Source organism: Ranitomeya imitator, chromosome 1, assembly GCF_032444005.1.
Source record: "Ranitomeya imitator isolate aRanImi1 chromosome 1, aRanImi1.pri, whole genome shotgun sequence".
Lineage (NCBI taxonomy): Eukaryota > Metazoa > Chordata > Amphibia > Anura > Dendrobatidae > Ranitomeya > Ranitomeya imitator.
In genome coordinates, this window is record NC_091282.1 from 1,225,389,794 (window position 1) to 1,225,461,882 (window position 72,089).

Below are 72,089 nucleotides of genomic sequence, written 5' to 3' on the forward strand. Positions count from 1 at the left end.
AGGGCTCAGCTCCTCACACTCCTCAGCTCCTCACACTCCTCAGCTTCTCACACCCCTCAGCTCCTAACACTCCTCAGCTCCTCACACTGTGATCAGGGCTCAGCTCCTCACACTCCTCCGCTCCTCACACTCCTCAGCTTCTCACACTCCTCAGCTTCTCACACTCCTCAGCTCCTCACACTCCTCAGCTCCTCACACTGTGATCAGGGCTCATCTCCTCACACTCCTCAGCTCCTCGCACTCCTCAGCTCCTCACACTCCTCAGCTCCTCACACTCCTCAGCTCCTCACACTGATCAGGGCTCAGCTCCTCACACTCCTCAGCTCCTCACACTCCTCAGCTTCTCACACTGTGATCAGGGCTCAGCTCCTCACACTCCTCAGCTCCTTACACTCCTCAGCTCCTCACACTCCTCAGCTTCTCACACTCCTCAGCTTCTCACACTCCTCAGCTCCTCACACTCCTCAGCTCCTCACACTGTGATTAGGGCTCAGCTCCTCACACTCCTCCGCTCCTCACACTCCTCAGCTTCTCACACTCCTCAGCTCCTCACACTCCTCAGCTCCTCACACTCCTCAGCTCCTCACACTGTGATCAGGGCTCAGCTCCTCACACTCCTCCGCTCCTCACACTCCTCAGCTTCTCACACTCCTCGGCTTCTCACACTCCTCAGCTCCTCACACTCCTCAGCTCCTCACACTGTGATCAGGGCTCAGCTCCTTACACTCCACAGCTCCTCGCACTCCTCAGCTCCTCGCACTCCTCAGCTCCTCACACTGTGATCAGGGCTCAGCTCCTCACACTCCTCAGCTCCTCGCACTCCTCAGCTTCTCACACTCCTCAGCTTCTCACACTCCTCAGGTCCTCACACTCCTCAGCTCCTCACACTCCTCAGCTCCTCACACTCCTCAGCTTCTCATTGTTGGGGCCAACTGGAATCTCCCATCTGCAAGGCGGGTGCCAAAGCGGCAATTGGGAGAGGGCGACATGCGGGTCCTGGAGCCCAGCCAGGCTCAGGGGGCAACCGGGACACGGAGGCTAACCGTGGCAGGGATGGATAGTGGCAGACAGGGATGGATAGTGGCAGACAGAGATGGATAGTGGCAGACAGTGATGGATAGTGGCAGACAGTGATGGCTAGTGGCAGACAGTGATGGATAGTGGCAGACAGTGATGGATAGTGGCAGACGGATGGATAGTGGCAGACAGTGATGGATAGTGGCAGACAGGGATGGATAGTGGCAGACAGTGATGGATAGTGGCAGACAGTGATGGATAGTGGCAGACAGGGATGGATAGTGGCAGACAGGGATCGATAGTGGCAGACAGGGATGGATAGTGGCAGGCAGGGATGGATAGTGGCAGACAGTGATGGATAGTGGCAGACAGAGATGGATAGTGGCAGACAGTGATGGATAGTGGCAGACAGTGATGGCTAGTGGCAGACAGTGATGGATAGTGGCAGACAGTGATGGATAGTGGCAGACGGATGGATAGTGGCAGACAGTGATGGATAGTGGCAGACAGGGATGGATAGTGGCAGACAGTGATGGATAGTGGCAGACAGTGATGGATAGTGGCAGACAGGGATGGATAGTGGCAGACAGGGATCGATAGTGGCAGACAGGGATGGATAGTGGCAGGCAGGGATGGATAGTGGCAGGCAGGGATGGATAGTGGCAGACAGTGATGGATAGTGGCAGACAGGGATGGATAGTGGCAGACAGAGATGGATAGTGGCAGGCAGGGATGGATAGTGGCAGGCAGGGATGGATAGTGGCAGACAGGGATGGATAGTGGCAGACAGTGATGGATAGTGGCAGACAGTGATGGCTAGTGGCAGACGGATGGATAGTGGCAGACAGTGATGGATAGTGGCAGACAGGGATGGATAGTGGCAGACAGGGATGGATAGTGACAGGCAGTGATGGATTGTGGCAGACAGGGATGGATAGTAGCAGACAGGGATGGATAGTGGCAGACAGAGATGGATAGTGGCAGACAGTGATGGATAGTGGCAGACAGGGAAGGCTAGTGGCAGACAGGGATGGATAGTGGCAGACGGATGGATAGTGGCAGACAGGGATGGATAGTGGCAGACAGTGATGGATAGTGGCAGACAGGGATGGATAGTGGCAGACAGGGATGGATAGTGACAGACAGGGATGGATAGTGACAGACAGTGATGGAATGTGGCAGACAGGGATGGATAGTGGCAGACAGGGATGGATAGTGGCAGACAGGGATGGATAGTGGCAGACACAGATGGATAGTGGCAGACAGGGATGGTGTTATGAACTGGTGGTTTAGGAGCAACATGGGACAAGCTCTGAAGGAGGTGGTACTTGTACTGACCACAGTTCCTAAGCTCAACACAACACTATTAGTAGCCGTGGGATGTTCCTGTCACTCCCTAGACACCTCGTCACAGCCTGAGAACTAACTACCCCTAAAGATAGAAACAGGAAAGCTATCTTGCCTCAGAGAAAATCCCCAAAGGACAGATAGCCCCCCACAAATAATGACTGTGAGTGGAGAGGGAAAAGACATACGTAGAATGAAACCAGGATGTAGCAAAGGAGGCCAGTCTAGCTAGATAGATAGGACAGGACAGAATACTGTGCGGTCAGTATTAAAAACTAGAAAAATCCACACAGAGTTAACAAAAATCTCCACACCTGACTAAAGGTGTGGAGGGTAAATCTGCTTCCCAGAGCTTCCAGCTTAACTGAATAAATCCATACTGAAATCCATACTGACAAGCTGGACAAAAACATAGAATGTACAAAACAATTAAGTCCACAACATGTGGACAGAAAAGAGCAAAGCAAGGACTTATCTTTGCTGAACTGGTCAGGATATCAGGGAAATCCAAGCAGAGATGTGAATCCAACCAGGAACCATTGACAAGTGGCACAAGCTAAAGGAAAGAGCCAGGCTAAATAGCCGAGCAGAATAGACAATCAGTGGAAGCAGCTGCTGACTGCTAAATCCAAGGAGCAGCCATTCCACTTAAAACCACCGGAGGGAGCCCAAGAGCAGAACTCACAAAAGTGCCACTTACAACCACCGGAGGGAGCTCAAGAGCGGAATTCACAACAGTACCCCCCACCCCTTGAGGAGGGGTCACCGAACCCTCACCAGAGCCCCCAGGCCGATCAGGACGAGCCAAGTGAAAAGCACGAACCAAATGGGCGGCATGGACATCGGAGGCAACAACCCAAGAATTTTCCTCCTGGCCATAACCCTTCCACTTGACAAGATACTGAAGCCTCCCAAGAGCAAAAGAAAAATGTCACCGCACTGCTGTTATATGCCTGACCCTAAAGTCTTCAACCCAGATAGTGTGAACAGCGTTCAATGCCTACTAAGAACGTTCCCTCTAATACCATTGGGGGTGCAGCTTCAAGAAAAATCCACACAATCCATGTCATGCCATGTCATACAAAGAGAAGGGAGGTGGATACTCCGCGCAGGCGCTCTAGGTCCATTAGGTTTGAACGAGAGAATCGACATGTCCGTCTTTTTGTAAAAGTTTTTTTAGAATAGCTTCTTCACTGATTCTGTATCTATATATTGTCTCCAGTTTTTTGTTTGGTGTTTGATTATGATTATGTTTGTTTTTAACTTTTGTATCTTTGTCTATTTACAACTATGTTTCGAACACAGATGATTTGATCACCTGAGGTGTAGTAAAAGGAAGGGGGAGGAGCAGTAAAACCTGTGGAAATAAAAGAACATCCCTCACTTCCTTTTGCTATCAAGGACCCGTTGAAGTGTTGTATAGCACGAAACGGCCGTAGTCCGTTCACTGTTCACTTTCCTCCCTGCCGATGTTTTAATATATGTCCGAATAAAACTGTGACCACCGTACCTGGGGTAAGTGCGCTTCTTTTTTCTTGTGCTTTTGCATACTGAAGCCTCCGCCTCGAAAAACGAGAATCCCAAATTTTCTCAACCTCATATTCCAACTCTCCCTCAACCAACACCGGGGCAGGAGAATCAACCGTGGGAACAACGGGCACCACATATCTCCGTAACAAAGATCTATGGAAAACATTATGAATGGCAAAAGACGCTGGAAGAGCCAAACGAAAAGACACCGGATTGATAATTTCAGAAATCTTATAAGGACCAATAAACCGAGGCTTAAACTTAGGGGAAGAAACCTTCATAGGAACATGACGAGAAGACAACCAAACCAAATCCCCCACATGAAGCCGGGGACCAACACACCGACGGCGGTTAGCAAAACGTTGAGCCTTTTCCTGAGACAACGTCAAATTGTCTACCACATGAGTCCAAATCTGCTGCAGCCTGTCCACCACAGAATCCACACCAGGACAATCAGAAGGCTCAACCTGCCCCGAAGAAAAACGAGGATGAAAACCAAAATGACAAAAGAAAGGTGAAACCAAAGTAGCCGAACTAGCCCTATTATTAAGGGCAAACTCGGCCAACATCAAGAAAGCCACCCAATCATCCTGATCAGCAGACACAAAGCATATCAAATAGGTCTCCAAGGTCTGATTAGTTTGCTCAGTTTGGCCATTTGTCTGAGGATGAAACGCCAAAGAAAAAGACAAATCAATGCCCATCCTAGCACAAAAGGCCCGCCAAAACCTAGAAACAAACTGAGAACCTCTGACAGACACAATATTCTCCGGAATGCCATGCAAACGAACCACATGCTGAAAAAATAATGGAACCAGATCTGAGGAGGAAGGCAACTTAGGCAAAGGTACCAGATGGACCATTTTAGAGAACTGGTCACAAACCACCCAGATAACAGACATCTTCTGGGAAATAGGAAGATCCGAAATAAAATCCATGGAAATATGCATCCAGGGCCTCTCAGGGAGCGGCAAAGGCAAAAGCAACCCACTAGCGCGGGAACAGCAAGGCTTGGCCCGGGCGCAAGTCCCACAGGACTGCACAAAAGCATGCACATCCCGCGACAAGGAAGGCCACCAAAAGGACCTAGCAACCAAATCTCTGGTACCAAAAATCCAAGGATGACCAGCCAACACCGAACAATGAACCTCAGAAATCACCTTACTTATCCATCTATCAGGAACGAACAGCTTCCCCACAGGACAGCGGTCAGGTTTATCAGCCTGAAACTCCCGAAGCACCCACCGCAAATCAGGGGAGATGGAAGAAAGAATAACCCCTTCCTTAAGAATGCCAACCGGCCCAAGGACTCCAGGAGAATCAGGCAAAAAACTCCTAGAGAGGGCATCAGCCTTAACATTCTTAGATCCCGGAAGATACGAGACCACAAAATCAAAACGGGAGAAAAACAGGGACCATCGAGCCTGTCTAGGGTTCAGCCGCTTGGCCGACTCGAGGTAAATCAGATTCTTATGATCAGTCAAGACCACAACGTGGTGCCTGGCTCCCTCAAGCCAATGTCGCCACTCCTCAAATGTCCACTTCATAGCCAACAACTCACGATTGCCGATGTCATAATTGCGCTCCGCAGGCGAAAACTTTCTGGAAAAAAAAGCACACGGTTTCATCAAAGAACCATTAGAATTCCTCTGAGACAAAACGGCCCCTGCCCCAATCTCAGAAGCATCAACCTCAACCTGAAAAGGAAGAGAAACATCCGGCTGACGCAACACAGGGGCAGAAGTAAATCGGCGTTTAAGCTCCTGAAAGGCCTCAACAGCCGCAGAGGACCAATTCGTAACATCAGCGCCTTTCTTCGTCAAATCAGTAAGGGGCTTAACCACACTGGAAAAGTTGGCAATGAAACGGCGATAGAAATTAGCAAAGCCCAAAAATTTGTGAAGGCTCTTCACAGATGTGGGTTGAATCCAGTCATGAATGGCTTGGACCTTAACAGGATCCATTTCCATAGACGAGGGAGAAAAAATAAAACCCAAAAAAGAGACCTTCTGAACTCCGAATAGGCACTTAGACCCCTTCACAAATAAAGCATTATCACGAAGGATCTGGAATACCATCCTGACCTGCTTCACATGAGACTCCCAATCATCCAAATATACGACCATGAATTTATCAAGATAATTGCAGAAAATATCATGCATGAAGGATTGGAACAGATGGAGCATTAGAGAGCCCGAATGGCATCACAAGGTATTCAAAATGGCCTTCGGGCGTATTAAATGCAGTTTTCCATTCGTCACCCTGTTTAATATGAACAAGATTATATGCCCCTCGAAGGTCAATCTTAGTAAACCAACTAGCTCCCTTAATCCGAGCAAACAAATAAGAAAGCAAAGGCAAGGGGTATTGGAATTTGACCGTGATCTTATTAAGAAGACGATAATCAATACAGGGTCTCAAGGAGCCATCCTTCTTAGCAACAAAAAAGAAACCCGCTCCCAATGGTGAAGAAGACGGCCGAATATGCCCCTTCTCCAAAGACTCCTTAACATAGCTCCGCATGGCGGCATGCTCTGGCACAGACAGATTGAAAAGTCGGCCCTTAGGGAACTTGCAACCAGGAATCAAGTTAATAGCACAATCACAATCCCTATGTGGATGAAGGGAACTGGACTTAGGCTTATCAAATACATCCTGGAAATCCGACAAAAACTCAGGGACCTCAGAAAAGGGGGAAGAGGAAATTGACATTAAAGGAACGTCACTATGTACCCCTTGACAACCCCAACTAGTCACCGACATAGTTTTCCAATCTAGCACCGGATTATGTTCCTGTAACCATGGAAATCCCAGTACAACAACATCATGCAGGTTATGCAACACCAGAAAACGGCAATCTTCCTGATGTGCAGGAGCCATGTACATGGTCATCTGTGTCCAGTACTGAGGTTTATCCTTGGCCAAGGGTGTAGCATCAATACCCCTCATAGGAATAGGGCTCTGCAATGGCTGCAAGGAAAAACCACAGCGCCTGGCGAACTCTAAGTCCATTAAGTTCAGGGCAGCGCCTGAATCCACAAATGCCATAACAGAAAATGACGACAATGAGCAAATCAGGGTCAGAGATAAAAGAAATTTAGGCTGTACAGTACTAATGGTAACAGACCTAGGGACCCTCTTAGTACGTTTAGGGCAATCAGAGATAACATGAGCCGAATCACCACAGTAAAAACACAGCCTATTCTGACGTCTGAATTCCTGCCGTTCTGTTCTAGTCAAAATCCTATCACATTGCATAGGCTCAGGACTCTGCTCAGAGGACACTGCCATATGGTGCACAGCTTTGCGCTCGCGCAGACGCCAATCAATCTGAATGGCTAGAGACATAGATTCGCTCAAACCAGCAGGCGTAGGAAAGCCCACCATAACATCTTTAACCCCTTCACCCCAAAGCCTGTTTTCACCTAAGTGACAGAGCCAATTTTTACAATTCTGACCACTGTCACTTTATGAGGTCATAACTCTGAAACGCTTCAACGGATCTTGGTGATTCTGGCATTGTTTTCTCGTGACATATTGTACTTCATGAAAGTGGTAAAACTTCTTCGATATGACTTGCATTTATTTGTGAAAAAAACAAAAATTTGTCAGAAATTATGAAATATTAGCAATTTTCAAACTTTTAGTTTTTATGCCATTAAATTAGAGAGTTATATCACACAATATAGTTAATAAACAACATTTCCCACATGTCTGCTGTACATCAGCACAATTTTGGAAACATAATTTTTTTTGTTAGGGAGTTATAAGGGTTAAAAGTTGACCAGCAATTTCTCATTTTTGCAACAAAATTTGCAAAACCATTTTTTTACGGACCACCTCACACTTAAAGTGACTTTGAGGGGTCTATATGACAGAAAATGCCCAAAAGTGACACCATTCTAAAAACTGCACCACTCAGGCCGGCGTCACACACAGCGTATGAAAATACGGTCCGTATATTTCGGCCGTAATACGCTGAAAAGTCCCGAAAATAGTGGTCCGTAGCTCCTCCATAGGCAGGGTGTGTCACCGTTTTTTGCGCATGGCATCCTCCGTATGTAATCCGTATGGCAGCCGTAATGCGTGTTTTTATCGCAGGCTTGCAAAACCGACATACGGCTATACAAGGGATCCATGTGTTAAAAAAAAAAAAACATATATACTGTCTCTCTCTCTCTCTCTCTCTCTACATATATATATATGTCAGGGAGACACATATATGTATATATATTATTACTTCATACAGCGCGAGATAGCAGAAAGCCGGTAATTCCATTGCCGGCTTTTGCTTTCTCCTTCCTAAACCCGACATGATATGAGACATGATTACATACAGTAAACCATCTGATATCACCATTTGTTTTGCATATTCCACACTACTAATGTTAGTAGTGTGTATGTGCAAAATTTGGCCGTTCTAGCTAGTAAATTAAGGGGTTAAATGGCGGAAAAAATTGGCGTGGGCTCCCGCACAATTTTCTCCGCCAGAGTACTAAAGCCAGTGACTGAGGGCAGATATTAATAGCCTGGAGAGGGTCCATGGTTATTGGCCCCTCCCCCCCCCCCCCCGGCTAAAAACATCTGCCCCCAGCCACCCCAGAAAAGGCACATCTGGAAGATGCGCCTATTCCGGCACTTGGCCACTCTCTTCCCATTCCCGTGTAGCGGCGGGATATGGGGTAATGAAGGGTTAATGTCACCTTGCTATTGTAAGTTGACATTAAGCCTAATTAATAATGGAGAGGCGTCAATTATGACACCTATCCATTATTAATCCAATACTAGTAAAGGGTTAAAAAAAAACACACACATTATTAAAAATTAATTTATTGAAAAAATCACAAAGGCTGTTGTATTAATTTATTCTACTCTCAATCCACTCACTGAAGACCCTCGATCTGTAAATTAAAAAAAAATAATAAACCAACAATATACATACCTTCCGAGGATCTGTCACGTCCAACGATGTAGATCCATCTGAAGGGGTTAAAATATTTTGCAGACACGAGCTTTGCTAATGCAGGATGCTCATTTCTGCAAAACCCCGGCGAATGAAGCTAAATATAGGTCAATGTCCTATATTTAGCTTCATTTGCGGTGAGGCGCCCTCTGCTGGCTGTTCCTTGATCGTGGGAACTTTCCTAGAAAGCTCCCAGGCTCGAGATCATAAGAGGCGCCCTCTGCTGGTTGTCCTCATATGAACTCGAGCCAGGGAGCTTTCTAGGAAAGTTCCCACGATCTAGGAACAGCCAGCAGAGGGCGCCTCACCGCAAATGAAGCTAAATATAGGTCATTGATCTATATTTAGCTTCATTCGCCGGGGTTTTGCAGAAATGAGCATCCTGCATTAGCAAGGTGACATTAACCCTTCATTACCCCATATCCCACCGCTACACGGGAATGGGAAGAGAGTGGCCAAGTGCCAGAATAGGCGCATCTTCCAGATGTGCCTTTTCTGGGGTGGCTGGGGGCAGGTGTTTTTAGCCAGGGGGGGGCAATAACCATGGACCCTCTCCAGGCTATTAATATCTGCCCTCAGTCACTGGCTTTACTACTCTGGCGGAGAAAATTGTGCGGGAGCCCACGACAATTTTTTCCGCCATTTAACCCCTTAATTTACTAGCTAGAACGGCCAAATTTTGCATATACACACTACTAACATTAGTAGTGTGGAATATGCAAAAAAAATGGTGATATGAGATGGTTTACTGTATGTAATCATGTCTCATATCATGTCGGGTTTTAGGAAGGAGATAGCAAAAGCCGGTAATTGAATTACCGGCTTTCTGCTATATCGCGCTGGATGAAATATTAATATATATACATATATGTGTCTCAATGACATATATATATATATATATATATATATATATATACCTATTCTATGTGTACACATTTATTCTACCTATTCTATTGTAAGCTGTCAGTGTGATTTTACTGTACACAGCGCTGAATTACCGGCTTTTCTCTCTAACAGCGCTGCATATTCCTCGCAAGTCACACTGCTGGTCCGTGTGTAATCCATATTTTTCAGGCTTCCATAGACTTTCATTGACGATTTATTTGCGCAATACGGTGACAAACGCAGCATGCTGCGATTTTCTACGGCCGTAGAAAGCCGTATAATACGGATCAGTTTAATACGGCAGATAGGAGCAGGGGCATAGAGAATAATTGTGCCGTATTTTTTGCGAGTTTTACGGACGTAGTTTCTGCGCTCTTACATCCGTAAAACTCGCAAGTGTGACGCCGGCCTCAAGGTACTCAAAACCACATTCAAAAAGTTTATTAACCCTTCAGGTGCTTCACAGGAATTTTTTGAATGTTTAAAAAAAAATTAACATTTAACTTTTTTTTCCCAAAATTTTTACTTCAGGTCGAATTTGTTTCATTTTACCAAGGGTAACAGGAGAAATTGGACCACAAAAGTCGTTGTACAATTTGTCCTGATTATGCCGATACCCCATATGTGGGGGTAAACCACTGTTTGGGCACATGTCAGAGCTCGGAAGGAAAGGAGCGCCATTTGACTTTCCAATGCAAGATTTGCTGGAATTGAGATCGGAGCCCATGTCACGATTGGAGAGCCCCTGATGTGCCTAAACAGTGGAAACCCCCACAAATGACACCATTTTGGAAAGTAGACCCTCTAAGGAACTAATCTAGATGTGTGGTGAGCACTTTGAACCTCCACGTGCTTCACAGAAGTTTATAATGTAGAGCCGTAAAAAAAAATTCTTATTAATTTTCACAAAAAATGATCTTTTTGCCCCCAATTTTTTTTCCCCAAGGGTAACAGGATAAATTGGACCCCAAAAGTTGTTTTGCAATTTGACCAGAGTACGCCGATACTTCATATATGGGGATAAACCACTGTTTGAGCGCATGGCAGAGCTCGGAAGGGAAGGAGTGCCATTTGACTTTTCAATGCAAAATTGGCTGGAATTGAGATCGGAACCCATGTCGCATTTGGAGAGCCCCTGACGTGCCTTAACAGAGCACTTTTAACCCCCAATTGTTTCACTAAAGTTTAGAATGTAGCAGTGTGAAAATTAAAAAATAATTTTTTCTTTCCACAAAATGATGTTTTAGCCCGCAATTTTTTTTCCCGCCAAGGGTAACAGGAGAAATTGGACCACAAAAGTTATTGTCCAATTTGTCCTGAGTACGCTGATACCCCATATGTTGGGGGGAACCACTGTTTGGGTGCATGGCAGAGCTCGGAAGGGAAGGAGCGCCGTTTGAAATGCAGACTTAGATGGATTGGTCTGCAGGTGTCATGTTGCATTTGCAGAGCCCCTGATGTACCCAAACAGTAGAAACCCCCCACAAGTGACCCCATATTGGAAACTAGACCCCCCAAGGAACTTATCTAGATGTGTTGTGAGAGCTTTGAACCAACAAGTGTTTCACTACAGTTTATAACGCAGAGCCGTGAAAATAAAAAATATATTTTTTTTCCACAAAAATGATATTTTAGCCCCCAGGTTTTTTTTTTCCCAAGGGTAACAGGACAAATTGGACCCCAAAAGTTGTTGTCCAACTTGCCCTGAGAACACTGATACCCCATATGTTGGGGGGAACCACTGTTTGGGCGCACCGGAGAACTCGGAAGGGAAGGAGCACTGTTTTAGTTTTTCAAAGCAGAATTGGCTGGAATTGAGATAGGACGCCATGTCGCGTTTGGAGAGCCCCTGATGTGTCTAAACAGTGGAAACCCCCAATTATAACTGAAACCCTAATCCAACAACACCCCTAACCCTAATTCCAATGGTAACACTAACCCTAGCCCCAACCCCAACCCCAACCCTAACCCTAACCCTAGCCCTAACCCTAGCCCTAACCCTAGCCCTAACCCTAACCCTAATGGGAAAATGGAAATAAATACATTTTTTTTACATTTTATTATTTTTCCCTAACTAAGGGGATGATGAAGGGGGTTTGATTTACTTTTATAGCGGTTTTTTTGGCAGATTTTTAGGGTTGGCAGCCGTCACACACTAAAAGACGCTTTTTATTGCAAAAAATAGTTTTTGCATCACCACATTTTGAGAGCTATAATTTATCCATATTTTGGCCCACAGAGTCATGTTAGATCTTGTTTTTTGCGGGACGAGTTGACGTTTTTATTGGTATAATTTTCGGGCAGATGACATTTTTTGATCGCTTTTTATTCCGATTTTTATGAGACGGAATGAACAAAAACCAGCAATTCCTGAAATTCTTTTAGGGGGGGCGTTTATACCGTTCCACGTGTGGTAAAATTGATAAAGATGCTTTATTCTTCAGGTCAGTACGATTACAGCGATACCTCATTTATATCATTTTTTTATGTTTTGGCGCTTTTACACAATAAAAACTATTTTATATAAAAAAATAATTGTTTTTGCATCGCTTTATTCTGAGAGCTATAACTTTTTTATTTTTCTGCTGATGACGCTGTATGGCAGCTTTTTTTTGCGGGACAAGATGACGTTTTCAGCGGTACCATGGTTATTTATATCCGTCGTTTTGATCGCGTGTTATTCCACTTTTTGTTCGCCTGTATGATAATAAAGCAATGTTTTTTGCCTTGCTTTTTTTTTGTTTTTTTTTGCGGTGTTCACTGAAGGGGTTAACTAGTGGGATAGTTTTATAGAGCGGGTCGTTACGGACGCGGCGATACCAAATATGTGTACTTTTATTGTTTTTTTTAATTTACATAAATAAATGGATTTACTGGGAAATTTTTTTTTTCTTTATTTGGCGATTTTTTTATTTTTTTTTACACATTCTATTTTTTTTTTTTTTTTACTTTCTACCATTGTCCCAGGGTGGGACATCACTGTATTAGATCAGATCGCTGATCTGACAGTGTGCATAGCACTCTGTCAGATCAACGATCTGACACACAAGCTTAGGTGGCTTTCCGGCGCCTACTCTCAGCAGGCGCCGGCTAGCCATATCATTTCATGACCCGGAAGGAGTCCGGCGGCCATCTTGGATCCGGGGACTCCTTCCGGGTCACCGGAGCAATGCGATCTCATCGCGTTTCTCCGGTGGGAGAGCGCAGGGAGCCCCCGTCCCTGCGCGATCCCTGTTGTGAATTTGCTTTTTGGCTCCCTCTAGTGGTTACTAGTTTTTTGACTCTGGTTTTTCTGTCTTTCCTTTTATCCGCACCTGGGTCGTTAGTTAGGGGCGTTGCTTTATAAGCTCCCTGGACACTCAGTTCTATGCCTGGCAACGTAGTTATCAGAGCTAATCTGCTGTGCTCTTGTCTACTGATCCTGGTCCGGTTTTTCAGCTAAGTCATTTACTTTGCTTTTTGCTATTTGTTTTTGGTTTTGTATTTTTGTCCAGCTTGTTCCTAATCTGTATCCTGACTTTTGCTGGAAGCTCTAGGGCGCTGGTGTTCTCCCCCCGGACCGTTAGACGGTTCGGGGGTTCTTGAATTTCCAGTGTGGATTTTTGATAGGGTTTTTTGTTGACCATATAAGTTACCTTTCTATATTCTGCTATTAGTTAGCGGGCCTCTCTGTGCTAAACCTGGTTCATTTCTGTGTTTGTCATTTCCTCTTACCTCACCGTTATTATTTGTGGGGGGCTTCTATCCTGCTTTGGGGTCCCTTTCTCTGGAGGCAAGAGAGGTCTTTGTTTTCCTCTACTAGGGGTATTTAGATTCTCCGGCTGGCGCGAGTCATCTAGGATCAACGTAGGTATGACCCCCGGCTACTTCTAGTGTTGGCGTTAGGAGTAGATATATGGTCAACCCAGTTACCACTGCCCTATGAGCTGGATTTTTGTATCTTGCAGACTTCCACGTTCCTCTGAGACCCTCGCCATTGGGGTCATAACAGTTTGCCAGGCCTATATTAAATGTTTAATGCATTGCAAAAGAGGGATTATAAGAAAGAAGATTCTGAGTTTTTTTTTTTCTCCTCTCTCATTTTTTTTTTTTTTTTTTTTTCTTCATCCCCTTTACCTCAGAGTGGCTTATGCTTGCTGCAGACATGAATGTCCAGACCTTGATTACAAGTGTGGACCAGCTGGCTACTCGTGTGCAGGGCTTACAAGATTATGTTATCAGAAGTCCTGGGTCAGAACCTAAGATACCGATTCCTGAACTGTTTTCCGGAGACAGGTTTAAGTTTAGGAATTTCAAGAATAATTGTAAATTGTTTTTGTCCCTGAGACCCTGTTCATCTGGAGACTCCGCTCAGCAAGTAAAAATTGTTATTTCGTTCTTACGGGGTGACCCTCAAGATTGGGCTTTTTCGCTGGCGCCAGGAGATCCGGCATTGGCTGATATTGATGCGTTTTTTCTGGCGCTCGGTTTACTTTATGAGGAACCCAATCTTGAGATTCAGGCAGAAAAGGCCCTGCTGGCTATGTCTCAGGGGCAGGACGAGGCTGAAGTGTATTGCCAAAAATTTCGGAAATGGTCCGTGCTGACACATTGGAACGACTGTGCACTGGCCGCTAATTTTAGAAATGGTCTTTCTGATGCCATTAAAGATGTTATGGTGGGTTTTCCCATTCCCACAGGTCTGAATGATGCTATGGCACTGGCTATTCAAATTGACCGGCGATTGCGGGAGCGCAAGACCGCAAATTCCCTCATGGTGTTGTCTGAACAGACACCTAATTCGGTGCAATGTGATAGAAAAACCGCAAATTCCCTCATGGTGTTGTCTGAACAGACACCTGATTTAATGCAATGTGATAGAATCCTGACCAGAAATGAGCGGAAAATTCATAGACGCCGGAATGGCTTGTGCTACTACTGTGGTGATTCTACACATGTTATCTCAGCATGCTCTAAACGTATAGCTAAGGTTGTTGGTCCGGTCACCGCTGGAAATTTGCAACCTAAATTTATTCTGTCTGTAACTTTGATTTGCTCACTGTCGTCTTATCCTGTCATGGCGTTTGTAGATTCAGGTGCTGCCCTGAGTCTTATGGATCTGTCATTTGCTAAGCATCGTGTGGTGGTCTTGACTGATCACAAAAATCTGATGTATCTCGAGTCTGCTAAACGCCTTAATCCGAGACAGGCCCGCTGGTCATTGTTTTTCTCCCGCTTTGATTTTGTTGTCTCGTATTTACCAGGTTCAAAGAATGTGAAGGCCGATGCTCTTTCTAGGAGCTTTGTGCCTGATGCTCCTGGAGTCGCTGATCCTGTTGGTATTCTTAAGGATGGAGTTATCTTATCAGCTATTTCTCCGGATCTGCGACGTGTGTTGCAGAGATTTCAAGCTGATAGGCCTGAGTCTTGTCCACCTGACAGACTGTTTGTTCCGGATAAGTGGACCAGCAGAGTCATTTCCGAGGTTCATTCCTCGGTGTTGGCAGGTCACCCGGGAATTTTTGGCACCAGAGATCTGGTGGCCAGGTCCTTTTGGTGGCCTTCTTTGTCAAGGGATGTGCGGTCATTTGTGCAGTCCTGTGGGACTTGTGCTAGAGCTAAGCCTTGCTGTTCTCGTGCCAGCGGGTTGCTCTTGCCCTTGCCTGTCCCGAAGAGACCTTGGACACATATCTCCATGGATTTCATTTCTGATCTTCCGCTATCTCAGGGCATGTCTGTTATCTGGGTGATATGTGATCGCTTCTCCAAGATGGTCCATTTGGTTCCTTTGCCTAAGCTGCCTTCCTCTTCCGATCTGGTTCCTGTGTTTTTCCAGAACGTGGTTCGTTTGCACGGCATCCCTGAGAATATTGTGTCAGATAGAGGATCCCAGTTCGTTTCCAGGTTCTGGCGATCCTTTTGTAGTAGGATGGGCATTGATTTGTCGTTTTCCTCTGCTTTCCATCCTCAGACTAATGGACAGACGGAGCGAACCAATCAGACTTTGGAGGCTTATTTGAGGTGTTTTGTCTCTGCTGATCAGGACGATTGGGTGACATTCTTGCCGTTGGCTGAGTTTGCCCTTAATAATCGGGCTAGTTCCGCCACCTTGGTTTCGCCTTTTTTCTGCAACACTGGTTTCCATCCTCGCTTTTCTTCAGGTCATGTGGAGTCTTCTGACTGTCCTGGGGTGGATTCTGTGGTGGATAGGTTGCAGCGGATCTGGAATCATGTGGTGGACAACTTGAAGTTGTCACAGGAGAGGGCTCAGCGCTTTGCCAACCGCCGCCGCGGTGTGGGTCCCCGACTACGCGTTGGGGATTTGGTATGGCTTTCTTCCCGCTTTGTTCCTATGAAGGTCTCCTCTCCCAAATTTAAACCTCGTTTTATTGGTCCTTACAAGATATTGGAAATCCTTAATCCTGTATCTTTTCGTCTGGATCTTCCTGTGTCGTTTGCTATTCACAATGTATTTCATAGGTCCTTGTTGCGGCGGTACGTTGTGCCTGTAGTTCCTTCTGCTGAGCCTCCTGCTCCGGTGTTGGTTGAGGGCGAGTTGGAGTACGTGGTGGAGAAGATCTTGGATTCTCGCCTCTCCAGGCGAAGACTTCAGTACCTGGTCAAGTGGAAGGGCTATGGTCAGGAGGATAATTCCTGGGTGGTCGCCTCTGATGTTCATGCGGCCGATTTAGTTCGTGCCTTTCATGCCGCTCATCCTGATCGCCCTGGTGGTCGTGGTGAGGGTTCGGTGACCCCTCACTAAGGGGGGGGTACTGTTGTGAATTTGCTTTTTGGCTCCCTCTAGTGGTTACTAGTTTTTTGACTCTGGTTTTTCTGTCTTTCCTTTTATCCGCACCTGGGTCGTTAGTTAGGGGCGTTGCTTTATAAGCTCCCTGGACACTCAGTTCTATGCCTGGCAACGTAGTTATCAGAGCTAATCTGCTGTGCTCTTGTCTACTGATCCTGGTCCGGTTTTTCAGCTAAGTCATTTACTTTGCTTTTTGCTATTTGTTTTTGGTTTTGTATTTTTGTCCAGCTTGTTCCTAATCTGTATCCTGACTTTTGCTGGAAGCTCTAGGGCGCTGGTGTTCTCCCCCCGGACCGTTAGACGGTTCGGGGGTTCTTGAATTTCCAGTGTGGATTTTTGATAGGGTTTTTTGTTGACCATATAAGTTACCTTTCTATATTCTGCTATTAGTTAGCGGGCCTCTCTGTGCTAAACCTGGTTCATTTCTGTGTTTGTCATTTCCTCTTACCTCACCGTTATTATTTGTGGGGGGCTTCTATCCTGCTTTGGGGTCCCTTTCTCTGGAGGCAAGAGAGGTCTTTGTTTTCCTCTACTAGGGGTATTTAGATTCTCCGGCTGGCGCGAGTCATCTAGGATCAACGTAGGTATGACCCCCGGCTACTTCTAGTGTTGGCGTTAGGAGTAGATATATGGTCAACCCAGTTACCACTGCCCTATGAGCTGGATTTTTGTATCTTGCAGACTTCCACGTTCCTCTGAGACCCTCGCCATTGGGGTCATAACAGATCCCCCTCTATGCCGCTGTCACTACTGACAGCGGCATCAGAGGGGTTAAATGCCCGCGATCGGCGCTACCGCCGATCGTGGGCATTGCTGCGGGGTGTCAGCTGTCATATACAGCTGACACCCGCACCCGATCACCGCGGCGCTCAGCGCGAGACCGCGGTGATCGGTGCGCCGTACTAGTACTGCTGCTGGCACAAATGCAGTGCCGGCAGCGCAGTACTAGTACGGCGCATGTCGCGAAGGGGTTAAGGGCTTCAGAAAGACCTTTACTGAAAATTGCAGCCAGAGCATCCTCATTCCATTTAGTGAGCACAGACCATTTTCTAAATTTCTGGCAGTATAATTCTGCCGCTTCCTGACCTTGACACAGGGCCAACAGGGTTTTTTCTGCATGATCCACGGAATTAGGTTCGTCATACAATAATCCGAGCGCTTGAAAAAATGCATCTACATTCAGCAATGCCGAATCCCCTGATTCAAGGGAGAATACCCAGTCCTGAGGGTCACCACGCAGCAAGGATATGATGATTTTAACTTGCTGAATGGGATCACCAGAAGAACGGGGTTTCAAAGCAAAAAAAAAAATTTGCAGTTATTTTTAAAGTTCAAAAACTTGGATCTGTCCCCAAAAAACAAATCAGGAGTAGGAATTCTAGGCTCTAAAGCCGGAGTCTGGACAACATAATCTTGGATACTCTGTACTCTTGCGGCAAGTTGATCCACACGAGAAAACAAACCCTGAACATCCATGCCAGCGCCAAAATCCTGAACCACCCAGAGATTAAGAGGAAAAAAAAGACAAAACAGAGTGCAGAAAAAAAAATGGCTCAGAATTTTTTTTTCCTTCTTTTGAGATGCATTTAATTCATTTTCGGCCACTTGTACTGTTATGAACTGGTGGTTTAGGAGCAACATGGGACGAGCTCTGAAGGAGGTAGTACCTGTACTGACCGCAGTTCCTAAGCTCAACACAACACTAGAAGTAGCCGTGGGATGTTCCTGTCACTCCCTAGACACCTCGTCACAGCCTGAGAACTAACTACCCCTAAAGATAGAAACAGGAAAGCTATCTTGCCTCAGAGAAAATCCCCAAAGGACAGATAGCCCCCCACAAGTAATGACTGTGAGTGGAGAGGGAAAAGACATACGTAGAATGAAACCAGGATGTAGCAAAGGAGGCCAGTCTAGCTAGATAGATAGGACAGGACAGAATACTGTGTGGTCAGTATTAAAAACTAGAAAAATCCACACAGAGTTAACAAAAATCTCCACACCTGACTAAAGGTGTGGAGGGTAAATCTGCCTCCCAAAGCTTCCAGCTTAACTGAATAAATCCATACTGAAATCCATACTGACAAGCTGGACAAAAACATAGAATGTACAAAACAATTAAGTCCACAACATGTGGACAGAAAAGAGCAAAGCAAGGAATTATCTTTGCTGAACTGATCAGGATATCAGGGAAATCCAAGCAGAGATGTGAATCCAACCAGGAACCATTGACAAGTGGCACAAGCTGAAGGAAAGAGCCAGGCTAAATAGCCGAGCAGAATAGACAATCAGTTGAAGCAGCTGCTGACTGCTAAATCCAAGGAGCAGCCATTCCACTTAAAACCACTAGAGGGAGCCCAAGAGCAGAACTTACAAAAGTGCCACTTACAACCACCGGAGGGAGCCCAAGAGCGGAATTCACAACAGATGGATAGTGGCAGACAGTGATGGATAGTGGCAGACAGGGATGGAGAGTGGCAGACAGGGATGGATAGTGGCAGACAGGGATGGATAGTGGCATGCAATTGTGGCTACTGGCACATAGATAATAGATAGATATAGACAGATTATAGATAGATGCAAGGAGTTTGTATGTTCTCCCCGTGTTTGCATTAGTTTCCTCCGGGTTCACCTGTTTCCTCCCACATTCCAAACACATACTGATAGGGACTGTAGATTGTGAGCCCCATTGGCGACAGTGATGATAGTAGCAGACAGGGATGGATAGTGGCATGCAATCGTGGCTACTGGCACATAGATAATAGATAGATAGTAGATAGATAATGGATAGATAGATAATAGATAGATAATAGACAGATTATAGATAGATGCAAGGAGTTTGTATGTTCTCTCCGTGTTTGCGTGGGTTTCCTCCGGGTTCTCCTGTTTCCTCCCACATTCCAAACACATACTGATAGGGACTGTAGATTGTGAGCCCCATTGGGGACAGTGATGATAATGTGTCAAAACTATAAAGTGCTGTGGAATATGTTAGCGCTATATAAAAATAAAGATTATTATTATTATTGTTCTTATTATTATAATAGATCATAGATAATAGATAGATGATAGATAGATAATAGATAAATTCTCACATGGAGAAAATTGTTGTTATCTTCAGTTAAAGTAGGAAAACCCCACAGTGGTCACAGAAATGGACAAGAGTAATTTTCAATATAAATGTACTGACAATAATGAGAATCAGACTTTTGAGTTTTGGTTCAACAGAAAAATAAAAAATGAAGAAAACTAATGAAAATGTCCTGGACAACAATGGTTTTCCTAGAAAAGAATGAAAATGATTTGACCCTAGGGACATATGAACCTCTGGTGTGTCCTGTAATTAGTATCCCGTGTGCCTACAAACTTGTAATCAGTCAGTCGCCTATTTACAGGGTGAAAAGTAGTCACTGTGCTGTTTGGTATCATGGTGTGTACAACACTGAGCATGGAGCTAAGAGAGCTGAGGAGAGAGTTGTCTCGGGAGACTATAGAAAACATCATAGACAAGCATGGGAAAGGCGACAAGATGTCTCCACATCTGGATCTTCCTGTTACTAGAGGCTGCAAGATGAAACTGATGACTGATTGAAGAGATGGATAATATGAATGGGAACCACAGAGCCAAGAACAACGTCTGAAGAGGTTAGAGGTGATCTCCAAGGTCCAGGTCCACTAGTGTCAGGTCCCGCCATCCCACGCTGTCAGGACCAAAGTGGACTTCATGGAAGACAACCAAGGAGGAAACAACGGATGAAACCAAATCATAAAATGTGACACTGGAATTTACATAAATTCATATTAACAAGCCATAAAGCTTCTGGGAGAACGTCCTGTGGGCAGAGGAGAATAAACTGGAGATTTGTGGCCTCACGTCACCTCTATGTTCACAGACACAGAAATGAAGCAAAGAAGAGAACATTGTACCTCCTGTGAAACAAGGAGGAGGCTCTGCTATGTTCTGGGGCTGCTTTGATGCATCTGGCACATGGTGTCTAGAATCTGTGCAGGGTACAATGAAATCTCAAGACTGTTGAGGTATTCTAGAGCGCAATGTGCCACCGAGTGTCAGAAAGATCAGTCTGAGCTACAGATCATGGCTCCTCCAACTGAACAATGACCCAAAACACATCTAAAACCATCCAGGAATGGCTGAGAGCGAAGCATCGGACTCTAAAGAGGCTTCTGTGAGACCTGATCTAAGTTCTGCAGAACATCTGTGGAAGGAGCAGAGACCTGCAGTCTGGAGAAGACACCTCCACCACATCTGAGACACAAGGAGTCGTCTACTCAGGAGAAGTCGGCCAAAATACCTGAGGACGGGGCAGAAGTCATCTGTGAGAAGCCATTGCCTCACAAGGTCACACAACAGAATATCCCGTGAAGGAACCGTCATTTCTGTCAGGATATTCTCAATAGTTTGTTCTTTTTCAAATTTTCTGTAGAACCAAAATTCAGAAGCAAAAAAAAAGGAAATTTATTCCGGAAATTTACATTAAAAATGAATGTCAGTTCCAGGTGATTACAGTGACCGGTGGGGTTCTCTTTACCAGAAGAGTAATGACAATTTTGCCCACGTCTGTAGATAGTGGATAGAAATGAGAGAGAACGACACTGCGGACCGGAGGGCGGACATCTCCTGTCCCAGTTGCACCCATTTCTAGTGCTGCTGGTTCCCAGTATCCGCACTGGAGTGTCGTGTCCCCGGGATATTTCTCATGCTGGTTCCTGTGGACCCCAATCATTTGAGGAGGATGATTTCAGGTTTACGTGGTGTCCTGGGATGACGGGTGCCCCTTGTGGACCCATTAATCTTGGGGCTTTACTCTGATCGTGTATTACATGGAATTGAAAAAGCGAAGTCTGAAAAGAGTCAGAGGCGGACAGCTGAAGAGACCACTGGAGCCGGACATCCTGGGGGGCACTGTTGTGAATTCTGTTGTCGGGCTCCCTCCTGTGGTCATGAATGGAACTTCGGCTGGTTCTGTCCATGGACTTCCTCTGGTGGGTGTTTCTGAGATTCCTTCCACAGGTGACGAGGTTAATTCGTTAGCTGGCTGCTCTATTTAACTCCACTTAGATCTTTGCTCCATGCCACCTGTCAATGTTCCAGTATTGGTCTAGTTCACTCCTGGATCGTTCTTGTGACCTGTCTTCCCAGCAGAAGCTAAGTTCCAGCTTGTATTTCTTTGGTTTGCTATTTTTCTGTCCAGCTTGCTATTTTTATTGTTGTCTTGCTTGCTGGAAGCTCTGGGACGCAGAGGGAGCGCCTCCGCACCGTGAGTCGGTGCGGAGGGTCTTTTTTGCGCCCTCTGCGTGGTCTTTTTGTAGGTTTTTGTGCTGACCGCAAGGTAACCTTTCCTATCCTCGGTCTATTCAGTAAGTCGGGCCTCACTTTGCTAAATCTATTTCATCTCTGTGTTTGTATTTTCATCTTTACTCACAGTCATTATATGTGGGGGGCTGCCTTTTCCTTTGGGGAATTTCTCTGAGGCAAGGTAGGCTTTATTTTTCTATCTTCAGGGCTAGCTAGTTCCTTAGGCTGTGCCGAGTTGCATAGGGAGCGTTAGGCGCAATCCACGGCTATTTCTAGTGTGTTTGATAGGATTAGGGATTGCGGTCAGCAGAGTTCCCACGTGCCAGAGCTCGTCCTTTATTATCAGTAACTATCAGGTCATTCCGTGTGCTCTTAACCACCAGGTCCATTATTGTCCTGACCACCAGGTCATAACAGTACAGGTGGCCCAAAGTACTAATGCATCTCAATAGAGGGATAAGAGAAGTTCTGAGACCATTTTTTTTTCTTTGCAGTGTATTTTGTCTCTCTTTTCCCCTTTACCTCTGGGTGGTTCAGGACACAGGTGTAAACATGGACATTCAAGGTCTGTCCTCTTGGATGGATAATCTCACTACAAGGGTACAAAACATTCAAGATTTTGTGGTTCAGAATCCGATGTCAGAGCCTAGGATTCCAATTCCTGATTTGTTTTTTGGTGATAGATCTAAGTTCTTGAATTTCAAAAATAATTGTAAATTGTTTCTTGCCTTGAAACCTCGCTCCTCAGGTGACCCTGTTCAACAAGTAAAGATCATTATTTCTTTGTTACGTGGTGACCCTCAAGACTGGGCATTTTGCCTTGCGCCAGGGGATCCGGCATTGCGTGATGTTGATGCGTTTTTCCTGGCGCTTGGATTACTTTATGACGAACCTAATTCAGTGGATCAGGCAGAGAAAATCTTGCTGGCTCTGTGTCAGGGTCAGGATGAAGCGGAGATATATTGTCAGAAGTTTAGAAAGTGGTCTGTGCTCACTCAGTGGAATGAATGTGCCCTGGCAGCAATCTTCAGAAAGGGTCTCTCTGAAGCCCTTAAGGATGTCATGGTGGGATTTCCCATGCCTGCTGGTCTGAATGAGTCTATGTCCTTGGCCATTCAGATCGATCGACGCTTGCGTGAGCGTAAAGCTGTGCACCATTTGGCGGTACTATCTGAGCATGGGCCTGAGCCTATGCAATGTGATAGGACTTTGACCAGAGCTGAACGGCAAGAACACAGACGTCGGAATGGGCTATGTTTTTACTGTGGTGATTCCACTCATGCTATCTCCGATTGTCCTAAGCGCACTAAGCGGTTCGCTAGGTCTGCCACCATTGGTACGGTACAGTCTAAATTTCTATTGTCTGTTACTCTGATTTGCTCTTTGTCATCCTATTCTGTTATGGCATTTGTGGATTCAGGCGCTGCCCTGAATTTGATGGACTTGGAGTTTGCTAGGCGCTGTGGTTTTTTCTTGGAGCCCTTGCAGTATCCTATTCCATTGAGAGGAATTGATGCTACGCCTTTGGCCAAGAATAAGCCTCAGTACTGGACCCAATTGACCAATTGTCCTGCACATCAGGAGGATATCCGCTTTCTGGTGTTGCATAATCTGCATGATGTGGTCGTTTTGGGGTTGCCATGGCTACAAGTTCATAATCCAGTATTGGACTGGAAATCTATGTCTGTGTCCAGCTGGGGTTGCCAAGGGGTACATGGTGATGTTCCATTTTTGTCTATTTCATCTTCCACTCCTTCTGAAGTTCCAGAGTTTTTGTCGGATTATCGGGATGTATTTGATGAGCCCAAAGCCAGTGCCCTACCTCCTCATAGGGATTGCGATTGTGCGATTAGTTTGATTCCTGGTAGTAAGTTTCCTAAGGGCCGATTGTTCAATTTATCTGTGCCAGAACACGCCGCTATGCGGAGTTATATAAAGGAATCCTTGGAGAAAGGCCATATTCGCCCGTCTTCATCACCGTTAGGAGCAGGGTTCTTTTTTGTGGCCAAGAAGGATGATTCTTTGAGACCTTGTATTGATTACCGCCTTCTTAATAAAATTACAGTCAAATTTCAGCATCCTTTGCCGTTGCTGTCTGATTTGTTTGCTCGTATTAAAGGGGCTAGTTGGTTCACCAAGATAGATCTTCGAGGGGCGTATAATCTTGTGCGTATTAAACAAGGCGATGAATGGAAAACAGCATTTAATACGCCTGAGGGCCATTTTGAGTACCTGGTTATGCCATTCGGGCTTTCCAGTGCTCCATCAGTATTTCAGTCCTTTATGCATGACATCTTCCGAGAGTACCTGGATAAATTCCTGATTGTGTATTTGGATGATATTTTGGTCTTTTCGGATGATTGGGAGTCTCATGTGAAGCAGGTCAGAATGGTGTTCCAGGTCCTTCGTGCGAATTCCTTGTTTGTGAAGGGGTCAAAGTGTCTCTTTGGAGTTCAGAAGGTTTCATTTTTGGGGTTCATTTTTTCCCCTTCTACTATCGAGATGGACCCTGTTAAAGTCCAGGCCATTTACGATTGGACTCAGCCGACATCTGTGAAGAGCCTGCAAAAGTTCCTGGGCTTTGCTAATTTTTATCGGCGCTTCATCGCTAATTTTTCTACTGTTGCTAAACCGTTGACTGATTTGACCCAGAAGGGTGCTGATGTGGTCAATTGGTCTTCTGCAGCTGTAGAGGCTTTTCAGGAGTTGAAGCGTCGTTTTTCTTCTGCCCCTGTGTTGTGCCAGCCAGATGTTTCGCTCCCGTTTCAGGTTGAGGTTGATGCTTCTGAGATTGGAGCAGGGGCTGTTTTGTCGCAAAGAAGTTCTGATGGCTCGGTGATGAAGCCATGTGCTTTCTTTTCTAGAAAGTTTTCGCCTGCTGAGCATAATTATGATGTTGGTAATCGTGAGTTGTTGGCCATGAAGTGGGCATTCGAGGAGTGGCGTCATTGGCTTGAAGGAGCCAAGCATCGCGTGGTGGTCTTGACAGATCACAAGAATTTGACTTATCTTGAGTCTGCCAAACGGTTGAATCCGAGACAGGCTAGATGGTCGTTATTTTTCTCCCGTTTTGATTTTGTGGTTTCGTACCTTCCGGGCTCTAAGAATGTGAAGGCTGATGCCCTGTCAAGGAGTTTTGTGCCTGACTCTCCGGGTGTTCCTGAGCCGGCGGGTATTTTCAAAGAGGGGGTAATTTTGTCTGCCATCTCCCCTGATTTGCGGCCGGTGCTGCAAAAATTTCAGGCTGATAGACCTGACCGTTGCCCAGCGGAGAAACTGTTTGTCCCTGATAGATGGACTAGTAGAGTTATCTCTGAGATTCATTGTTCAGTGTTGGCTGGGCATCCTGGAATCTTTGGTACCAGAGATTTGGTGGCTAGATCTTTGTCACGGGATGTGCGTTCTTTTGTGCAGTCCTGTGGGACTTGTGCTCGGGCTAAGCCCTGCTGTTCTCGTGCCAGTGGGTTGCTTTTGCCCTTGCCGGTCCCGAAGAGGCCCTGGACGCATATTTCTATGGATCTCCCCGTCTCTCAAAAGATGTCGGTCATTTGGGTGGTTTGTGATCGCTTTTCTAAGATGGTCCATTTGGTACCTTTGTCTAAATTGCCTTCCTCCTCTGATTTGGTGCCATTATTTTTCCAGCATGTGGTTCGTTTACATGGTATCCCGGAGAACATTGTTTCTGACAGAGGTTCCCAGTTTGTTTCGAGGTTTTGGCGATCCTTTTGTGCAAGGATGGGCATTGATTTGTCTTTTTCCTCGGCTTTCCATCCTCAGACAAATGGCCAAACCGAACGAACTAATCAAACTTTGGAAACCTATCTGAGATGCTTTGTTTCTGCTGATCAGGATGATTGGGTGTCCTTTTTGCCGTTGGCTGAGTTCGCCCTTAATAATCGGGCCAGCTCGGCTACTTTGGTTTCGCAGTTTTTCTGCAATTCTGGTTTCCATCCTCGTTCCTCTTCAGGGCAGGTTGAGTCTTCGGACTGTCCTGGTGTAGATACTGTGGTGGATAGGTTGCAGCAGATTTGGACTCATGTGGTGGACAATTTGACATTGTCCCAGGAGAAGGCTCAACGTTTCGCTAACCGCCGGCGCTGTGTAGGTCCCCGACTTCGTGTTGGGGATTTGGTTTGGTTGTCGTCTCGTTATGTTCCTATGAAGGTTTCCTCTCCTAAGTTTAAGCCTCGTTTCATTGGTCTGTATAAGATTTCTGAGGTTATCAATCCTGTGTCATTTCGTTTGGCCCTTCCTGCTTCTTTTGCCATCCATAATGTGTTCCATAGGTCGTTATTGCGGAGATACGTGGCGCCTGTGGTTCCATCCGTTGATCCTCCTTCCCCGCTGTTGGTTGAGGGGGAGTTGGAGTATGTGGTGGAGAAGATTTTGGATTCTCGTGTTTCGAGACGGAAACTCCAGTACCTGGTCAAGTGGAAGGGTTATGGTCAGGAAGATAATTCCTGGGTTTTTGCCTCTGATGTTCATGCTGCCGATCTGGTTCGTGCCTTTCATTTGGCTCATCCTAGTCGGCCTGGGGGCTCTGGTGAGGGTTCAGTGACCCCTCCTCAAGGGGGGGTACTGTTGTGAATTCTGTTGTCGGGCTCCCTCCTGTGGTCATGAATGGTACTTCTGCTGGTTCTGTCCATGGACTTCCTCTGGTGGGTGCTTCTGAGTTTCCTTCCACAGGTGACGAGGTTAATTCGTTAGCTGGCTGCTCTATTTAACTCCACTCAGATCTTTGCTCCATGCCACCTGTCAATGTTCCAGTATTGGTCTAGTTCACTCCTGGATCATTCTTGTGACCTGTCTTCCCAGCAGAAGCTAAGTTCCAGCTTGTATTTCTTTGGTTTGCTATTTTTCTGTCCAGCTTGCTATTTTTATTGTTGTCTTGCTTGCTGGAAGCTCTGGGACGCAGAGGGGCGCCTCCGCACCGTGAGTCGGTGCGGAGGGTCTTTTTTGCGCCCTCTGCGTGGTCTTTTTGTAGGTTTTTGTGCTGACCGCAAGGTAACCTTTCCTATCCTCGGTCTATTCAGTAAGCCGGGCCTCACTTTGCTAAATCTATTTCATCTCTGTGTTTGTATTTTCATCTTTACTCACAGTCATTATATGTGGGGGGCTGCCTTTTCCTTTGGGGAATTTCTCTGAGGCAAGGTAGGCTTTATTTTTCTATCTTCAGGGCTAGCTAGTTCCTTAGGCTGTGCCGAGTTGCATAGGGAGCGTTAGGCGCAATCCACGGCTATTTCTAGTGTGTTTGATAGGATTAGGGATTGCGGTCAGCAGAGTTCCCACGTCCCAGAGCTCGTCCTTTATTATCAGTAACTATCAGGTCATTCCGTGTGCTCTTAACCACCAGGTCCATTATTGTCCTGACCACCAGGTCATAACAGGGCACATTGTGGTACCATAATGGGGGCCCCTGTTTTCACTGCTGGTTATCAAGTAATTCATTTTTATCACCACGAGGGCCACACAAGTGATAACCAGCATTGTGGAAGACATGGTGCCCCCAGTACCTGGCACCGTAATGGGGGTGGACTGGTCTGATCCTCACCATGGGGCTCTGCACTGCATCCTGCCCTGGGGAATTACTCCAGCAGTTCCCACTAGAGGGCGCTCTTACCCAGTCATAATGGAGGTGGTAGAGTTACTGTTCCGGGGGTAGATACGCTGGACTGCATCACGCCTGACATTCTGGACAGTATCCACTGCAATAGGCTTAGATACATTGGGAAGTATCACATATAAAAAGCTTAGCTGCACTAAACAGTATCACAAATGACAGGCTTCGATATACCGGATAGTATCGTACTCAGTAAGCTTAGATCCATTGGACGGTATCACACATGGCATGTTTAGATACGCTGGAAAGTATCACACATGATAGGTTTAGATACACTGAACAGTATCACACACCATAAGCTTAGATGCACAAAATTTACACAAACAGACAGACTAAGTTTCTTTTTAATCTCCCGCAAAATAAATAAAATGGATCAATTCTATGAATGCCGGCTCTGCTGCTGTCAGTGATTGGCTGCAGCGGTCACATGACAGCCCTGACTGATCAGAATGCAGAGAGCGGTGTCTCCTCTGAGTGCTCGGCTTATCAGTACACACGTGGTCAATATTGTTGGTCCCCCTCGTTTAATGACACGCTACACTCATCAGGGGGACGTTAAGCTAGAAGAAGAGGGGAAGAAACACGGTAGACAAGAACATGAAGCCAGAAAATCTACTGATGAAGGGTATGAGGTGCGGCACAGAAGACCCAAGACATCAGACTCGGAAGGGAGGGAAGAGATTTTCTAAAACAATCCACAGGGAGGAGATCGGAACAAAACAAAATCCTCTAAACTGCATGCTCGCAAACGGCAGAAGCCTGACGGGCAAGATGGAGGAACCAGAAGCAGAAATATCTACAGGTAACTAGTGGGAATAACCGAGGCATGCCGCCCATGTTTCTTCACGTGCCTCCTTACAGCCACACCACTAGATTTCAGAGAGTCCTGTATTCCAGCTGATGGTCTTTGTATCCCGAACAATTTTCATGGCATTTGTCACAGGTGGGGATGTTACCTTTAGTAGCCATTCACATCCACCTTTGTCACCTTCTGTGCATGTTATCAGGCCAAAAACCACCAGGGTTTATGAACTTTTGATCAGGGTCATTTGGATGTTTTGGGTTGTCATTATGATTTAAAAAGAGAAAACACAGTAGTTTGACAATAAATGGCTTCACCCAACCACTAACCATAAGCGGCGAAAAAGTTTTGGTGATATCATTCATATTCTCTGAAAAAAGGCCAAGAAAGCAAAAATTATGCAGGGGTATGAAAACTTTTGAGCACAACTGTACATTGGCACAGACTGGATTCAGAGTCACAGAAAAGACTGGATTTGGAGCTTGTTCAGGCAGGTGCGGCTTCAGGGTTCAGGTACCACCGGAATGGTTTTAGGTTCAGGGTCCTCCGGTGCTGCCACAGAGAGGTACTGCCAGAGAGGCTTCAGGGTAATGTACACACTACAAAGGAATACAGGAACAGGGTCAGGATAACAAACTAACTGTAACCAGATAGGACAATGGACCTGGAAACAAACGGTTGCATACACACAATGTAATGTTGCTCAGCCACCTGCCTAATGGATAGGGTGCCTATTGGCTAGGGGCATTTTTCAAAGTGCGCGTGATGCCCCTTTAACAACAGAGGAGCGTGTGCACTAGGCATGCCACTGAAAACCTGCGTAGCATGCACAGGAGATGGAAGAGTAAGCAGGAAGCGTGGATGCCACCGTGGCCGAGGGGGTAAGTATGTCAGCGTGCCTGCCAGGAGGAGGGAGAGGGACCATACAGGGACTGTCACGGGGATACCATGACAGAGTGGGGTCAGACAATCGCAGTGTCTGGCGACACAGAATGGTTAGCCGATTTCACCATCCTATTAGCAGATCTGGCTTTCTTTGCTCTGATGATGGAAGGACTATACTGCTTATCTGGACTCCTGGAGTTCTCCGTCTTGGGTTGTTTCAGCTGTTCTGAGTTTGTCACTCCCAGCAGGTATAAGAACTCTCTTCCATACTTCTGACTTTGCCACTGATAGTTACCACTCCCTGGTTTGAAGCTGAAGGAGAAGTACAGTGTTTGTGCAGCGCCCCAGAGACCTGGTCGTTGCAGTAATGTCGCTCTGCCGCTAAGGAGGGTGATGTTATGTCTGATTGCACTAAAGGAGTTCATCTGACCAGGTTACACTTCACACTCCGGCCACTAGGGGGAGCAAAAGGCACTATTTACTAGGTCACTCCTCACACTGGTAAAACTAGGGGTTGGACAGGAAGTTAGACAGAACGCAGTCTGGGAGAGCTCCATGGAGGACCTGTCAGAACTGGGAAATCTGGTAGGTACCTAGCCGAAAGGACAGATTGTTATGGAACCGCGCCTGCACTACCTTGCGGCGGTATCTAAAGAAAGGACACGAAGCGAAGGATATTGTGGACAGTGAGAAAAGAGATCAAGTAAAAAGGAGAGCCAGTAGGAGTCATGCCTCGAGATCGGCAACATCCTACTAAGGTGCGTAGCCGGTGGCCGGAGCACCGAGGAAGTAACAGTCTCCACGCATTACTTCAAACAGCGGCAGGACAGTTAATTACAGGTTGGCTGTCTACCTAAGAAGGACATAGGAGGCAATCGTGGGAGAGGGGTGACACTAGGGTTCCAGAATAACTCCAGGCCTACCTGTCATAAAGGTGCGTCCTAGCCATAACAAACCTGGGGGACGGAGAGAGAAAGATCTAGAAGGAACGAGAACAGAAGTTGTGAGGACTATCCCGAATTCCCAGCAGGGAAGAACTACAACACACAGGCGCTAGTGGTAGGCACTGATTTCCACCTGCAAAGGGAACTCTGGATGTGCCTTCGGACTGGCCGGTCTCAGACAGCCCTGTTGACAGTGCTCTGGATTGAGGATCCTGAAACCTTCAGTAAAAGGTAAAGAGACTGCAACCCTGTGTCCTCGTTATTCCTCGCACCTTGCACCACGCACCTTTCATTGGACGCCCATTAGCAGGGTCACGGACCGGGTCCAGCCACTGTGACAACCCCAGAACTGACAGCCAGAGAGGACCGGTATCGAGTAACCCGCGGCCCTGCGTCTGGGGACGCTCCATTTGTAGTAGGCGGATGGAGAGTTTTCTGGAGATTGCTGCGTGGAGTTGTTCTCCATGTTATCCATATCCTTTCCCATATGATTTCTTCCTTCCCTGATTCGCACTCTGTTTTGTGAGTGTATGTGTGTGATTGTAGTTTTCTTTTATTCTTGTTTGTTTACCCCTATCTGGTTAGTGTTTACCTATACACTTTGACGTCACACCTCACTGGATGGGGAGTGGGGAAACAAATAAGGGTAAAATAGGAGCATAGCAAGGTACGAGACCCCGAAATCTCCACCATAAGGGGGGCAGCGATAGCCTAGGGCGCCCCTAGTTCCAGGGATCTGGTAGGTGCCCACAGTCCCTTGTCACTTCAAGACAGGGATGCTGGCATAGCACTTAAGCTTTTTGCTGGTATTTTTGGGTGGAAAGATAACAATTCTAGTGGAAATTGTCATCAGAGCTTGTTACCTGACGCATCAAAGAGGGGGCGGGATGTTAGGGGACCTGTTACCTTAGACACTCAACCATTCCTGTGCTTTGGGATTAGGAAGGTGGGACGCCATTGGTATCATCTATCTAAGGCCCCAAAATACTTTGTTCCTGTGATGACCATGGGTGTGGAGCAAGGATAGCCTGATACGGTAGAGCTTCAGAACAGGGTGGAGACTGAAGTCGACAAATACTGCAGCTGAGCTGCCACCACACTGGTCGCCTGCATCAGATGGTCTTGACGCTCATCATTTGTCAGCGGGGTCCAAGGTTTGAGCTTGTGGGTGTGGACCCACTGCTCCACTGGCTGGGTTTACCCTGGAGGGACATAACTAAGTGGCTACCTGGTCTTCATTAGAGCCTCTGATGGTGAGGATAGGCTTGGGCTGCAGGGTAGCCAGCAGGTGCAACTCCTGGGAAGTGCCCAGACATGCATCAGCTGACCAATGGGTCAATGAAGGAATAAGAGGTACAGAGGGCTAAGGCACAGATGTGGTCAGGCAGTCCGGGGTCGGGGCAGGCAGCACAGAGAGTACGAAGCTGGGGTCTGGAGCAGTGAGATCAGACAGGAGGATTCAACAAGACAGGTCAGTATTGGGAGAGGCTAAACAGAAAGACACCTAGACAGGAAACTAGAAGTGGATTGCAAACTAGAACCTTAGCTCAGACATGGAATGGAGGAAGGAGCTGCCTAATATATCCCCTGCTGGCAGGCGATAGGCCAGGGAAGCTAATCTCTGCAAGACTCAGCAGGGTTAAATTCATGTAGAGACTGGTCACATAGATGCAGCAGTGGTGGGTGTGATGCAAGAGGCAATTTCAGCAAGATGGCCTGACATGAGGAGAAGCAGAGCGGTGACCACGGTAAGCAGGACAGCGCTGAGGCAGTGTGTGAGTTACTGGAGTGACAGTCCCGGCCCTGCTAAGAGGTATTTATCTCCGCCCAGGGCAGAATTCATGGATACACTGCTCAGTACAGCTATAAAACGTCCTCCATTTTCCTGATTTCAAATGAGTATCTCTCCCCAGTGGTGTAGTTGTGGCTACACTGCTCAGTACTGCTGTACAACATGAGTGATTCACAGGAGGAGTAACTTGGGGATACGAGGAGTGTATCAGTAACAGGAGGAGTATCTCGTGGACACGAGCAGTGTATCAGTAACAGAAGGAGTAACTCGGGGACATGAGGAGGTATCAGTATCAGGAGGAGTAACTCGTGGAAACGAGGAGTATATCAGTGGCAGGAGGAGTAACTCGTGGACACTAGCAGTGTATACTCGGGGACACGAGAAGTATATCAGGGACAGGAGGAGTAACTCGGGAACACAAGGAGGTATCAGTAACTGGAGGAGTAACTCGGGAACACGAGGAGGTATCAGTAACTGGAGGAGTAACTCGGGAACATGAGGAGGTATCAGTAACAGGAGGAGTAACTCGGGGACACGAGGAGTGTATCAGTGGCAGGAGGAGGAACTCGGGGACACGAGGAGGTGTCAGCAACAGGAGGAGTAACTCGGGGACACAAGCAGTGTATCAGCGGCAGGAGGAGTAACTCGGGGACACGAGGAGAGTATCAGCGGCAGGAGGAGTAACTCGGGGACACGAGGAGAGAATCAGCGGCAGGAGGAGTAACTCGGGGACACGAGGCGTGTATCAGCGGCAGGAGGAGTAACTCGGGGACACGAGGAGGTGTGAGCAACAGGAGGAGTAACTCGGGGACATGAGCAGTGTATCAGCGGCAGGAGGAGTAACTCGGGGACACGAGGAGAGTATCAGCGGCAGGAAAAGTAACTCGGGGACACGAGGAGAGTATCAGTGGCAGGAGGAGTAACTCGGGGACACGAGGAGTGTATCAGTGGCAGGAGGAGTAACTCGGGGACACGAGGAGGTGTCAGCAACAGGAGGAGTAACTTGGGGACATGAGGAGTGTATCAGTGACAGGAGGAGTATCTCGGGGACACGAGAAGTATATCAGGGACCGGAGGAGTAACTCGGGGACACGAGGAGAGTATCAGCGGCAGGACGAGTAACTCGGGGACACGAGGAGTGTATCAGCAGCAGGAGAAGTAACTCGGGGACACGAGAAGTGTATCAGCGACAGGAGGAGTAACTCGGGGACACGAGGAGTGTATCAGCGCCAGGAGGAGTAACTCGGGGACACGAGGAGTGTATCAGCGGCAGGAGGAGTAACTCGGGGACATGAGGAGTGTATCAGTGACAGGAGGAGTATCTTGGGGACACAGGAAGTATATCAGGGACCGGAGGAGTAACTCGGGGACACGAGGAGAGTATCAGTGGCAGGAGGAGTAACTCGGGGACACGAGGAGTGTATCAGCGGCAGGAGGAGTAACTCGGGGACACGAGGAGTGTATCAGCGGCAGGAGGAGTAACTCGGGGACACGAGGAGAGTATCAGCGGCAGGAGGAGTAACTCGGGGACACGAGGAGTGTATCAGCAGCAGGAAGAGTAACTCGGGGACACGAGGAGTGTATCAGCGGCAGGAGGAGTAACTCGGGGACACGAGGAGTGTATCAGGGACAGGAGGAGTAACTCGGGGACACGAGCAGTGTATCAGTGGCAGGAGGAGTAACTCGGGGACACGGGAAGTGTATCAGCGGCAGGAGGAGTAACTCGGGGACACGAGGAGTGTATCAGCGGCAGGAGGAGTAACTCGGGGACACGAGGAGTGTATCAGCGTCGGGAGGAGTAACTCGGGGACACGAGGAGTGTATCAGCTACAGGAGGAGTAACTCGGGGACACGAGGAGTGTATCAGGGACAGGAGGAGTAACTCGGGGACACGAGCAGTGTATCAGTGGCAGGAGGAGTAACTCGGGGACACGGGAAGTGTATCAGCGGCAGGAGGAGTAACTCGGGGACACGAGGAGTGTATCAGCGGCAGGAGGAGTAACTCGGGGACACGAGGAGTGTATCAGCGTCGGGAGGAGTAACTCGGGGACACGAGGAGTGTATCAGCGGCAGGAGGAGTAACTCGGGGACACGAGGAGAGTATCAGCGGCAGGAGGAGGAACTTGGGGACATGAGGAGTGTATCAGCGGCAGGAGGAGTAAATTGGGGAAACGAGGACTGTATCAGCGGCAGGAGGAGTAACTCGGGGACACGAGGAGAGTATCAGCGGCAGGAGGAGGAACTTGGGGACATGAGGAGTGTATCAGCGGCAGGAGGAGTAAATTGGGGAAACGAGGACTGTATCAGCGGCAGGAGGAGTAACTCGGGGACACGAGGAGTGTATCAGGGACAGGAGAAGTAACTCGGGGACACGAGGAGTGTATCAGCGGCAGGAGGAGTAACTCGGGGACATGAGCAGTGTATCAGCGACAGGAGGAGTAACTCAGGGACACGAGCAGTATATCAGCGACAGGAGGAGTAACTCCGGGACATGAGCAGTGTATCAGCGGCAGGAGAAGTAACTCGGGGACACGAGGAGTGTATCAGCAACAGGAGGAGTAACTCGGGGACACGAGGAGTGTATCAGCGGCAGGAAGAGTAACTCGGGGACACGAGGAGTGTATCAACGGCAGGAAGAGTAACTCGGGGACACGAGGAGTGTATCAGCGGCAGGAAGAGTAACTCGAGGACACAAGGAGTGTATCAGCGGCAGGAGGAGTAACTCGGGGACACGAGCAGTGTATCAGCAGCAGGAGGAGTAACTCAAAGACACGAGGAGTGTATCAGCGGCAGGAAGAGTAACTCGAGGACACGAGGAGTGTATAAGCGGCAGGAGGAGTAACTCGGGGACACGAGCAGTGTATCAGCAGCAGGAGGAGTAACTCGGGGACACGAGGAGTGTATCAGCGGCAGGAGGAGTAACTCGGGGACATGAGGAGTGTATCAGCGACAGGAGGAGTATCTTGGGGACACAAGAAGTATATCAGGGACCGGAGGAGTAACTCGGGGACACGAGGAGAGTATCAGCGGCAGGAGGAGTAACTCGGGGACACGAGGAGTGTATCAGCAGCAGGAGGAGTAACTCGGGGACACGAGGAGTGTATCAGCGGCAGGAGGAGTAACTCGGGGACACGAGGAGTGTATCAGCAGCAGGAAGAGTAACTCGGGGACACGAGGAGTGTATCAGCGGCAGGAGGAGTAACTCGGGGACACGAGGAGAGTATCAGCGGCAGGAGGAGTAACTCGGGGACACGAGGAGTGTATCAGCGGCAGGAGGAGTAACTCGGGGACACGAGGAGTGTATCAGCTACAGGAGGAGTAACTCGGGGACACGAGGAGTGTATCAGGGACAGGAGGAGTAACTCAGGGACACGAGCAGTGTATCAGTGGCAGGAGGAGTAACTCGGGGACACGGGAAGTGTATCAGCGGCAGGAGGAGTAACTCGGGGACACGAGGAGTGTATCAGCGGCAGGAGGAGTAACTCGGGGACACAAGGAGTGTATCAGCGTCGGGAGGAGTAACTCGGGGACACGAGGAGTGTATCAGCGGCAGGAGGAGTAACTCAGGGACACGAGGAGTGTATCAGCGGCAGGAGGAGTAACTCGGGGACACGAGGAGAGTATCAGCGGCAGGAGGAGTAACTCGGGGACACGAGGAGAGTATCAGCGGCAGGAGGAGTAACTCGGGGACACGAGGAGTGTATCAGCGGCAGGAGGAGTAACTCGGGGACACGAGGAGTGTATCAGCTACAGGAGGAGTAACTCGGGGACACGAGGAGTGTATCAGGGACAGGAGGAGTAACTCGGGGACACGAGCAGTGTATCAGTGGCAGGAAGAGTAACTCGGGGACACGGGAAGTGTATCCGCGGCAGGAGGAGTAACTCGGGGAAACGAGGAGTGTATCAGCGGCAGGAGGAGTAACTCAGGGACACAAGGAGTGTATCAGCATCGGGAGGAGTAACTCGGGGACACGAGGAGTGTATCAGCGGCAGGAGGAGTAACTCAGGGACACGAGGAGTGTATCAGCGGCAGGAGGAGTAACTCGGGGACATGAGGAGAGTATCAGCGGCAGGAGGAGTAACTCGGGGACACGAGGAGAGTATCAGCGGCAGGAGGAGGAGCTTGGGGACATGAGGAGTGTATCAGCGGCAGGAGGAGTAAATTGGGGAAACGAGGACTGTATCAGCGGCAGGAGGAGTAACTCGGGGACACGAGGAGTGTATCAGGGACAGGAGAAGTAACTCGGGGACACAAGGAGTGTATCAGCGGCAGGAGGAGTAACTCGGGGACATGAGCAGTGTATCAGCGACAGGAGGAGTAACTCAGGGACACGAGCAGTATATCAGCGACAGGAGGAGTAACTCCGGGACATGAGCAGTGTATCAGCGGCAGGAGAAGTAACTCGGGGACACGAGGAGTGTATCAGCAACAGGAGGAGTAACTCGGGGACACGAGGAGTGTATCAGCGGCAGGAAGAGTAAATCGGGGACACGAGGAGTGTATCAGCGGCAGGAAGAGTAACTCGGGGACACGAGGAGTGTATCAACGGCAGGAAGAGTAACTCGGGGACACGAGGAGTGTATCAGCGGCAGGAAGAGTAACTCGAGGACACAAGGAGTGTATCAGCGGCAGGAGGAGTAACTCGGGGACACGAGCAGTGTATCAGCAGCAGGAGGAGTAACTCAAAGACACGAGGAGTGTATCAGCGGCAGGAAGAGTAACTCGAGGACACGAGGAGTGTATCAGTGGCAGGAGGAGTAACTCGGGGACACGAGCAGTGTATCAGCAGCAGGAGGAGTAACTCGGGGACACGAGTGTATCAGCGGCAGGAGGAGTAACTCGGGGACACAAGGAGTGTATCAGCGGCAGGAAGAGTAACTCGAGGACACGAGGAGTGTATCAGCAGCAGGAAGAGTAACTCAAGGACACGAGGAGTGTATCAGCGGCAGGAGGAGTAACTCGGGGACACGAGGAGTGTATCAGCGGCAGGAGGAGTAACTCGGGGACACGAGCAGTGTATCAGCAGCAAGAGGAGTAACTTGTAGACACGAGGAGTGTATCAGCGGCAGAAGAGTGACACAGTCACACTCCAGAATCTGATGGAATGAGCCGGTGCAGACTGAGGCTTTGTCTCATTTTTGTGCCTTTTTTTCTCTTGTTTTCTGAGTTTTTCTCTCTTTTTACCATCATGTGTTTATTTTCTCTGCTCTCCTTTTTCTTATGTGTGTCCTCATTATTTGTTTATTTTCTGTGCTTTCCTTTTTCTTTTGTGTGTCCTCATTATTTGTTTATTTTCTGTGCTCTCCGTTTTCCTTGTTCGCAGGCTTGGGGTTCCCAGATGGTTTCGGCTGGTTCATTTCTTACTTTTGCTCACTGCCCTCGTTTCCATCCGAAGAGATTTTTTGTTGCCTGAGAGTTATGCGTAAATTGAGCGACAAGTTACTAGAATTTAAACAGCTGCCAGATTGGTTAAAGACGTTACTTTTATTTATTTTTTTTTTCAAGAAAAAACACCAATGAACAAAAGAGAAAAAAAGAAAAGTGACTTTGAAAAAAAAAAGGCAAATGACAAATCAGAGCCAAAAGCCCACAGTCTGGTCACTGAATCCGTCCAGCACAGACGGAGATACGGTCACAGGGAGGACAGACTGTGCCCACGCTGTCACCTGGAGACCCACTTCCTGCTACACTGCACCAAACACTCAGCAGTGAGGGATATGCACTTCAGAAGGAGAAATTCTATATTGGGAGCATGTATGTGAGCGGGGCATAGGCTGCGGAAATGTGATGTGCCATGGACCCTATGGAGCTTATGGGCAATGTATACCGATGCCTGCCTTCCCCGCTGTGTCCTACGTGGGCGCGACGTGTCAGTGATCCCTCTGATGTACACGACACATGTCTGCACGTCAGGCTGTGAGCTGCGGGGTTCGTGTCTGTGCACGCCGACATTCCTCCCAATATCGTGGAGGTTGCACCTTGTCTTACATTCTTCCTCTAAACCTGAGATAATATCCTCTTTACTGACGGTGTCAGTAGTTACTGAAGTTCTATAGCTTGTACAGGGCGGCACAAGGGCATCAAGGGCAGTCCATGGACGACCGAGACCGCCATAAGCTGGGAACATACAGCAGAACATCGCTCTCATCCTATGCAAATGGTAAAAAGGAGCCGATCAGAGTAGCTGCATCTGTAAATATTTATATAATATTGATATGAATGGCGCTATAATAAATAATAATAGTAATTGTATCCAGTCTGCCCCGAAATCTGAGGTCTCCACACTGATAGACCTGACTTGTCATTGTTGGCTGGCCTTTTGTTTGTTTTTTTGTCCCTCAAGAGATCATAAACATTTCTGGTCCTTTATTTAGTTCTGGAACGTCTTTAGGATCCCCAGTTGCAGGGGAGATTTCCCCATGTTGTGTCCTACGTCACTGGCAGAACTGATTTGGATCTTCGAGGATCCAGCAGATCTGCTTTGCCGGCATCAAGCGACCATGCTTGTATTCACGGCAGAGCTGGAAAATAGAAGGCAGAAGCGATAATAAACCATGTCTGTCTTCTCCACCAGGCAGGAGCTTTAACTTTTTGCTGTAAATTTACGTTACTATTGGGGGCCGGTGTAACACAGGTACTAGGATGCAGTGACACAGAGGCACAGAGCAAGGGTTTACAGGGGAAAACAATTACTTGTTTAATCGGCACAGGGGTAATAAACAAGGTGAAAGTTGATGGTTACAAAGGGAAAGATACAGTGGGTATGGAAAGTATTCAGACCCCTTTAAATTTTTCACTCTTTGTTTCATTGCAGCAATTTGGTAAATTCAAAAAAGTTCATTTTTTTCTCATTATTGTACACTCTGCACCCCATCTTGAGTGAAATATCACATGGTCATTGTCACGCCCTACAGACGTGTCTATCGGGTGGACCCACTGGACCGCAAATACAGCGGTTACTGATAAGCCTAGCAGGATAAGACCTGGAGCAGCAACTTCAGGATAATAGAAGTTGCCCAGGCGGCGTCCAGGAGTGACTGAGATCCTTATATACCTCCAGCCTCCAGGTGATAGGCCGGGAGGAGGGGCAGTGAGTAGGGAGGGGCTGACCCTTTAAGAAGCCAGAGAGCTCGCCTGACCGCCCCCTATGCACTCCCTAGGAGAGGGAGAGAAAGGAGGAAGTGCAGCAGACATGGGAGCAAGGACCCGGGCAGCACGTCTGCAGGGACGGACCCCGGAGCGCCGGCGGACGACCGGAGCGTGACCCTGCTGTCTAAGGACAGGACCAGAAGAGGTAAGAGCAGGCGGGGAAGAGAAAGAAGGCGCCCTGGACTGCGAGGTGGTGACAGTACCCCCCCCCCTCCAGGCCCCCCAGGCGGTGACTGGCAAAGAACTGCCGTAGGAGACGAGGAGCATGGACGTTGCCCTCCGGCTCCCAGGACCTCTCCTCAGGACCAAACCCCTTCCAGTCGACCAGGTACCATGTGGCACGCCCTCTCTTCTTCACGTCCAGGATGGCACTGACCTCATACTCGTCATTGGCCGAAATCGGAGGAGGACGCTCTCCCGGATCCTGGGAGAAGCGGTTGAGGATCACAGGTTTGAGGAGGGAACGGTGGAAAGAATTATGTATTCGCAGAGAAGGAGGCAGTAGTAGCCGATAGCACACATCGTTGAGTCTCCGGGACACCTCGAACGGTCCGATGTACCGAGGTCCGAGCTTGAAGGAGGGCACCTTTAGGCGGACGTACTTGGCTGATAACCATACCTTGTCTCCCGGTTGAAACATCTGGGCATCAAGTCTTCTCTTGTCGGCATGGTCCTTCATGCGCTGGGATGCTTTCACAAGAGCCTCACGAGTCTTGTTCCAGATGTTGGCGAAGTCGCGATCCACGGCCTCTGCTGCAGGATTGGGAGTCGCGATGTCCAAGAGAGTCGGGATCCTCGGGTGTTGCCCATATACAATAAAAAATGGAGTGTTACGAGAGGACTCACCAACATGATTATTGTACGAGAACTCCGCCCAAGGCAGTAGGGACGCCCAGTTGTCGTGGTGTCGTAGAAAACCTGCCAACACCTGGTTTACCCGTTCCACCTGTCCGTTAGACTGTGGATGATAAGCCGAAGAGAAGTCCAAGGCAATATCGAGTTTCCTGCAGAGAGACCGCCAGAATCGGGACACGAATTGTACTCCCCTATCGGAAACAATGTTGGAGGGTAACCCATGCAACCGGAGGATATGTTGAACAAACAACTCGGCCAGCTTGGGTGCCGAAGGAAGACCAGGCAGAGAAACGAAGGGACTCATTTTGGAAAATCTGTCCACCACGACCCAGATGACAGTATTCCCGGAGGATACAGGGAGATCCGTGATGAAGTCCATCGCAATGTGTTGCCATGTTTTTGATGGTATAGGCAAGGGCAAGAGTTGACCGGTGGGAAGCCATTTGGGGGTCTTGTTGCGGGCACAGGAAGAACAGGCTGAGACGTAGTCTGACACCTCTTGACGCATCCCAGGCCACCAGTAGTACTGACCGATCAACTGTAGAGTCTTTGTCAGACCTGCGTGGCCGGCTAGTAAGGAGGAATGTCCCCAGCGAAGGATGCGTTCTCGACTCAGTTCGGGCACCAGCGTGTTACCAGGAGGTACCTGCGACAGTCGAAGCGGTGCAACCATGATCACCTTGGATGGATCGATGATGGGACGAGGTTCCTCCTCCTGATCGTTGGTAAGAAAAGACCGGGAGAGGGCGTCAGCCTTGATATTCTTATCTGCGGGACGAAAATGAAGACGGTAGTCAAACCGAGCAAAGAATAAAGACCAACGGGCCTAACGAGGATTGAGCCTCTGGGCAGACTGGAGATAGGCCAAGTTCTTGTGGTCGGTGTAGATCACCACCGGGTGCACCGCTCCCTCTAGGAGGTAACGCCACTCCTCCAAGGCCATATTGATGGCAAGTAACTCACGGTCACCAATGGAGTAATTCCGCTCACAGGGGGAAAAGGCCTTCGAAAAGAAGCCGCAAAAGACCATGCGTCCGGAGGCGGCTTTCTGCGTGAGGACGGCCCCGGCACCTGTGGAGGATGCGTCCACCTCCAGAAAGAACTGCTTCTCAGCGACGGGCCTGTGCAGGGCTGGGGCGGAGGAGAAGGCCCGTTTGAGTGCCTGGAAGGAACACTCGGCCTCTGGAGTCCATCCATTAGCAGGTATTCCCTTGCGTGTGAGTGCTGTGAGAGGCTTGACCAGATCAGAGAAGTGCTGGATAAACTGCCGGTAGTAGTTGGCGAATCCTACGAACCGCTGGATGGCTTTGGTCCCGACCGGCCGAGGCCAGTTCATGATGGCCGACACCTTGTTAGGATCCATCTCCAGTCCAGAGTCAGAGACGATGTATCCAAGGAACGGCAGAGAAGACCGCTCGAAGAGGCATTTCTCATACTTGGCATACAAGCGGTTCTCCCGTAATCGAAGGAGAACTCGTCGGACGTCTCTTCTGTGTGTGGGTAGGTCTGGGGAGAAAACAAAGATGTCATCCAGGTATACCACTACACATACGTACAGCATGTCACGGAAGACGTCGTTCACGAACTCCTGGAAAACGGCTGGTGCGTTGCACAGTCCGAAGGGCATCACCCGGTACTCGAAGTGACCATCACGGGTGTTGAAGGCGGTTTTCCACTCGTCACCGGCCCGGATGCGGACAAGGTTGTAAGCCCCTCGCAGGTCCAGCTTGGTGAAGATCCGGGCTCCCCGGAGCCGATCGAAGAGTTCTGGAATAAGAGGCAGTGGGTACTTATTCTTTACCGTGATAGCGTTTAATCCGCGGTAGTTAATGCAAGGACGCAAGGACCCATCCTTCTTTTTCACGATGAAGAACCCGGCTCCCACAGGGGATGTGGACCTCTGGATGAATCCCCGGGCCAAACTGTCTGTGACGTATTCTGACATCGCCTGAGTCTCAGCAGGGGACAGAGGGTAGATTCGTCCTGTAGGAAAAGAAGCACCTGGAACCAAATCGATGGGACAATCATAAGGCCTGTGCGGGGGCAAGACCTCTGCTTCTCGTTTATCGAAGACATCCGCAAATGCCCAGTAGGCCTCCGGAAGTCCAGGCAAGGACGTAGGTGAGGGAGGCAAACGGATAGGCCGGATGGACAGCAGGCAACGGCTATGGCAGGCCGAACCCCAACGCAGGACCTCCCCACTTCGCCAGTCTATGACTGGCTCATGAGTACGCAGCCATGGCAGACCGAGCATGAAAGGCGGAGAGAGAGTGGGTAGCACGTAAAAGGCAATCCTCTCAGCATGGAGAGCTCCGATCTGAAGTTCCACCTCACTGGTAATGCCCTCAACGGAATCTAGTAGGGGTCTCCCGTCTATGGTGGTGATAATGCGGGGATGCTGCAGGGGGTGTATAGGAATGCCGAGGCGGAGAGCCATGTCTCGCTGAATAAAGTTACCTGCAGATCCCGAGTCCAAATACGCCAACTCTGAGAATCGCCTGCCACCGACTTTCACCTGTATGGAAACAGTTAACGGTAGAGAGGTATCACTCTCACCTAGGATGGCCTCTCTTACCTGTCCTAGGTGGAGGAGTTTTCCGGTCTTCTGGGACATTGCCGGCGAAAATGGTTGGAGCCACCACAATAGAGACACAACCTCCGGGCGACTCTCTCCTCACGCTCCCGTGGACTCAGCCGGAGACGATCCACCTCCATGGGTTCGGGTGCTTCAGCAGAAGAAGCGTTACCTGGTAACAGGGGCCTCTGAAAAGAGGGTGCCAATCGAGGTGGTCTTTTCTCCTGGGTTCTCTCCTTGGTGCGTTCTTGTAGGCGGCGATCTATCCGGACGGCAAGGGAGATGTATTCATCCAGGGTACCGGGAAGATCTCGTACGGCGAGCTCGTCCTTCAGGCGACTGGATAACCCTCTCCGGAAGACACCGATCAGGGGCTCATCAGACCAGCAAAGCTCAGAAGCCAAAGTGCGAAACTGTATGGCGTATTGGCCAACCGACAGAGTACCTTGCTGTAAGTTGAACAACTCCTCCGTGGCAGAAGCCACCCGACCTGGCTCATCAAAGATCTTCCGGAAGGTGTCCAAGAAGGCCCGCAAATCGGATACAATGGGGTCCTCTCTCTCCAGTAGTGGGTTGAACCAGGCCAAGGCCTCGCCCTCCAGGTGTGATGCCAGAAAGGCCACTTTCGCCACATCCGTAGGGTATTGATGAGGGAGAAGCCTGAAATGCAGCTGGCATTGGTTGATGAAACCCCTGCACATCTTTGGATCCCCAAAGTACCTGGTAGGTTTGCAGAGGCGAGGGGAAGAGTAGACGCCTCCTACGGCACTGGGATCCAACACGGGTGCGGCAACCGGAGCAGAAGGAGATCGCTGCAGATTCGAAAGCCGCTCGTCCACAGACGTCATGTAACTCAGCATCTGGGTCTGCATCCGTCCTTGTTGATCCAACTCCTGATGGAGATCTGCAAGATGAGAGGAAAAAGATGCATCCACCCCCTGAGGGGAAGCTAGACGGGCCTCAAGGGTACGCATGAACGCAACTACCTGTTCCTGGCTCTGGAGGAGACTAGCGAGCTCCCTCTGAGCATCGAACCTGGCATCAGCGGGGTCCATGGCCTGGACAAAATCTGTCACGCCCTACAGACGTGTCTATCGGGTGGACCCACTGGACCGCAAATACAGCGGTTACTGATAAGCCTAGCAGGATAAGACCTGGAGCAGCAAATTCAGGATAATAGAAGTTGCCCAGGCGGCGTCCAGGAGTGACTGAGATCCTTATATACCTCCAGCCTCCAGGTGATAGGCCGGGAGGAGGGGCAGTGAGTAGGGAGGGGCTGACCCTTTAAGAAGCCAGAGAGCTCGCCTAACCGCCCCCTATGCACTCCCTAGGAGAGGGAGAGAAAGGAGGAAGTGCAGCAGACATGGGAGCAAGGACCCGGGCAGCACGTCTGCAGGGACGGACCCCGGAGCGCCGGCGGACGACCGGAGCGTGACCCTGCTGGCTAAGGACAGGACCAGAAGAGGTAAGAGCAGGCGGGGAAGAGAAAGAAGGCGCCCCGGACTGCGAGGTGGTGACAGTCATAAGTCTTCAGCCCCTTTGCTCAGACACTCATATTAAGTCACATACTGTCCATTTCCTTGCGATCCTCATTGAGATGTTCTGCTCCTTCATTGGACGCCAGCTGTGTGTAATTAAACTGATAGGACTTGATTTGGAAAGACGCACACCTGTCTATATAAGACCTCACCGCTCACAGTGCATGTCAGATCAAATGAGAATCATGAGGTCAAAGGAACTGGCCAAGGAGCTCAGAGACAGGATTGTGGCAAGGCACAGATCTGGCCAAGGTTACAACAGAATTTCTGCAATACCCAAGGTTCCTAAGAGCACAGTGGCCTCCATAATCCTTAAATGGAAGAAGTTTGGGACCACCAGAAGTCTTCCTAGATCTGGTCGTCCAGCCAAACTGAGCAATGATGGGAGAAGAGCCTTGGTGAGAGAGGTAAAGAAGAACTCCAAGATCACTATGGCTGAGCTCCAGAGATCCAGTAGAGAGATGGGAGAAAGTTCCACAAAGTCACCTATCACTGCAGCCCCCCACCAGTCCGGCCTTTATGGCAAAGTGGCCCAACGGAAGCCTCTCCTCAGTGCAAGACATATGAAAGCCACATAGAGTTTGCTAAAAAACACATGAAGGACTCCGAGACTATGAGAAATAAGATTCTCGGGTCTGATGAGATGAAGATAGAACTTTTTGGTGATAATTCTAAGCGGCAGGGGTGTAACTACAACAGGTGCAGTGGTTGCAATCGCAACTGCCCTAAAAGTCCCTTTGGCCTATAGAAAAAGACTATTGCTCGGGGCCCATGAGTTTCAAGTTACGCCACTGCTAATCGGTATGTGTCACGATTCTCCTGACCGCTGTCACCAATGGGTCATGATTCACACCGTGACCGTCACCCCTACGTCACGGGTCGGGGTGACTTTAGGCCAACAGACGGCTATCACATGTGCAGGGGGCTTAACTTAGTTATCCCTCCACTGCTGGACAATGTGATGAGAAAACACACACAAGGCTATTGACCTCTTAGTTTACAGCAGGGGCTTATTTTAGGTATCCCACTGCTTTTCTATATACCACGAACTGCAGGGATTTATGTATATCCCGCTTACAGTTCCACTTAACACTTGCAGCTCTCTGGTGCCCCCTTACTCTCAGGTCAGATTAGGTACTGCACCCTGGGTAATTAGTCGCCAGAAAGGCTGCCTGCTATGTAATGGCTATTGGGCACGCTGCAGCGACGCGATAACTACTCCCACTCAGGCAGGAACAATAATTATCAATGCCGCAGTCGCTTCAGCGTAACCCCAAAAGTCAGCACACCCTCGCTGCCACCAGCTTCGATTAAACGGGTCCGAAGCTAACCCAACACAGTAGTAGCGTATTTCCCTTCAGAAGACAGGGTAAGTTTAGAGCAGGATGAACGAACTAATATTTAATATTATATCCCATAAAAATAATTAGGCAGTGCTTTATCAAAAATATTTTATAAAGATGTTATAAATGAGACAATTGCAAATATGTACAAGGGTAATTATAACATAAAGGGAATAAATGAGAAAAAACAACACTCACATGTTCAACGGATGGCAGGCAACCATACGTCCCAGCTCATTTGGACGTGCTGCTGGCTTCAGAAGAAGATAAGATGTCAGGAAGAAATCTAGCAGAAGACTGAGCTGGGGATGTGTGCAGACAGTTATAACTTCAAGGCTGTGACATCACAGAAAGGCTGGCTTATCCAGACCCTCCTCTCTCTACCTTCTGAGTAAACTTTAAAATATTTTCTCTGATTTCTATAACTTCACTACAAAACATGTCAGAGTCCTAACATATGTTATGATAAGGTAATTCAGTACCACAATGGACATAGAAGTCAGAGCACATACAGTGACCTGACAATAACCCAAAAACATAGAACGAGCTCTGAGACGTGGGAACTCTGCTGACCGCAATCCCTAATCCTCTCCAACCACACTAGAGGCAGCCGTGGATTGCGCCTAGCGCTCCCTATGCAACTCGGCACAGCCTGAGAAACTAGCTAGCCTGAAGATAGAAAATAAGCCTACCTTGCCTCAGAGAAATACCCCAAAGGAAAAGGCAGCCCCCACATATAATGACTGTGAGTTAAGATGAAAAGACAAACGTAGAGATGAAATAGATTTAGCAAAGTGAGGCCCGACTTTCTGAACAGAGCGAACATAGGAAAGGTAACTTTGCGGTCAACACAAAACCCTACAAAAACCACGCAAAGGGGGCAAAAAGACCCTCCGTACCGAACTAACGGCACGGAGGTACACCCTCTGAGTCCCAGAGCTTCCAGCAAGCAAGAAAACAATATTAAGCAAGCTGGACAGAAAAAATAGCAAACAAAATAGCAAAAGCAGAACTTAGCTATGCAGAGCAGCAGGTCACAGGAACGATCCAGGAGGAAACAGGTCCAATACTAGAACATTGACTGGAGGCCAGGATCAAAGCACTAGGTGGAGTTAAATAGAGCAGCACCTAACGACATCACCACATCACCTGAGGAAGGAAACTCAGAAGCCGCAGTACCACTCTCCTCCACCAACGGAAGCTCACAGAGAGAATCAGCCGAAGTACCACTTGTGACCACAGGAGGGAGCTCTGCCACAGAATTCACAACAGTACCCCCCCCCTTGAGGAGGGGTCACTGAACCCTCACCAGAGCCCCCAGGACGACCAGGATGAGCCATATGAAAGGCACGAACAAGATCGGGAGCATGGACATCAGAGGCAAAGACCCAGGAATTATCTTCCTGAGCATAACCCTTCCACTTAACCAGATACTGAAGTTTCTGTCTTGAAAAACGAGAATCCAAAATCTTCTCCACAATATACTCCAACTCCCCCTCCACCAAAACCGGGGCAGGAGGATCAACAGATGGAACCATAGGTGCTACGTATCTCCGCAACAATGACCTACGGAATACGTTATGTATGGAAAAAGAATCTGGAAGGGTCATACGAAAAGACACAGGATTAAGAACCTCAGAAATCCTATACTGACCAATGAAACGAGGTTTAAACTTAGGAGAGGAAACCTTCATAGGAATATGACGAGAAGATAACCAAACCAAATCCCCAACACGAAGTCGAGGACCCACACAGCGTCTGCGATTAGCGAAACGTTGAGCCTTCTCCTGGGACAAGGTCAAATTGTCCACTACATGAGTCCAAATCTGCTGCAACCTGTCCACCACAGTATCCACACCAGGACAGTCCGAAGACTCAACCTGCCCTGAAGAGAAACGAGGATGGAACCCAGAGTTGCAGAAAAACGGCGAAACCAAGGTAGCCGAGCTGGCCCGATTATTAAGGGCGAACTCAGCCAAAGGCAAAAAGTACACCCAGTCATCCTGATCAGCAGAAACAAAGCATCTCAGATATGTTTCCAAGGTCTGATTGGTTTGTTCGGTCTGGCCATTAGTTTGAGGATGGAAAGCCGAGGAAATAGACAAGTCAATGCCCATCCTAGCACAAAAGGCTCGCCAAAACCTCGAAACAAACTGGGAACCTCTGTCAGAAACGATATTCTCTGGAATGCCATGTAAACGAACCACATGCTGGAAGAACAATGGCACCAAATCAGAGGAGGAAGGTAATTTAGACAAGGGTACCAAATGGACCATCTTAGAGAAGCGATCACAGACCACCCAAATGACTGACATCTTTTGAAAAATCCATAGAGATATGTGTCCAAGGCCTCTTCGGGACCGGCAAGGGCAAAAGCAACCCACTGGCACGAGAACAGCAGGGCTTAGCCCGAGCACAAATCCCACAGGACTGCACAAAAGAACGCACATCCCGCGACAGAGATGGCCACCAAAAGGATCTAGCCACTAACTCTCTGGTACCAAAGATTCCAGGATGACCAGCCAACACCGAACAATGAACCTCAGAGATAACTTTATTCGTCCACCTATCAGGGACAAACAGTCTCTCCGCTGGGCAACGATCAGGTTTATTAGCCTGAAATTTTTGCAGCACCCGCCGCAAATCAGGGGAGATGGCAGACACAATTACTCCCTCTTTGAGAATACCCGCCGGCTCAGATAAACCCGGAGAGTTGGGCACAAAACTCCTAGACAGAGCATCCGCCTTCACATTTTTAGAGCCCAGAAGGTACAAAATCACAAAGTCAAAACGGGCAAAAAACAGCGACCAACGAGCCTGTCTAGGATTCAACCGCTTGGCAGACTCGAGATAAGTCAAGTTCTTATGATCAGTCAAGACCACCACGCGATGCTTAGCTCCTTCAAGCCAATGACGCCACTCCTCGAATGCCCACTTCATGGCCAGTAACTCTCGATTGCCAACATCATAATTTCGCTCAGCAGGCGAAAACTTCCTGGAAAAGAAGGCGCATGGTTTCATCACCGAGCAATCAGAACTTCTCTGCGACAAAACAGCCCCTGCTCCAATCTCAGAAGCATCAACCTCGACCTGGAATGGAAGCGAAACATCTGGCTGACACAACACAGGGGCAGAAGAAAAACGACGCTTCAACTCTTGAAAAGCTTCCACAGCAGCAGAAGACCAATTGACCACATCAGCACCCTTCTTCGTCAAATCGGTCAATGGTTTAGCAATACTAGAAAAATTGCAGATGAAGCGACGATAAAAATTAGCAAAGCCCAGGAACTTTTGCAGACTTTTCAGAGATGTCGGCTGAGTCCAATCATGGATGGCTTGGACCTTAACAGGGTCCATCTCGATAGTAGAAGGGGAAAAGATGAACCCCAAAAATGAAACCTTCTGAACACCAAAGAGACACTTTGATCCCTTCACAAACAAAGAATTAGCACGCAGGACCTGAAACACCGTTCTGACCTGCTTCACATGAGACTCCCAATCATCCGAGAAGATCAAAATGTCATCCAAGTACACAATCAGGAATTTCTCCAGGTACTCTCGAAAGATGTCATGCATAAAGGATTGAAACACTGATGGAGCATTGGCAAGTCCGAATGGCATTACTAGATACTCAAAATGGCCCTTGGGCGTATTAAATGCAGTTTTCCATTCATCGCCTCGCTTAATACGCACAAGATTATACGCACCACGAAGATCTATCTTGGTGAACCAACTAGCCCCCTTAATCCGAGCAAACAAATCAGATAACAACGGCAAGGGGTACTGAAATTAAACCGTGATCTTATTTAGAAGGCGGTAATCTATACAAGGTCTCAGCGAACCATCCTTCTTGGCCACAAAAAAGAACCCTGCTCCTAATGGCGACGATGACGGGCGAATATGCCCCTTCTCCAAGGACTCCTTCACATAACTCCGCATAGCGGCGTGCTCAGGCACAGATAAATTAAACAGTCGACCTTTTGGGAATTTACTACCAGGAATCAAATCGATAGCACAATCACAATCCCTATGCGGAGGTAGGGTATCGGACTTGGGCTCATCAAATACATCCCGGTAATCAGACAAGAACTCTGGAACCTCAGAAAGGGTGGATGACGAAATAGACAGAAATGGGACATCACCATGTACCCCCTGACAACCCCAGCTGGACACAGACATGGATTTCCAATCTAATACTGGATTATGGACTTGTAGCCATGGCAACCCCAACACGACCACATCATGCAGATTATGCAACACCAGAAAGCGAATAACCTCCTGATGTGCAGGAGCCATGCACATGGTCAGCTGGGTCCAGTACTGAGGCTTATTCTTGGCCAAAGGCGTAGCATCAATTCCTCTCAATGGAATAGGACACTGCAAGGGCTCCAAGAAAAACCCACAACGCCTAGCATACTCCAAGTCCATCAAATTCAGGGCAGCGCCTGAATCCACAAATGCCATGACAGAATAAGATGACAAAGAGCAGATCAAGGTAACGGACAAAAGAAATTTTGACTGTACCATACCAATGGTGGCAGACCTAGCGAACCGCTTAGTGCGCTTAGGACAATCAGAGATAGCATGAGTGGAATCACCACAGTAGAAACACAGCCCATTCAGACGTCTGTGTTCTTGCCGTTCAACTCTGGTCAAAGTCCTATCGCACTGCATAGGCTCAGGTTTATGCTCAGATAATACCGCCAAATGGTGCACAGATTTACGCTCACGCAAGCGTCGACCGATCTGAATGGCCAAAGACATAGAATCATTCAGACCAGCAGGCATAGGAAATCCCACCATGACATCCTTAAGGGCTTCAGAGAGACCCTTTCTGAAAATAGCTGCAAGCGCACCTTCATTCCATTGAGTGAGTACTGACCACTTTCTAAATTTCTGACAATATCCCTCTCTCTCATCCTGACCCTGACACATAGCCAGCAAATTTTTCTCTGCCTGATCCACTGAATTAGGCTCATCGTACAGCAATCCGAGCGCCAGGAAAAACGCATCGATATTACTTAATGCAGGATCTCCTGACGCAAGATAAAATGCCCAGTCCTGAGGGTCGCCACGTAAAAAAGAAATAATGATCCTAACTTGTTGAACTGAGTCACCAGAGGAGCGAGGTTTCAAAGCCAGAAATAGTTTACAATTATTTTTGAAACTCAGAAATTTAGTTCTATCTCCAAAAAACAAATCAGGAATAGGAATTCTTGGTTCTAACATAGAATTCTGAACCCCAAGTCTTGAATATTTTGTACTCTTGCCGTGAGCTGATCCACACATGAAGACAGACCTTTAATGTCCATCGCTACACCTGTGTCCTGAACCACCCAAATGTCTAGGGGAAAAAAAAGGCAAAACACAGTGCAGAGAAAAAAAAATGGTCTCAGAACTTCTTTTTTCCCTCTATTGAGAATCATTAGTACTTTCGGCCTCCAGTACTGTTATGATAAGGTAATTCAGTACCACAATGGACATAGAAGTCAGAGCACATACAGTGACCTGACAATAACCCAAAAACATAGAACGAGCTCGGAGACGTGGGAACGCTGCTGACCGCAATCCGTAATCCTCTCCAACCACACTAGAGGCAGCCGTGGATTGCGCCTAACGCTCCCTTTGCAACTCGGCACAGCCTGAGAAACTAGCTAGCCTGAAGATAGAAAATAAGCCTACCTTGCCTCAGAGAAATACCCCAAAGGAAAAGGCAGTCCCCACATATAATGATTGTGAGTTAAGATGAAAAGACAAACGTAGAGATGAAATAGATTTAGCAAAGTGAGGCCCGACTTTCTAAACAGAGCGAGGATAGGAAAGGTAACTTTGCGGTCAACACAAAACCCTACAAAAACCACGCAAAGGGGGCAAAAAGACCCTCCGTACCGAACTAACGGCACGGAGGTACACCCTCTGCGTCCCAGAGCTTCCAGCAAGCAAGAAAACAATATTAACCCCTTAGTGACCGAGCCAAATTTTTTAAATCTGACCAGTGTCACTTTATGTGGTAATAACTCTGCAACGCTTCAACAAATCCCAGTGATTTTGAGATTGTTTTTTCGTGACACATTATACTTTATGATAATGGTAGATTTAGTTCAACATTTTTTGTGTTTATTTATAAAAAATATAAAAAAAATGTGAAAAATGTTAAAAAATTAGCAATTTTCTAAATTTGAATGATTATCCCTTTAATCCAGATAGTCATATAACAGCAAACCATTAATAAATAACATTTTCCACATGTCAGCTTTACATCAGCACCATTTGTAAAATGTTATTTTATTTTGTTAGCATTTTAGGAGGTTTAAAAATGTAGCAGCAATTTTTCATTTTTTCAAAGAAATTTACCACATTTATTTTTTTAGGGACTTATCCATGTTTGAAGGGACTTTAGGGGTCTCATATATTGGGAAACCCCCAAACGTGATACCATTTTAAAAACAGCACCCCCTGACATATCGAAAACTGCTGTCAGGTAGTTTATTAACCCTTCAGGTGCTTTACAGGAATTAATGCAAAGTGGCATAACAGAAATGAAAATGTGTATTTTTACCACCTAAATGCCGCTAACTTCTAAACAGATTACTACAGCCGTCAGACTCTAAGGCCGCTATTTGGTCATGAATTGCCATCGCAAACATCAGGACAACAAAATCATGATCTGAGGGCACCAATTGGGATAAAGAAGAAGCCCCCACACTCTGTTAACCATTTATAATGATGTAGTCACTATTGACAGCAGCATCTAAGGGGTTAAACAAATTTAGAAGGTGCAAATACTGATCGTGGCTGATACAGCAAGTTGTCAGCTATAGTGTACAACCAACAGATGCTGGATTGTCATCTGTATGGGGAGGCTATTCTCTTATATCTCAGGTCAGTTAAAAGACGTATTGGCGGTCATTAAGGGGTTAAGCAAGCTGGACAGAAAAAATAGCAAACAAAATAGCAAAAGCAGAACTTAGCTATGCAGAGCAGCAGGCCACAGGAACGATCCAGGAGGAAACAGGTCCAATACTAGAACATTGACTGGAGGCCAGGATCAAAGCACTAGGTGGAGTTAAATAGAGCAGCACCTAACGACATCACCACATCACCTGAGGAAGGAAACTCAGAAGCCGCAGTACCACTCTCCTCCACCAACGGAAGCTCACAGAGAGAATCAGCCGAAGTACCACTTGTGACCACAGGAGGGAGCTCTGCCACAGAATTCACAACAAACATACTCATAATTCATCTCGGATTAACGTGAGCATTCTAATGAGATCAAATGTGTCCTATCTGGGATACATATTTACAGAGAAAACCCTACTTCTTTACCAGACGGAGTTAGAAGCCCGAGTTTCAAGGGATGGGTAGATACACCGAGTGAGAATAAGAATATATATTTTCGTATTTCTAGCTTAAATCGTTTGCCTAATATCTAACAAAAACTAAACAAAGAATCTTTCATGAATTTTTGGAGCCACTTTTCCATTGTCCAGCTAGTGGAAGATTCTAACCTGGTCGTAAATACCGTTCGGCCATAAAACTCCCCACACTCTCTGAGAAGGAAAGCCAGGAATTGGCAGCTACAAACTGTTACTCCAAGAAGGGGGGCTTAGCCCACGCAGGCTAGCAAGAGAACTACTTATGATATTTCATTTTCCTCACACCTCCCCCTTCAGGTGTGCGCTAGGGAGGCAGGACCTGATGGTTCTCCTCCATGCGCACCTCAGCAGGTTCACCCTGGTGGGCCAACCCATCACCATTGCCATGCTCTGGCTCCATGGTGCCTCCGCCTACCCGATTCCCCAGGTAGTGAACCTCCCTCATGCCCATCTGACACTTTCCCGGCTTGATAGTCAGTCCTGCTTGGTGAATTCGCCTGAGCACCTCCTCGAGATGCTGCAGGTGTTCCTCCCAGGAGGAACTGAAGATGGCAATGTCATCCAAGTATGCCACGGCGTACTTCTCCAGTCCCTGAAGCAGGAGGTTGACCATCCACTGGAAAGTGGCAGGGGCATTCTTCATGCCGAAGGGCATGACCGTGGACTCGTACAGTCCGAAGGGCGTGATAAAGGCGGATTTCTCCTGCGCCTCGGGGCTCAGGGGAATCTGCCAGTATCCTCTACTCAAATCCATTATTGTCAGGTATTTTGCGCCAGCTAACTTCTCAAGCAGCTCCTCGATGCGCGGCATGGGGTGCGCGTCAGAGGCTGTAATGGCGTTGAGCCCCCTGTAGTCCACGCAGAACCGGGTGGTCCGGTCCTTCTTTGGCACGAGAACTACAGGTGAGGCCCACGCACTCGTTGACCGTCGAATCACCCCCAGCTGTAACATCTCATCGATCTCTTGGCGCATAATCTGCTGCACCTGGTCAGAGATTCGATAGGGTGTTCGCCGTTGTGGGGCGTGATTCCCGGTGTCCACCTCGTGGACTGCTAACTCAGTCCTCCCAGGTCGGTTGGAGAACACGACCCGGAAGGGTTCCAGGGTGGTTTGCAACTGCACCTGCTGGGGTTCAGTTAACGAGGCGCTTACCTCCACATCCTCGATGGACCCATTGGCCTTGGCTTGGGCCAGCAAGTCCAGAAGGGTGTCTTCCTCACCGTCTTCGGGAAAGCTGCAGACCGGTAGGACGAAAGGTTCACGTTCGTGATGAGCCTTCATCATGTTGACGTGAAAGGCCTTTCGCCTACCCCGAGCGTGGTCAAGCGTGACCACGTACGTGACCGGGTTGAGCTGTTGGTGGACGACGTACGGGCCCTCCCAGGCTGCCTGAAGCTTATCCGTTGGTACGGGGACCAGCACCCACACCTTTTGACCCATGTGGTAGGTCCGCTCCCAGGCGTTCTGGTCGTACCAGTGCTTCTGATCAGCCTGAGCCTGCATCATGTTGTCATGCACCAACTGCGTCAAGGTCTGCATCTTGTCACGGAAGCGCATGACATACTCCACTATGGACACTTCAGAAGGGTTCGGCTCCTCTTCCCAGGATTCTCTTACCAACCCAAGTGGTCCCCGGACTCGCCTGCCGTACAGGAGCTCGAAGGGGGAGAACCCCATCGAGGCCTGCGGAACCTCTCGGTAAGCGAACAGCAGGTGTGGGAGGTACCGCTCCCAGTCGCGCCCTTGGGTCTCAACCAGCATGCGTAGCATCTGTTTGAGGGTACCATTGAAGCGTTCACACAAGCCATTGGTCTGTGGGTGATACGCACTCGATACCAGGTGCTTCACCTGCATTCTCTTACAGAGAGCCTCCATTAGGCGAGACATAAATTGGGTCCCTTGATCAGTAAGCATTTCCCTGGGAAACCCTACACGTGAAAAGATGGCCAACAGGGCATCCACCACCTTATCTGCCCTAGTTGACGAGAGAGCTACTGCCTCTGGGTACCAGGTAGCATAGTCTACCACAGTAAGGATGTATTGCTTTCCAGAGCTGCTGGGGACGGCCAGCGGGCCCAAAATGTCCACCGCGATCCTCTGGAAAGGCTCCTCTATCACTGGCAAAGGGATCAGGGGAGCCTTAATAGCAGGCCCCGCCTTCCCCACTCTTTGACAGGTGACACAGGAGCGGCAGTAGTTTGACACATCTGTCCCCATCTTAGGCCAATAGAAGTGTTGAGACAGCCGGGCCTTAGTTTTGCTGATCCCCAAGTGTCCAGCTAGCGGGATCTCATGGGCAATCCGCAACAACTCACCCCGGAATTGCTGCGGGACGGCCAGCTGTCTTTCCCTCAACCACTCCTTTTGTGATTCTCCGGGTACTGTCTCCCGGTACAACCTTCCTTGTTCCCAGAACACCTTCTCCTTATCAGCCTCGGAGAAGGGCGTCCCGGCAAGTTGTCTCAAACTCTCTAGGCTCACATCTGTGTGCAGAGCGGCCTGAAACTCCTGGCTAGGGGAAGCCAGAAGCGATGTCAGGGTCCCTTCCCCACGGGAACCCTCTTGGACCTGCTCTGGGTCCACCTCTGGTTCAGTCACAGTAATGACTGAGGAGGGTCCGGAAGGCAGACAGTTATCTGCGTTCCGGGCACTCTGACTGCGGGTGACAGCAGCTACGTAGGCTGTCTCCCCGGGGGTTTCTACAGGCCCATCAGCCGATGCTGCTATGGGCTCGACCTCCCCATCCACCCCCAACACTCCAGGGGCAGTGCTACTTATGGGCCAGTTACCTTCCTCGGTGGTACTGGTCACTTTCATGGCATCACCGTCCTCACGGTTCCCATGCATCTCCCCATTTCCTGTAGCACCGACACTTGCCCCTGTTAGGGGTTCCTCAGCCGTCTCACTCCGCAGAGCGACGTGGCTGGGCACGCCTGTATCTATGGACACATTAACCTTCACAGAAAAATCATTATCAGGTTCAGTTGGCACAGGTACAAGATTTTCACCATCAATCCTAGGAAAAAAATGGTTATTAGATGCATCATTACAAGATAAAGCAGGGTCAGGTAACACACGCGATTTCCCATCATCAGCATCATCAGGGTTAACTTTACCCTCATTAGTAGATTGGGGAGGGGTGTCAGGGACGTAGTATGCAACCATCCTCCCCAAATCAGTCCCCAACAAAACATCAGTGGGCAAATTATCAGACAGCCCCACTTCCTTCACCCCGCTCCCGGCACCCCAATCAATAAAAACCCGGGCCATCGCTAAGGGACAGCTGATGCCCCCAATCCCAGTGACAGTTAGGGTTTTCCCCGGAATGATTTCTTCAGGGGCCGCCAGTTCGGGTCGGATGAGGGTTCATTCAGCCCCGGTGTCTTTGAGGCCTGTAGCAACATGGCCTCCCACCGTGACGTGCTGTACGTTGTCACACACCCTCCCAACCACACCACCCACCAAAAGAACTGCTGCATTAGGCCCTGGGGCCTTGGCTGGGGTGTTGTTCTGCTTGGTTGGGCAGGAGGGACTGATATGACCAGTCTGATGTCAGGTGAAACACTTGCGAGGTTCGGTGGTAGGTCTGGTGCTGTTGGCCACGGGGCCAGGACCTCTGGTGTGTTGGCTGGCAGGGGTACTGGCATTGGTTGCAAGCTTACCCCCTCTCCAGCTGGTGGTGACTGGCTTCCACACTTCCGATCTACGGTTGGCCTCATAGGCATCGGCAATCTGCGCTGCTTTCGTCACGTCTTTTGGTTCTTTGTCCATCACGAACTGTCGCACCTCAGCTGGGCAAAGATGAAAGAACTGGTCTTTGATCATCAGGTCTCGCAGCTGTGCAAAGGTGGTCACTGACAGTCCTTGGGTCCACTGGTCAAAGTGGGTCCCCAGTCCATGCACCACATCACTGTAACTGTCATGTGGGCCACGTTGGAGGGTCCGGAACTTTCTACGGTACACCTTGGGTGTAAGCTGGTACTTGGCTATTAGAGCCTGCTTGATGGCCTCATAGTCACCATCTTGTTCTTGAGGGAGGGCAGCAAACGCCTCCAGAGCTTTGCCTCTCAGCCCTGGTGTCAGGTATCGTGCCCATTCATCTGTAGGCAGCCGGTACTGTCTGCAGGCTTTCTCAAAGGCCCGCAGAAAAGTGTCCAAGTCCCCGTCCTTCTCCATAACAGGGAAGTGATCAGGCCGGGGCTTAGGCATCTGAGCGCTGCTGGGCTCACGGCTGGACTGGGACGACCCCTGCATTTGCAGTCGGGCCATCTGCAGCTGGTACTCCCGCTCAGCTTGCCGCTCGGCTCGCTCATGGTATTGCTGAATCAGCTGCCGACGTCCCTCTAGGTCATCTGCGGCGCATTGTTGCAGAGCCAGCTGCAGGAGGAGGTCTGCGCCCCCCTGGTTGCCAGTAGGGCCCGTATTCAGTGGTTGGACCTCTGCTGCAGCAACATGTTCACTTGTGCTAGCTTCTGCGGCCTCTGGGCTCTGTGGCCTGGCTTGGTCGGCTTCAAATTGCACCAGTTCAGCGACCATTGAGTCTTGGTCTTACCCTGGGGGTTCAGGCCATGGTACGTGCATATCCCAGCAAGAGAGTCCTTCTTCTGCTGGTTGTACCAGGCTTCCCCTTTCGCAGCCATGGTTGCCAAATAAAAGATAGGATAGAAAAACGAAGAGAAAAGGAAGGGATAATTACCAGTACGCAATTGTCTCACAACTAAAAAGCACTGAGTTCGTTCTCCAAACTTATTTGCGCAGAGTCCTCGCAAGCACTTTCTGCAAGTTTTTAGTGAGAGGAATGATTGCTCAAACCAAATCACTAATGCTCTAAGATATCCCACCGCCTTGCCACCAATTGTCACGATTCCCCTGACCCTTGTCACCAATGGGTCAGGATTCACACCGTGACCGTCACCCCTACGTCACGGGTCGGGGTGACTTTAGGCCAACAGACGGCTATCACATGTGCAGGGGGCTTATCTTAGTTATCCCTCCACTGCTGGACAATGTGATGAGAAAACACACACAAGGCTATTGGCCTCTTAGTTTACAGCAGGGGCTTATTTTAGGTATCCCACTGCTTTTCTATATACCACGAACTGCAGGGATTTATGTATATCCCGCTTACAGTTCCAGTTACCGTAACACTTGCAGCTCTCTGGCGTCCCCTTACTCTCAGGTCAGATTAGGTACTGCACCCTGGGTAATTAGTCGCCAGAAAGGCTGCCTGCTATGTACTGGCTATTGGGCACGCTGCAGCGACGCGATAACTACTCCCACTCAGGCAGGAACAATAATTATCAATGCCGCAGTCGCTTCAGCGTAACCCCAAAAGTCAGCACACTCTCTCTGCCACCAGCTTCGATTAAACGGGTCCGAAGCTAACCCAACACAGTAGTAGCGTATTTCCCTTCAGAAGACAGGGTAAGTTTAGAACAGGATGAACGAACTAATATTTAATATTATATCCCATAAAAATAATTAGGCAGTGCTTTATCAAAAATATTTTATAAAGATGTTATAAATGAGACAATTGCAAATATGTACAAGGGTAATTATAACATAAAGGGAATAAATGAGAAAAAACAACACTCACATGTTCAACGGATGGCAGGCAACCATACGTCCCAGCTCATTTGGACGTGCTGCTGGCTTCAGAAGAAGATAAGATGTCAGGAAGAAATCTAGCAGAAGACTGAGCTGGGGATGTGTGCAGACAGTTATAACTTCAAGGCTGTGACATCACAGAAAGGCTGGCTTATCCAGACCCTCCTCTCTCTACCTTCTGAGTAAACTTTAAACTATTTTCTCTGATTTCTATAACTTCACTACAAAACATGTCAGAGTCCTAACATACTCATAATTCATCTCGGATTAACGTGAGCATTCTAATGAGATCAAATGTGTCCTATCTGGGATACATATTTACAGAGAAAACCCTACTTCTTTACCAGACGGAGTTAGAAGCCCGAGTTTCAAGGGATGGGTAGATACACCGAGTGAGAATAAGAATATATATTTTCATATTTCTAGCTTAAATCGTTTGCCTAATATCTAACAAAAACTAAACAAAGAATCTTTCATGAATTTTTGGAGCCACTTTTCCATTGTCCAGCTAGTGGAAGATTCTAACCTGGTCGTAAATACCGTTCGGCCATAAAACTCCCCACACTCTCTGAGAAGGAAAGCCAGGAATTGGCAGCTACAAACTGTTACTCCAAGAAGGGGGGCTTAGCCCACGCAGGCTAGCAAGAGAACTACTTATGATATTTCATTTTCCTCACAGTATGTGTGGTGAAAACAAGGCACTGCTCATCACCTGCCCAATACAATCCCAACAGTGAAACATGGTGGTGGCAGCATCATGCTATGGGAATGTTTTTCAGCAGCAGGGACAGGACGACTGGTTGCTATTCAAGGAAACATGAATGTGGCCAAGTACAGAGATATCCTGGATGAAAACCTCTTCCAGAGTGCTCTGGACCTCAGACTTGGCCGAAGGTGCACCTTCCAACAAGACAATGACCCTAAGCACACAGCTAAAATTACAAAGGAGTGGCTTTAGAACAACTCTGTGATCATTCTTGACTGGCCCAGCCAGAGCCCTGACCTAGACCCTATTGAGCACCTCTGGAGAGACCTGAAAATGGCGTCCACCAACGTTCACCATCCAACCTGACGGAACCGGAGAGGATCTGCGAGAAAGAATGGCAGAGGATCCGCAAATCTAGGTAGGAAAATCTTGTTGCATCATTCCCAAGAAGACTCATGGCTGTACGAGCTCAAAAGGTGCTTCTCCTCAATACTGAGCAAAGGGTCTTAAGACTTATGACCGTGTGATATTTCAGTTTTTCTTTTTTTTTTATAAATTTGCAAAAATTACTACATTTCTGTTTTTTTTTCAGTCAAGATGGGGTGCAGAGTGTACATTAATGAGAAAAAAATGAAGTTTTTGAATTTACCAAATGGCTGCAATGAAACAAAGAGTGACAAATTTAAAGGGGTGTGAATACTTTTTGTACCCACTGTAACTCAAGATGACAGTTTATCAATGTCAATTACATTTAGCATAACTCGGGTGTCTTTCTCTCTTCCTGGGTTGGATGGCTGGCTGCTGGCTGAGGCCAGTGCTTAGTTCTTCTAGCTTCCTCGCCTAACAAGTCGGTCTCACTTCTGGTGGCAGCAGGCGGTCATCAGTCTTACCCGTTGAGCCCCTAGTCCATTATGTTGCAGCTCAGCAGTGAGTAACTCACTGTGATCCTCCAGTCAGCGTACATTCTTCCGCACGCCCGATGAGGTCTGAGAGTCCTTGGTGTATCCGGCTGTAATCGCTGCTGTGCGGCCTATCTCTATCCGTGTCTCAGAGCTGAACCTCCCTGACTCCTCTCTCTGGCGGGAAGCCCCTCTCTTTTCCCGCGCAAATCCTCTTATACTACCCTGGCTCACCACACCTCCTATACACAGGTCAAGGGTCTGCTCTGTCCTCAATCTCCTTCCCCCCTGCGACAGTAGGCCCGGCTCCAGCAGTTCTGGACCTGGTGCCTTGTTAGCACCAACAGCCTGGTCTTCTCCTCTACACCCTCATTTTCCTTTAACACACCATTCCACCAGTCATTCACATTTCTTAACTTCTTGGACAATTCGTTGCCAGATGAGTTGATCTTGCTCATAATGGGTGGGGTGGGGGGCACGCTAGCCGTTTCTCGCTCTGATCAGCGTAACCCGGTTGACTGATGGGAGGTGGGGAGCTACTTTGGTCTAGTGGGGCTGCCATCCTCGTGGCTTCAAACATTGGTAACTTGGTGCCCACCTCTCCGGGAGTAACAGGCAGCGAAGTGTTGAGGTGTGAGGGTGAGGCTGGCACCCCTTCTTCTCGGTCGATGTCTAGAACCATCGAAGTGGGTACCTCGGTAGCTTCTGGCGATTCTTCCTCAGGTCCTTTGGACAGGCAGGGCTGAAACATGCTATGGAGAACCACCCAGGTGGGCACTCCTTCCATCTGTTACGGCTGAATTTCATACACCGGCCCATCAGAATGAACTCGTCGTGTCACTCGATGCGGGGTCTGCTCCCATCAACTTTCCAAATTTTTCCAGGGCCACTTGTCCCGGACCAACACCCAATCCCCTGGTCTCAGAGCTGTTCCTCGGATAGGTGATGCCTCATAATGCTTAATTCCCTGAAACTTCTCCTGTGCCAGCCGACGGAGGTTCTGCAGTCAATGCCGGTGTTCCAGAACCCAGAAGGACATCCTCGTTCATGGGTAGTCCTCCTCTGGGTCCAACTCAGTGATCTGTCGCCCCTTTCGCCCGAACACCAAGGTATACGGAGTGAACCGTGTCGTACTATGCACTCGGTTGTTGTATACCTATACTAGCTCAGCTACGAATTCAGGCCATCATATCGTCCAGTCTTCCTCTAGCATTCAAAGCATCTGGATCAGCGTCCAATTGAAGCGCTCACAGGCCCCATTCCCTTGAGGGTGGTAAGAAGTAGTTATTGACTTCTCAATCCGGTATAAACGGTACAACTCTTCCATAACTCGGCCCTGGAAGCAGGCGCCTTGATTGGAATGGATCCTCTTTGGGCAACCGTACACGCAGATAAAATCCTGGCAGATGGACTGTGCAGCTGACTCGGATGTCTGGTCTCTGATCGGGGTTACCACAGCAAACACTGTGAAATGTTCGGTCATTACCAGGCAATATTCATACCCGAGATGCGCCGGCCCAGCAGTCAAGTAAATTGATCATTAGAACCTCCAAGTGGGCAGAAGTCACGATGGTCTGTATTGGGGCCCGCTGTTCTGGGGGTTTGGCTAGCTCACAGCTCCGACATTGTTGGCATCCTCCACTGCAGTCCTCAATTGTGGGTGACACACCAGCTTCTGAAAACACTGGAACGTCTTCTCCAGACCGAAGTGAGCCCCTCTCTCAAGGGCCTCCGTAGTCACTACTCCGATCAACTTCTCTGGGAGCACTACTTGCCATGTGATCCCCAATTCTCCCAGCAGCTGTACTCGCCGCTATAGCAATCCATCCTAAAAGCGGAGCCTTTCCCACTGCCCAAGACTCTGCAGGGTCCCTGGTGACAGAGCGTTCCCCTCTCACCTGCTGGGGAGTTGTTTTAAGGTACCTTCACACTGAGCGACTTTAGAACGATAACGATAGCGATCCGTGACGTTGCAGCGTCCTGGATAGCGATATCGTTTGTGTTTGACACGCAGCAGCGATCAGGATCCTGCTGTGAGATCGCTGGTCGGAGCTAGAAGGCCAGAACTTTATTTCGTCGCTGGATCACCTGCTGACATCGCTGAATCGGCGTGTGTGACGCCGATTCAGCGATGTCTTCACTTGTAACCAGGGTAAACATCGGGTTACTAAGCGCAGGGCCGCGCTTAGTAACCCGATATTTACCCTGGTTACCATTGTAAATGTAAAAAAAAAAAAACACTACATACTTACATTCCGGTGTCTGTCGCGTCCCCTCGCCGTCAGCTTCCCTGCACTCCTCCTGCATCCTGTGTCAGCGCCGGCCGGCCGTAAAGCAGAGCACAGCGGTGACGTCACCGCTCTGCTTTACGGCCGGTGCTTATACAGTGCAGGGAAGGTGACGGCGAGGGACGCGACAGACACCAGAATGTAAGTATGTAGTGTTTGTTTTTTCTTACATTTACAATGGTAACCAGGGTAAACATCGGGTTACTAAGCGCGGCCCTGCGCTTAGTAACCCAATGTTTACCTTGGTTACCAGGGGACTTCGGCATCGTTGGTCGCTGGAGAGCTGTCTGTGTGACAGCTCTCCAGCGACCACACAACGACGAAACAGCGACGCTGCAGCGATCGCCATCGTTGCCTATATCGCTGCAGCGTCGCTTAATGTGACGGTACCTTTAGTGCCATCCATCGTCGCAGCTGAGCGATTTCCTTATCTGTCTGTTCAAGTCGAACCCAGTAGTCCTGGGGCTGTCCCAACACCTGTCCTTCAGACGCCTCTCTGATGTGTTCCTGTGTTGCAACCAACGATTTGGCAAAGACCTGGAAGCCAGGAGTCTCTTCCGTCTCCAACTCTTCATCTTGATCATGCTCAGGTTGCTCATAAGTCACCCTAGAGAGAGCGTCAGCATGGGTGTTCTCAGCCCAGGCCCAGTAGACCAGTTTTCCTAGGTGGCACCCTCCTGCACAAAATGTCTCCTTCTCTCTCACTGCTAAGCCAAGACCTGGTCATGTGTTATAACCAGGTACGGACTGGGGATGAAATTCAGCCCTGGCATTTGAAATTACACAGGCCCATGTTGTCCCCGTCCCCAATAACCAGATGGGATATATTACTAATATTACCCTGGATGGAGGAATGGAAGATTTACTACAAGACCAATATTTCTAATGATACTCGTGGCCTGCTGAGGTAAGTGACGGAGTGACCGGCTTTGTGCTCCGTCACAACTGTTAACAGTATGGGGGTCTTGAGAACATTGATTCTGTTAACAGCATAGCACACAAGGCAGCCCATGACCAGACAGGCCCTTCTGGCATTTCCAGAATTGCCAAATGGCCAGTCCGGCCCTGGTTATAACCATGTAACCAGGTGGGCTGGACACGTGGTCAGAATGCCTGACAGCCAACTACCAAAACAACTGCTGTACAGAGAACTGTGCCAAGGAAGCCGAGCAGTTGGGGGGCAGAAGAAGCGCTATAAAGACTGCCTTATGGTTTCTCTCAAAAACCTGGAAGTCAACACCAATGAATGGGAAGAGCTTGCCCTGGATCGTCCAGGTTGGCGGGGCAGGATCACCTCAGGAGCACGTGCAGCAGAAGATAGGAAAATCTTTGACGCAAAAAGAAAGCTCGCTGTCCGCAAGGCACAAGTAGAATCTGGTGTACTGACCACATCTACTTCCTTATGTCAAGTATGTGGGCGAACCTTCAGGGCCCGGATTGGCCTCATCAGCCACCTCCGGACCCATAACTACTAATTCTCTTCTAACCCTGAAGTCATGGTCATCTTCGACTACGAAGGACGAACATCATATAAACCACTCCTATGCACTAAATAATCATGTACATCATCTGCAAAGGAGAATGTGGACCTTGTGCAAACCCAATGAGGTAGCCGTTAGCTCTGCTACATCTTAAAGACACATACACTACAACTTTGCAGCATTACACCTCCGCCACCAGCTTCTGGATGAAGAGGGGACGATGCAGCAGAGAATTCCCTGGATTTTGTTTTCTACAGACTCATATCTGAGGGAATGTGTGGCGTCTCAGCAGCCATCTGCTTTCTGTGTAACGTCGGTGATATTAATGATGTAGCTCACTTCATTACAGGAGAATATTGGCTAAATAAGGGAAGGAACACAAATAATGAGTGGATAAGGGGGCGCTCCGAGAACTTCATGGCAAACTTCTGTCTCCGTCACCTCGCATTGCTCTGCGCGAAGCAGACAGATTTGTTTGGGGCGGTTTCCAAGCTGTGGAGGAAACAAGGAATATCAGCGCTCATGTTCCCGAGGAGGAAACCTGCGATATAGAACTACCACTAAGTTGTCACATCTTCCACCATCACCAATCTGATGTCATCAGCTCTCATCAAAGGGTCGTTCCCCATTGCTGAAAACCGCCGGACGCCCAAGAGCAGTTATGGAGCTATGGTGCCAGGGCAGGAGGCAAACTGGTGTGTGATCTGTTACATGGAGCAAAGTCCTCGAAACAGCCGGGATCGGAGCTAACTCTGCACCTGACCATGTAGCCTGAGATGCTGCAGTCAATAGGGGGCGCTCTCTGTCAACACCTTGCTCTTCCGAGAAGAATTTCTACATGATTTTAGAGGCGTCTGTGGGAACTTCTGAGCATTTGTGGGGTCAGACCCGGAGGTCGGGGAGGGTCAGGCTCACAATCTCCATTATAGGAGGAGGCTGAGGTCCGGACTCTGTGCGGCCGCTCGCGTACTTCCACCAGTCTCCCCTTTCATATCTGTATGGACCTTGTGCACTTGTAAAAGTCACGGGGAACAGAAAACGGTCTTCCCCAAACTGTTCCTACAAACTTGAAGCTACAATTGTCCACAATGTCTTGTGTTGAAAGTAAAAATTTACCATCACTGGAGGTGAGGGTCCAAGGCCACCCCCTGACAACAGCCCATAGCATTATCCTCCTCCACTATCTGTACAGGGGTACAATACAGTCACGGGGTACCGTCCTCCTGGAATCACCAAAGCCAAACACCTCCATGAGACGCAGATAGAGAAGTGCGATCCGTCACTGCACAGAACACGTCTCCTCCAGAGTCCAGTGGTGGTGGCGACTTTACACCACTCCATCCGGCGCTCGGCATTGTGCTTTGTAATGTACAGCTACGTGCAGCTGCTCTGCCATGAAGCTCTCAGCGGGGGCGCTATGCTTGTGCTGATATCAGAGGAGGTCTGGACTCAGTTATGGGCTCACAGAGCAGTGGCGACTTTTCTGCTCTCTGCTCCTCAGCACTCAGCTCCCTGCTCTGTTACGTTATGGGGTCTCCACTTTGTGGCTTAGTTGCTGCGGTTCCCCAGGAGGTGGGGGGCCGGATGTTATACATCAGTGGGCAAGGGGCCAGATGTTATACACCAAGGGGCCAATTGCTATATACCAGGGGGCGAGGGGCCAGTTATTATATACCAGTGGGCGAGGGGCCAGATATTATATATCAGTGAGCGAGGGACCGAATGTTATATACCAGAGGGCGAGAGGCTGTATGTTATAGACCAGGGGATGAGGGGCCCAGGTGTTATATACCAGAGGGCGAGAGGCTGTATGTTATATACCAGGGGGCAGATATTATATATCAGTGAGCGAGGGGCCGGATGTTATTTACCAGGCGATGAGGAGCCGGATGTTATATACCAGAGGGCGAGAGGCTGTATGTTATATACCAGGGGATGAGGGGCCGGATGTTATATACAAGGGGATGAGTGGCCGGATGTTATATACCAGAGGGCGAGAGGCAGTATGTTATATACCAGGGGATGAGGGGCCAGATGTTATACACAAGGGGATGAGGGGCCAGATGTCATATACCAGAAGGCGAGGGGCCAGATGTTATACACCAGGGGATGAGGGGCTGGAAGTTATATACCAGAGGGCGAGGGGCCGGATGTTACATACCAGGGGATGAGGAGCCGGAAGTTATATGCCAGAGGGCGAGGGGCCGGATGTTACATACCAGGGGATGAGCCAGATGTCATATACCAGAGGGCGAGGGGCCGGATGTTATATACCAGGGGATGAGGGGCTGGAAGTTATATACCAGAGGGCGAGGGGCCGGATGTTACATACCAGGGGATGAGCCAGATGTCATATACCAGAGGGCGAGGGGCCGGATGTTATATACCAGGTGATGAGGAGCCGGAAGTTATATACCAGAGGGCGAGGGGCCGGATGTTATACACCAGGGGATGAGCCAGATGTCATATACCAGAGGGCGAGGGGCCGGATGTTATATACCAGGGGATGAGGGGCTGGAAGTTATATACCAGAGGGCGAGGGGCCGGATGTTACATACCAGGGGATGAGCCAGATGTCATATACCAGAGGGCGAGGGGCTGGATGTTATATACCAGGTGATGAGGAGCCGGAAGTTATATACCAGAGGGCGAGGGGCCGGATGTTACATACCAGGGGATGAGCCAGATGTCATATACCAGAGGGCGAGGGGCCGGATGTTATATACCAGGGGATGAGGGGCCGGAAGTTATATACCAGGGGATGAGGGGCCGGATGTCATATACCAGAGGGCAAGGGGCCGGATGTTATACACCAGGGGGCGAGAGGCCGGATGTTATACACCAGGGGATGAGGGCCCGGATGTTATACTCCAGGGGATGAGGGGCCAGATGTCATATACCAGAGGGCGAGGGGCCGGATGTTATACTCCAGGGGATGAGGGGCCAGATGTCATATACCAGAGGGCAAGGGGCCGGATGTTATACACCAGGGGGCGAGAGGCCGGATGTTATACACCAGGGGATGAGGGCCCGGATGTTATATACCACGGGATGAGGGGCTGGATGTTATACACCAGGGGATGAGGGGCTGGATGTTATACACCAGGGGATGAGGGGCCGGATGTTATACTCCAGGGGATGAGGGGCCAGATGTCATATACCAGAGGGCGAGGGGCCGGATGTTATACTCCAGGGGATGAGGGGCCAGATGTCATATACCAGAGGGCGAGGGGCCGGATGTTATATACAGTACCAGAGGGCGAGAGGCTGTATGTTACATACCAGGGGATGAGGGGCTGAATGTTATAGACCAGGGGATGAGGGGCCGGATGTTATATACCAGGGAATGAGGGGCCAGATGTCATATACCTGGGGATGAGGGGCTGGATGTTATATACCAGGGGATGAAAGGCCGGATGTTATATACCAGAGGGCGAGAGGCTGTATGTTATATACCAGGGGATGAGGAGCCGGATGTTATACACCAGGGGATGAGGGACCAGATGTCATATACCAGAGAGTGAGGGGCCGGATGTTATATACCAGGGGATGAGGGGCCGGATGTTATACACCAGGGGGTGAGTGGCCAGATGTTATACACCAGGGGTGAGGGGCTGGATGTTATATACCAGGGGTGCGGGACTGGATGTTATATACCAGGGGGTGAGGGGCCGGATATTATATACCAGGGGGTGAGGGGCTGGATGTTATATACCAGGGGATGAGGGGCCGTATGTTATATACCAGAGGTCGAGGGGCCGGATGTTATATACCAGGGGATGAGCGGGCGGATGTCATATACCAGAGGGCGAGGGGCCGGATGTTATACACCATGGTGGTGAGGGACCGGATGTTATATACATACCAGGGGGGAGGGTGTCACGATTCACACCGTGAATGTCACCCCTACGTCACGGATCTGGGTGACTTTAGGCCAACAGATGGCTATCACATGTTCCGGTGGGCTTATCTTAGTTATCCCTCCACTGCTACAATGTGATGAAAAAAAACACACAAAGCTATTGACCTCTTAGTTTACAGCAGGGGCTTATTTTAGGTATCCCACTGCTCTTCAATATACCACGAAGTGCAGGGATTTATGTATATCCCGCTTTACAGTTCCGCTTCAACTTGCAGCTCTCTGGGGCCCCACTTACTCTCAGGTCAGACTAGGTACTGCACTTAGGGTAATTAGTCGCCAGAAAGGCTGCCTGCTATGTACTGGCTATTGGGCACGCTGCAGCGAGGCGATATAACTACTCCCACTCAGGCAGGAACAATAATTATCAACGCCGCCGTCGCTACAACGACTCCCAAAGGCACAGCACATGGTATGCTGCCACCAGCTTCGATTAACCTTAAACGGGTCCGAAGCTAACCCAGAACAGTAATGTAATTCCCTTCAGAAGACTTAGGGTACGTTTTAGAGCAGGAAGAAAGAAAACTAGTAATTTATATATATATATATATATTTATATATATATTATATATTTTACTCCGAAAGAAGGCAGTGTTTACAAAGGTATAAAAAGATGTTACAATATGAGACAATTGAAATATGTACAAAGGTAATTCTAAAAATAACAGGGATTAAATAAGAAAGGTAAAACTCACAAGTTCTCAGTTCCTGTCAGGCAAAACCATGCTGGTAGGCGGGACACCAAATGTCCCAGTGTATCAGGAGGACTGGATAGAAGCAGCTCCTTAAGTAAAAACTTTGCTGAATGCTAGGCTGGGTTAAATGTAAAGACTTTTAAACTCCAGCCTCGTGACATCACTAAAGTGGTTGAGTTAAGATCGCCCTCCTCTTTCCTCAGCTGTACAGTTTTCTCCAACCATTCTTATGATTGTCATATCTGCGCTGGAGAATCTGGCAGAGTCATAACACACCCCTCATCCATCTTGTATTAAGATTTGCTCTCTATAGATACTAAATTCGGGCTAGTAGGACACACAGTTCCAGAGAAATCCGTACTTTTTTACCTGTTGGAATTAGAGGCTAGCGCTTACAGTGGTTGATAGATCCGCCGATGGACTTTAGCAATATGTACTTATTATTTTCCTAGCCCAAATCGTTGGCCCAAAATCTTACAAGATTAGGACAAAGATCCTCATGTTTTAAAAGAGAGATCAAACCAGTTTCAGCTGATACCTTTGTCTATGCAGCTATACTGATCGTAAAAATTCCTTTGCTCCCAGAGCTGGAAGCAATAAAATCTCTTCTACACACACATTCAGAAACACACAAAGAAGGGGGGGTTTTAGGTCGCAGCATGGGTCTGACAGGCCAAGCTACAAAATCATATTATATTTCATACAATATCGTGACACCTCCCCTTTTGGTCTGTGCTACGGAGGCAGAACCCCTCGGTATGCCTCCATGCGCACCTCAGTAGGTTCACCCTGGCGGGACAGTCCACCTGCATTGCCATGCTCCCTGCCCGTTTTGTGTTCAGTGGTGAAGTCAAACTGTTGAGGGGCAAAGCTCCAGCGTAGCAACCTGCCGTTGGTTCCACACATGGTGTTTAGCCAGCGCAGAGGGTCGTGGTCGGTCACCACGGTGAAGGTGCGACCATACAAGTAGGGCCGCAAGCGCTGCAGGGCCCAGACTATGGCCAGGCACTCCTTCTCAATGGTGGAGTAGGCCACTTCCTTCGGCAAAAGATTCCAGCTCAGGTACAGCACGGGGTGCTCTTGGTTCTCCGAGTCAACCTGGCTGAGCAAAGCACCAAGGCCAAACTCGCTGGCGTCAGTCTGTACCAAGAACGGTCGACTGCTTTCAACACAGGCGCGTTGCACAGTGCTGTTTTCAACGCCTGGAAGGCCCCCTCACAGCCATCGGTCCAGTTGTTGATGTGGGGTAGCTTCTTCCTGGTGAGGTCCGTCAAAGGCTTTGCCAGGCTACGATAGTGCTGTACGAAGCACCTATAGTACCCTGCAGTGCCCAGGAAGGACATCACCTGTTTCTTGGTCCTGGGGTTGGGCCAGTTCACTATCGCTCCCACTTTCTCAGGCTCTGGCTTTAGGGTGCCACCGCCTACCCGGTGGCCAAGGTAGTGGACCTCACTCATGCCCATCTGGCACTTTCCTGGCTTGATAGCCAGCTCGGTGAATGCGCATGAGCTCCTCCTCGAGATGCTGTAGGTGTTCCTTCCAGGAGGAACTGAAGATGGCAATGTACTTCTCCAGTTCCTGAAGCAGGAGGTTGACCACACGCTGGAAAGTGGCTGGGGCAGTCTTCATGCTGAAGGGCATGACCATGGACTCGTACAGTCCGAAGGGTGTGATAAAGGGGGACTTCTCCTGCGCCTCAGGGCTCAGGGGAATCTGACAGTATCCTCGACTCAGATCCATTATGGTTAGGTAATCTGCGCCACCTAACCTCTTAAGCAGCTCCTCGATGCGCAGCATTGGGTGCGCATCAGAGGCTGTGATGGTGTTGAGCCCCCTGTAGTCCACGCAGAACCAGGTGGTCCGATCCTTCTTTGGCACGAGAACTACAGGTGAGGCCCACGTGCTCTTTGACTGTCGAATCATCCCCAGCTATAACATCTCATCGATCTCCTGGCGTATAACCTGCTGCACCTGGTCGGAGATTCGATAAGGTGTTCTCCGTAGTGGGGCATGATTCCCGGTGTCCACCTCGTGGACTGCTAACTCAGTCCTTCCAAGTCGGTTGGAGAACACGGCCCGGAAGGGTTCCAGCTTGGTCCACAACTGCGACCGCTGGGGTTCGGTTAATGAGGCGCTTACCTCCACATCCTCGATTGACCCACTGGCCTTTGCTTGGGCCAGCATGTTCAGGAGGGTGTCTTCCTCCCCATCTTCGGGCAAGCTGCAGACCGGTAGGATGAAAGGTTCACGTTCGTGATGAGCCTTCATCATGTTGACATGAAAGGCCTTTCGCCTACCCCGAGCGTGGTCAAGCGTGACCACGTAGGTGACCGGGTTGAGCTGTTGGTGGACGACGTACGGGCCCTCCCAGGCTGCCTGAAGCTTATCCGTTGGCATGGGGACCAGCACCCACACCTTTTGACCCACGTGGTAGGTCCGCTCCCGGGCGTTCTGGTCATACCAGTGCTTCTGGTAAGCCTGAGCCTGCATCATGTTGTCATGCACCAACTGCGTCAAGGTCTGCATCTTGTCATGGAAGCGTATGATGACATACTCCACTATGGACACTTCAGAAGGGTTCGGCTCCTCTTCCCAGGATTCCCTTACCAACCCAAGGAGTCCCCAGACTCGCCTGCCATACAGGAGCTCGAAGAGGGAAAACCCCTTTGAGGCCTGTGGAACCTCTCGGTAAGCAAATAGCAGGTGTGGGAGGTACCGCTCCCAGTCGCGCCCTTGGGTCTCAACCAGCATGCATAGCATGTGTTTGAGGGTACCATTGAAGCGTTCACACAAGCCATTGGTTTGTGGGTGATATGCACTCAATACCAGGTGCTTCACCTGCATTCTCTTATAGAGAGCCTCCATTAGGGAGACATGAATTGGGTCCCTTGATCAGTAAGCCTCTCCCTGGGAAATCCTACACGTGAAAAGATAGCCAACAGGGCATCCGCCACCTTATCTGCCCTAGTTGACGACAGAGCTACTTCCTCTGGGTACAGGGTAGCGTAGTCTACCACAGTAAGGATGTATTGCTTTCCAGAGCTGCTGGGGACGGCCAGCGGGCTCACAATGCCCACCGCGAACCTCTGGATAGGCTCCTCTATCACTGGCAAAGGGATCAGGGGAGCCTTAAGAGCAGGCCCCGCCTTCCCCACTCTTTGACAGGTGATACAGGAGCGGCAGTAGTTTGACACATCTGTCTCCATCTTAGGCCAATAGAAGTGTTGAGACAGCAGGGCCTTAGTTTTGCTGATCCCCAAGTGTCCAGCTAGCAGGATCTCATGGACAATCCATAACAACTCGTCCCGGAATTGCTGCGGGACGACCAGCTGTCTCTTCCTCAACCACTCATTTTGTGATTCTCCGGGTACTGTCTCCCGGTACAACCTTCCTCGTTCCCAGAACACCCTCTCCTTATCAGTCACGGAGGTGGGCGTCTCGGAGAGTTGCATCAAACTCTCATCTGCGTGCAGAGCGGCCTGAAACTCCTGGCTAGGGGAAGCCAGAAGGGACGTCAGGGTCCCTTCCCCATGGAACCCTCTGGGACCTGCTCTGGGTCCACCTCTGGTTCAGTCAAAATGATAACTGAGGAGGGTCCGGAAGGCAGACAGTTATCTGCGTTCCTGGCACTCTGACTGTGGGTGACAGCAGATACGTAGGCTTTCTCCCCTGGGATTTCTACAGACCCATCAACCGGCGCTGCTATGGGCTCTACCTCCCCGTCCACCCCAACACTCCAGGGGCAGTGCTACTTCTGGGCCAGTTACCTT

The 72,089-nt window shown here is 49.0% G+C and overlaps 1 pseudogene; it reads right to left on the minus strand.

The window, feature by feature from the left end:
- Positions 1-20,172: 20,172 nt before the first annotated feature.
- Positions 20,173-56,900, minus strand: LOC138657289 (uncharacterized; annotated as a pseudogene).
- Positions 56,901-72,089: the final 15,189 nt, after the last annotated feature.